We start from the raw sequence: 60515 nt of genomic DNA, 5'->3' as shown, positions 1-60515 counted from the left end.
TGTTCAATAATTCAGTGTTGTATTTAAAAATAAAAATATCTGATCAAAAAGATGTTTATTATTTTTACAAATAAAATATATTTATATTATTATAAATATAATATTATTGTATTATATTTATATTATGAACAAATCTAAATTAACAGTTGATTTCAAATCATATTTTTATGTGTATTCTATACAATAATGCAGTTTTGCGTACTTGGGTAAAGTTGGTTTTATATTTGCACATTCGGACTTCCGCGTTTAAGAACGTTCTAATAATGTGCAATAAAGTTAATGTTTGCAAATTCTGAACAGCGACACGATATTTACAACCAACGATTGTAAACCTACAACATTTTTCACAATCGATCAAAATGGGCAAGTATTATTTTAATGGCATACTTACTTGCGAACATCCACTGAATGTCCAATGTAGTGTACAAAGTTATTGTAGCCTATGCGTAAGTCCGAATGTGCGAATATAAAACCAAATTTATCCAAGTGTTTTGCGTCATGGTTACGTGATGACATCTTCCCACAACGCATTTAGCAACTTTAGCAACAAATTCACCCGTCTTTAGCAACTTCTCTGAACATTAGTTGGCAACACTTGTTCGATTTCATTGTGTTGTGAACTTATATTTGTGTAGAATTCAGACTTTTTTCACACATTTTCCCTCTATTTGCTTCTTTTAGTTTAAAAGAGGATCTTTAAATAGTCAAGCTCAACTAAATCTGTACTCTGATGTTTGTTGTGTGGATTTCAGGCTGTTCTGATGGTCAAAACACACATTAGATTTGAGGTCGACTCATTTAATTCATTTATATCTTCATGTAGATTTCTATAATATGGTAGAATCAGAGAAAGCTGAGTTCATTACTGATATTCATTAACTGAGTGAATGAAACATTTGAGATATTGATCAATTGATCAGTAATGCTTTGTTGTCTGATGTTGTTAGTTTTCTGTTTCTAATTTCTGATCTGTATTTCTCTGTTTCTGTGCTGCTGCAGGACAAGTGAAGACATCAGCGCTGAAGGGACGTCCTGTCACTCTGAAAATTTATTCTGAAATACAGAAGGATGATAAAATACAGTGGAAGTTTGAAGAGAAACTCATAGCTGAAATGACTGGAGAGAACCGTGGGAACCCTCAATGGTTTGATGATGAATTCAGAGACCAAATGACGCTGGACCCTCGGACTGGATCTCTCACCATTAATCAAACCACACCTGAACACTCTGGATTATATAAACTAGAGATCAAGACCAGTGATTATTCAACATTCAGACTCTTCAGGAATATCGTCTTTGGTGAGTAACACAAAGTCTTTCAGTGAAACAGCAGCAGTGTATATGACAGACCTTGTGTCAAAATATGATTATAAAAGTGTTCCAGTTGTGTTATATTAATGATGGAGAAACTCTGACCTGTTCATCATATCACTGCACTGCTGCCATAGCAGATATATACTGATGTAGAAATCAACACACTGTTATGTCAGGAACAAGACCTTCTAGTGGGATTAATGTACAGAGTTAAATCATTAAATGTGTCTGTAACTATTTTATCAAAGCCTTAAAACTCAAAAAGGTCACGTGGCATTTTTTTTCATGAAATCAACTGTAAATACAGGCAGTTGCAGATTAATTTCTGGTTTCTGGTGTTTTAGACAGATCTGGTTCCTCAATGAAGCAGCTTCAGACAGTCTTCTTTCATATGCTGTTGTCTGTTCTGAAACTGTTCTTCACACAGACTGTGTTGCTTCTGTCTGCAGGATTGTTTGATCAACTTTATCAGTCACAATCCTCCTCATTATTCCTGATCATTATTGAACTGCAGTACAGTCATTATCTGATCACAAATCAAACATTCAGAACCGTTTCTTCACACAAACTCATTCAACACACTCATATTTCATGTCATTTGAGTGGATTTTTACTCTTAGAAACAAAGACTGGAGTTCAACACAGTTTCATCAGTGAAACACACATGAGGTGTAGAGATTTATACTTACATTCAGATTTCTAGAATGAGAAGTTGAGCTCTTTTCAGCTTAAAATACAGTAAATGATATGTTTGTGATCCAGTATGTCAGGTGTGATATGTCAGTGTTTCTTCTGTTTATTTCTGCTGCTGTTGGTTTTCTGGTTCTGATTTCTCTTCTGTATTTTTCTCTGTTTCTTTGACAGATGAAGAGAAGTCAGTGTCAGTGATGAAGGGGGCGGATGTGACTCTAAGTGTCAATACTGAAATACAGAGAGGAGATAAGATATTCTGGATGTTTGGAGATGACAACAGTCCTATAGATAAAAACACAGAAGAGAAGTGTGAAGAAGAGTCTGCGTACAGTGATTCTATATTTAAAGATAAAGTGGATCTGAATCGTCAGACTGGAGATCTCACCATCAAGACAACTGAAACTGACCACACTGGAGAATACAAACTAAAGATCATCAGAAATGGCAAATCCTCATTCAAGATATTCAGAGTTACTGTTTCTGGTGAGTGAAATATTTACTTTCATTGTAATTATGATTTTATTTTAGATAACATTGTGTCGTTCTTAAAGGATAGTTCAGCCAAAAATGCCCTCATGTCGTCCCGAACGCACAAGACTTTTATTGAATTTGATCCAAATTTTAAGAAGTGATGTGATTGATTTGAATGTGGAAATTTGAAAGAAAAGTTAAGTCTTTCTTCACAAAAGATCTTCATTGTGTGAGAGATCTCTGATGCACATTAATGAGAGAATCTCAACACAGTGGTCAGCAGTGCAGATCCTCAGGTTGTGTCGTGAGAATGACCCTTTTATATGAACTCAGTGTTACTGGTATGACTTAGGGCTGTAACGATTCATCGATGAAATTCGATTACTCGATTTTTAAAAAAAAAAATCCTCAATTTCAATTTGCCCCGTGTCGAGTAACTGGTAAAATACCGGAAGTGGCACTTTCCACGGACGAGAATCCATGAAACACATTATTAGACAGTTTTCTAAGGCTGTACGATATTAAGCCTGTGTAAAAATAATAAAGCTTAATACTATTGGCAATTTGCAAAGATTATTAATTAATGAAACAAATGTGCTGCAAGTTTAATATATTTGTGCTCTAGTTATTTTTATCCTCCTGAGACCCAGAAAAAAAAGTTTTTTTGAATTTAGTTTTTTTTTTCACGTCATTATATTGTTTAGAGCATAAGAACCAAATTAAAATATAACATTTTTGAAAAATTATATTTTATTCATATGTTATGATATGTCCTCTGTAGTGGACACCTGGACTGAGTTGTTTAAAAAATAAAATGACATGTATAGGCAAAAACAATGGGATTTTTTTTAAATCACCAATCAATATTTAGCCTTCAGGATTGTTTTTAACCAAACTTTGTATCAAGATGATTCTCAACTATGTTGTGAAAGATATAATGGAATTAATTGATATACCATTTTATTTTATGCAATATGTGGGTAAAATTGTCATACATGGATTTTCCCATTCAATACAATGCATCTGTATCTAATTTGCATATTAATGTTTTCTTCATCAACATGTAATGAAAAAAAGAAGTGTAATAATTGGCAACATTTTCATAATATCTAATAATCAATAGGATTATTGATATATATAATATCTTTCCCTATTCACTTGTTGTATCTCCTATTATATCTCCTGATAAACATGATTTAAGTCCTGGTGTCCTCTACAGAGGTCATGTATGAAATCAATGTCCTGTTTCGTAACAGAAAGTCATATTTTGATTTGAAACCCCATAACATTTTCCTGAGATATTGATTTATAACAAACAATTTGAAAATGAATCCGATTTAAATGATAATTACAAAATATTATCATTTGCATAAGAATGCTAATTTTCATTTTCAGTCATATTTAAAGACCAAGAAGTTGTTGTTGTCATGGCGAAACCAATAAAAATCTGGTATCTCTGCAAAGCCCTGAATGTGCTCTTTACAGGACATCCAGACTTAAAACTGTGACATGTATGATGTCAGAGAAAATCACTAAAATATGATGTCCACTACAGAGGACAGAAATCTGTTCCCGGGTCCCAGGAGGATATACGTGTCTAGTGCGTCTCGTGCGGCTCCTTTCACAGTAAATGCAGCTTCACGTGAACTGTTATACATGAGTGGAGCGTCTCAAACTCCATCTCTGAATATGCTGTGAGCTTGGATTGCTTTTAACGTTTAATCAGATTTGTAAGGTAAGTCGTCAATAAACCTTAGCAACATTATACAGTATGTTTCTACTTGGTGAAATGTGCTAACTGTTCGTCACGATTTCAAAATAAAAGTTTAAGCCCTCGTTTAAGTCCACGTGTTCTTGTTCAAGAAATTACAGTGGTTTAATTGAAGGTAAGGATTAATTTAACATTTAAAATAAATGTTGTAAGCCAATATTGAACAAGGATTAGATCGCGTTGTAAAATCGTCAGGCCACTGGCGCCCTCTGCAGGCGTTTGTTATAATACATAAAGAACATTAGTTGTACAATTCAATACATTATGTATTTTGACAGTTTTGTTCAGTAAAACCATACAATTATTTGTTTTTCATACTTTACTTGAATCAATTATTATTGTGTTATTGCTATTATATATTTTAAGCCATATGTGTAAGTGAATGTGTTTTGTTGTGTAAAAGCACCTTTATAATGATCGCATTAGTAGTTGAGCTATATGTGCGCGCCATGTTTGTTTACGCCGCGGTCAGGAGATCTGTCGGATTTACACTTGAATTCTTTCACTTCTTTTGAGAGACACGGATGGATGTAAGTGTCCGGTGAATTGGGAGAAGAACAGGGTAAACTTTATAGTTGCAGCTTGCCTTCCTTACATCATGAATCAATTATAATGGAAAGGATTATTATTGCAGCTTCCATAGACATCAGTGTATATTTTACAGACTCTAACTGTACTGTTACTAGTACTTATGTGTATTTAAATATCTGAAACCTAAAATAAACATCATGTGGTTGAAACACTGAATAGTTGTGATAAATGCCAAGCACTGAGTGCATTCGTCTCTGGCTCAGCGCCCGGAGGGGAGGGCGATTACTCCAGTAATCATTAGAATAATTGAACGATTACTCGATTACCAAATGAATCGTTAGCTACAGCCCTAGTATGACTTGTATGACTGACTTTCTTTCTATGGAGCACTAAAGTGTTTTTCCTTCCATGTCATGGTGTCCAATGTTGTTTGGACCCAAACATTTTTCAGAATATCATCTTTTGTTTCACAGAAGAAAGTCATACAGGTTTGGAATGACATTAATGAACTATCCATTTAAAGTCCCCGTGAACCGGAAGTTGCAAACGACTTTTCTCTAGTGTTGTGACATATTCCCAAGTTAAGGTAATATTGAATAGAGGGCAGGGTTTTACTTTAGCGCTCCTCCTCTCCATCTCTCGCTCATATCAGACTAACGGTTGGAGTGGTTTAAGCGTTTTATACTTTTCAGATTTTGATTAAAGATTACCACAGCAAACAATTTTTTTCTGAGTATTAACTTGCACGGATTAATTGTTCACCACAAGATTAGTAATATGCACTAACAAAGGAAATAGGGTCAATTTTGATTTCATGCCGACTTTAAGCACATATCACATCATGGTGCTGTGAGACACACTAATCCATTACATCCAGTTCTAATCCATCCATTTAAGAGTTCAGGGGTCGTGTTCACAAAACATCGGAAGGAAAAAAGAAAGAAAAAAAATCATACAGGCTTGCAAACACAACCATGCACATGCAAACAATACACTTTTCACTCATACACGCACACACGTTAATTAATTTATTTTTTATTTTAGATTTTTTTTATTGTATTGACAGCTCAGCTGTATGTGGACACCTTTTGAGTAGAAATGCATATTGCATTTTTTTTTGCAAATAAAACTCCCATAGTCCATAACTACTGTAGTTTTAACTTATTTTAATATAAATTCAGTTAAATCATCAAACATTTGTATGACTTGCCAGTGACTTGTTTGACCCAAGCTACGACTTGACTTGACTTGCTTGATTCTAACAAAAATTGACTTGGACTTGCTTGAGACTTGAAGGTTAAGACTTGAGACTTACTTGTGACTTGAACATGTGTGACTTACTCCCACCTTTGCTGATCAGTGAGCCGCTTTTAAGTGACCATGAAATAAAAATTCCCTCCATCTGTTTTCTGAATGCATGTTATTGATCTTATTGTGAGTAATTTATAGGTTATTTATTTCTTGACTTTGTAATTTTTAATCAAAATACCATAACCCGTCTTCCAGTGAAACTGCTGACTTCTCTCTGGTGATGAATGCAGGACTTCTCTGATCATTTAACTCACTCACATCCTGTTCCTGCAAGCTTTTATACGCTTCACTTACTCGTCTAGTGTGAAACAGGCTAATGTTTGCTTGTTATCTGCCCTGTGATTGTGCAATGAAAGTTTTTCTGGCAGTTTTGGAATGAGCAGAGGAACATGTCAGATGCTACCATGGCTCATGGGGACGACTGCCAATTCCACTAAGTGGTTAAAAACATATAATTTGTATTCATGAAAATGACTTTTAACATTTAGAAACATGTTCATGTTCAAATTCCAAAGCTTGTATAGGTTCCTATTGGTAAGACTGACTTACTACAGGTGACGTTTTGCCAACACAAGCTAATTATAGACAATAGCAGCAACACTTGTGGTGTTAAAGGGTCAAGAATAAACATAAAATGGAGCTAAAAAAAATCAATACTTTATTTTGCCAACACGTTTTGGCACAGAGGCCTTAATCAGGGCTAAAATGTCACAGGTGTGTGTAGGTTCCTTTAAATACAGAGACAGAATTCAAACTTACAAAGAACCAATAAAAAACCTGCATATAATATCATCCACCAATCACAACACTTTAAAAGTACATAATCACACATCAACCAATGATTTCCTTACATCGAACACTGCTGAGGAAAAGAAAATATATACCATGCACACCTTCATTGAAAACTTATAAAAATGTACAAAAAATACAAAAAAAATAGTATAAAATATTTTTGTGTATGTATGTAGATAACAACGATCATGTTCTTTTATAAACATATACAATATATACCCTTGTTTAAAAGGCCTTAAAGTATATATACACAATGCACATCTTTTTGAAGAACAATTTTATAAAAATTATTTTAAGACCAATTCTTCATTAATCCCAGTAGGGAACAGACTTTTTAAATAAAAAATCCAAAAAGCCTCCCTTCTTTTTCTAATTAAGTCAATGTGATCTCCTCTTAGTGGAATTTTTATATGTTCAATGCCAAAGAATAAAAAGGAAGACATGGATGATTACATCCTTTAAAATGTTTTGCTCCTGGTTTTATATCACCTCTTTTAATAGAGCTCCTGTGTTCTGTAATGCGGTCCCTCAGTATCCCCTCACTGCAGAGCACTTGAGATCCAGGGGGCGGAGTCAGGCAGGTTAAGGGATACGTAAAGTGGGAGGAGTTGGATCTAGACCCCACCCCCTGGATCTTGTGTTCTGCAGTGAGGACCATCTCCCCTTAAGCGTCGAGATGTTTCTCCAACATGTACTTTTTTACAAGGACACTGAATTAAATATTTGACATTTTTGCTGTTACATGTAATAAAACTTTCAATATGTATATCATTTTTGTAAACAGGATGTTCAAAACATTTAATATTCCTGGTGTATTGGCAACTGATGCAATTACCACATTTAAAATTTCCAAGAGGGATTGTTCCTGTGAGGGTCTTGATTGTGGGTTTCTTTGGGGAACTAATTTATCCTTAATGGCTCTGGCTCTTTTGTGAGCAATAAGTGGAGGATCTTGAAATGTATCTTTTAGAGATGGATCGTCTTGTAAAATATGCCAATATTTTTCACCACCTTACCTATATTGAAAGTTTTAGGAGCATATATAGTGCAATATATAATACTGACCCTGAAGATGTCTTCTTGCATTTGTTAGAATTTAGACAATCTTCACGACTTCTAACTTGTACTCTTTCTTCATAAGAGAGCCACTTTTCATTATAACCTCTCTCTTTAAATTTTCATAACATTTGACATTTTTGTATTTTATATTCTTCACTATTTTCACAAATACGTTTTATTCTCATAAGTTGACTTATTGGTAAACTTCTTTTTAAAGAGATAGGATGAAAACTTTGACCGTGTAACAATGTGTTCCTATCTGTTGGTTTCGTATATAAGAATGAAGTGAGGTTTTTACCATATTTAAACAAGTATATCCAAGAAACTTATTTTTTTCCATATTAAAAGTTAAAGAAAATTTTAAACCACCAAGATTCATATTCAGAAATTGTAAAAATTCATGAAGAATGGTAACTTGTCCTTTCCAGAGCAGAAATACATCATCAATATATCTTTTCCAGGAAACAATGTATGGTAAGAAATGGTTGTTCTTTTCATATTAAACACTTTCTTCAAGTAAACCTACAAAAAGGCAAGCAAAACTGGGCGTCTTCCTTTTTATTCTTTGGCAATGAACATATAAAAATTCCACTAAGAGGAGATCACATTGACTTAATGAGAAAAAGAAGGGAGGCTTTTTGGATTTTTTATTTAAAAAGTCTGTTCCCTACTGGGATTAATGAAGAATTGGTCTTAAAAGAATTTTTATAGAAATGTTCTTCAAAAAGGTGTGCATTGTGTATATATATTTTAAGGCCTTTTAAACAAGGGTATATATTGTATATGTTTATAAAAGAACATGATTGTTGTTATCTACATACATACACAAAAATATTTTATACTATTTTTTTTGTATTTTTTGTACATTTTTATAAAAGTTTTCAATGAAGGTGTGCATGGTATATATTTTCTTTTCCTCAGCAGTGTTTGATGTAAGGAAATCATTGGTTGATGTGTGATTATGTACTTTTAAAGTGTTGTGATTGGTGGATGATATTATATGCAGTTTTTTCATTGGTTCTTTGTAAGTTTGAATTCTGTCTCTGTATTTAAAGGAACCTACACACACCTGTAACATTTTAGCCCTGATTAAGGCCTCTGTGCCAAAACGTGTTGGCAAAATAAAGTATTGATTTTTTTTTAGCTCCATTTTATGTTTATTCTTGACCCTTTAACACAAGTGTTGCAGGTATCGCCTATATTTAGTTTTGTCTATATTCCATGCACCCTGTTAGATGTGTGAAGGTGCACCAGATTAATCATATTACATGTTGCCAACACACACAGGGAGGTACAGTTTCACCTTTAGTAAGTTAGTCTTACCAATAGACCTTTATCACAGCAGAACTGATTACCAGAAACATTGTTGCCAACTTAGCAATTTTGTTGCTAAATTTAGCAACTTTTCAGACTAGCAAAGCACCTAAAAGCACCTAGCAACAAATTTAGCTATTTTTACAATTTATTTGGCAACTTTTAACAACTTTTGAAAAGTGACTTAAACAATCTAAAGTACAAAAAGAGGAAACCACTGAACAGCAGCCAGTCAAGCAGCACATCAGCCTGGAGAGAGCTGAAGAAAGATGACAGTACACACTTCATATGTGAATTAAGATGATAGTTGCAGTTGTTCAATAATAATTGTTCATTTATGATACAGCATGTTATTAGCTTGTACCTATCATTGTTGTTCAGTTAGGTACACTCAAAGGTCAAGGTCAAAAAGATGTTGTTTATATTACTTTTTCAAATAAAATAGGTTTATATTATTATAAATATATTTATATTATGAACAAATCTACATTAACAGTTGATTTCAAATCATATTTTTATGTGTATTCTACGCAATAATGCAGTTTTGCGTCATGGTTACGTGATGACGTCATCTCACAACGTCATTTAGCAACTTTCAGCAACAAATCCACCCGTCTTTAGCAACTTCCCTGAACATTAGTTGGCAACACTGGTTCGATTTCGTTGTGTTGTGAACTTATGTTTGCTTTTTTAATTTCGTTGTGTTGTGTACTTCTGGGCCACTGTATAATTCAGACTTTTTTTCACACATTTTCCCTCTATTTGCTGCTTTTAGTTTAAAAGAGGATCTTTAAATAGTCAAGCTCAACTAAATCTGTAGTCTGATGTTTGTTGTGTGGATTTCAGGCTGTTCTGATGGTCAAAACACACATTGGATTTGAGGTCGACTCATTTAATTCATTTATATCTTCATGTAGATTTCTATAATATGGTAGAATCAGAGAAAGCTGAGTTCATTACTGATGTTCATAAACTGAGTAAATGAAACATTTGAGATGTTGATCAATTGATCAGTAATGCTTTGTTGTCTGATGTTGTTAGTTTTCTGTTTCTGATCTCTATTTCTCTGTTTCTGTGCTGCTGCAGATCAAGTGAAGACATCAGCGCTGAAGGGATGTCCTGTCATTCTGTACTATGATACTGATATACAGAAGGATGATAAAATACAGTGGAAGTTTGAAGAGAAACTCATAGCTGAAATGACTGGAGAGAACCGTTGGAAACCTCAATGGTTTGCTGATGATGAATTCAGAGACCAAATGAAGCTGGACCCTCGGACTGGATCTCTCATCATTCAACAAACCACACCTGAACACTCTGGATTATATAAACTAGAGATCAATAACAGTTATTATTCAACATTCAGACTCTTCAGTCTTATCGTCTTTGGTGAGTAACACAAAGTCTTTCAGTGAAACAGCAGCAGTGTATATGACAGACCTTGTGTCAAAATATGATTATAAAAGTGTTCCAGTTGTGTTATATTAATGATGGAGAAACTCTGACCTGTTCATCATATCACTGCACTGCTGCCATAGCAGATATATACTGATGTAGAAATCAACACACTGTAATGTCAGGAACAAGACCTTCTAGTGGGATTAATGTACAGAGTTAAATCATTAAAATGTGTCTCTAACTATTTTATCAAAGCTGTAAGACTCAAAAAGGTCAACTGAAGTCAACTGTAAATACAGGCAGTTGCAGATTAATTAATTTTAATTGAATAATAATTAATTTATTTGCTTATTGTTGTCTTGTTTTGTCAGTCCTGGTTTCTGGTGTTTTAGACAGATCTGGTTCCTCAATGAAGCAGCTTCAGACAGTCTTCTTTCATATGCTGTTGTCTGTTCTGAAACTGTTCTTCACACAGACTGTGTTGCTTCTGTCTGCAGGATTGTTTGATCAACTTTATCAGTCACAATCCTCCTCATTATTCCTGATCATTATTGAACTGCAGTACAGTCATTATCTGATCACAAATCAAACATTCAGAACCGTTTCTTCACACAAACTCAATTCAACACACTCATATTTCATGTCATTTGAGTGGATTTTTACTCTTAGAAACACAGACTGGAGTTCAACACAGTTTCATCAGTGAAACACACATGAGGTGTAGAGATTTATACTTACATTCAGATTTCTAGAATGAGAAGTTGAGCTCTTTTCAACTTAAAATACAGTAAATGATATGTTTGTGATCCAGTATGTCAGGTGTGATATGTCAGTGTTTCTTCTGTTTATTTCTGCTGCTGTTGGTTTTCTGGTTCTGATTTCTCTTCTGTATTTTTCTCTGTTTCTTTGACAGATGAAGTGAAGTCAGTGTCAGTGATGGAGGGCTAAAAGTAGCTCCTAACTTGCCGATTTAGGAGAATCTCTTAAAAAATAATGGGTCTGCCAGTCCTCTTTTTTTGCTCATAAGAGTATTTCACAAAGTATTTTAGCACTAAAACTAGCTCCTAAATCTGTGAAACATTAGGAGTAGTCAAGAGGACTCCTGAGTCACTAAGACCAAATCAAAAACAATCCTAAAATGGCTGTTGCTGGTTGTCTGCCTCAGCAATATACATTAATTCTTCAATCTCTGGAGATGCAGACATGTGAGAGGCGGACAATTAGCTGAACACATACTTGTTTATTCAGTGACACTTAGCCTACATTTTAAAACCTTTATTTGAATATGGCAACATGATACCTCGTTCTACAATATTTCTCTGATTAAATCACTGACAGAGACTCCTCCCTTATCAGTCAATCATAGTTAGTAAGCATGTTGACATCATCCATAGCAACAAGGTCGACCCCGCCCTTTCTCTTATCTTAAAGGGATAGTTCACCCAAAACTGAAAATTTAATGTTTATCTGCTTACCCCCAGGGCATCCAAGATGTAGGTGACTTTGTTTCTTCAGTAGAACACAAATGATGATTTTTAACTCCAACCGTTGTGGTTTGTCAGCTGTATAATGCGTGTCAATGGGAACACAATCTATAAGAGTCAAAAAAACATGCACAGACAAATCCAAATTAAACCCTGCGGCTCGTGACGACACATTGATGTCCTAAGACACGAAATGATTGCTTTGTGCGAGAAACTGAACAGTATTTATATAATTTTTTACCTCTAATACACCACTGTGTCCAACTGCCTTGAGCGCACGCACAGCATCCGGTGTGTGAGGTGTGAAGTGGAGCAGTGTGCAGTTATATGCCCTCAAAATTCAAGATACACAGGCATTTTTGCCCCGATGAGTTTTTGTCTTATATCATCATATGATGTAGTTATACAATCTCACACGATAAAGTCCAGTTTTCCCCAAATCAGAACAATTGCAAATGTGATTTTATACAAAAGTTAAATGAACAATAAGTTAACATTGACCCTGTTGAAAAAACAGCATATGCTGGTAAGGTAGGTTTTGAAGCTGGGATGCTGGTTTGAGCTGGTTTATGCTGGTCCTGGCTTAAATTTGACTTTAAAAAATGTGCAGCATCTCTGTGTAGTAGGTTCCTATTGGTAAGACTGACTTACTACAGGTGAAATTTTGCCAACACATATAGGGAGGTACAGTTTCACCTTTAGTAAGTTAGTCTTACCAATAGACCTTTATCACAGTGGAATTGATTACCAGAAAACATTGTTGCCAACTTAGCAATTTTGTTGCTAGATTTAGCAACTTTTCAGACTACCTTAGCAAAGCACCTAAAAGCACCTAGCAACAAATTTAGCTTTTTTTTATTTATTTATTTGGCAACTTTTATCATCTTTTGAAAAGTGACTTAAACAATCTAAATGACACAAAAAGAGGAAACCACTGAACAGCAGCCAGTCAAGCAGCACATCAGCCTGGAGAGAGCTGAAGAAAGATGACAGTACACACTTCATATGTGAATGAAGATGATAGTTGCAGTTGTTCAATAATAATTGTTCATTTATGATACAGCATGTTATTAGCTTGTGCCTATCATTGTTGTTCAGTTAGGTACACTGTAAATTGTAGAAAAACAGAAAAGTTGTAACCGTACAACACAAAATACAATGTGTAAATTATAATACAGGTAAAACACCTGAGAAAAATCAATATGGATAATTCCTTCATATTAACACAGTACATTGTGCCCTATTTTTAACTAACTACCAATACACTGCTTCAAACTATAATTGTTCAAAATGTGTAGTTTTACTAGTTAATAAGAAAATAAGAAAATGTAATTGTTCAAAAATGTGTAACTGTCCAATAATTCAATGTTGTATTTAAAAATAAAAATTGTTTATATTACTTTTATTATAAACAACATTACTTTTAAATAAAATAGGTTTATTATTATAAATATATATTTATATTATAATATTTACATTACGAACAAATCTAAATTAACAGTTGATTTCAAATCATATTTTTATGTGTATTCTACACAATAATGCAGTTTTGCGTCATGGTTACGTGATGACGTCATCTCACAACATCATTTAGCAACTTTCAGCAACAAATCCACCCGTCTTTAGCAACTTCCCTGAACATTAGTTGGCAACACTGGTTCGATTTCGTTGTGTTGTGAACTTATGTTTGCTTTTTTAATTTCATTGTGTTGTGCACTACTGGGCCACCGTAGAATTCAGACTTTTTTCACAAATTTTTTCCTTCTATTTGCTTCTTTTAGGGTGCGTTTACACTTGTAGTCTGGTTCGTTTGGTTCATTTGGTCCGGACCAAAAAGAAAAAAAACATTTAGTCCTGCTCCGATTAGCGTTCAGATTGGCAATTTTATCACCGAACCTAAAGGCATAGGGATACATTCACAACGTGATTGGTCGGATTTTATGACGTATTGCCTACTTTGAGACGGAACTTACCGAACATCCAAAACAATGCTGTGTGCTGAGGTAAATGCGCCTGTTGTGTGTGCGTAGCCTGCATATGATGGTATTTTGGCCAGCTGGGAACTTGTGAAGAGCTTGTAAAATGTGTAAAGTAGTCAAAATGGCAACGGGAATCCATCTGTCACACACAAATGATCTGCTGCGTGGAGACGCGCGTCTGATGCCTGTCATGGGCAAACTCGCGACTATGACAAGAAAAATCGACATGCGTGAGGATTCTGTACTTTTTGGGGTCTCATCTTCCTGTTTTTGGTTCGTTTACATGTCTTTGGTTCATGTTGCGTTCATATATCATTCGAACCGCACCAGAGTTCGTTTGGAAGTGGACCGAGACCCATCTTTTCAGCGGTCTCGGTCCGCTTGTTTGGTGCGCACCAGGGTTCGTATGGCAGCGTTCACACATGCTCAAATGAACCGCACTAACAGAGCAATCGCACCAGGGTTCGTTTTATTCGAACCAAACATGACAAGTGTGAACGCAACCTTAGTGTAAAAGAAAATCTTTAAAAAAAATCAAGATCAACAAAATTTGTATGTCTGATGTTTGTTGTGTGTATTGCAGTGTTAATTTTGGCAGCGATTTTTTTTTTTTTTTTTTTTTTTTTAAGTCTTATCTTCAGATGAAAATGCTCCTTAGTCTTAGTCACATTTTAGTCATTTTTGTCTTTCATATTTTAGTCTAGTTTTAGTTGACGAAAAGTCATCATTTTTGTCAAGTCTTAGTCATTACTTTTAGTCAAGCTACAGTTACCAACAATAATTTTGATAGCTATTTTCTCTTTAGACCAATTCATTCAAGCTTATGAAAAATTTGACTCAAGGTTGTATTGACATTGCACTCTTAGCAGTAGCACTTGTGCAAATCTACAGATCCCTTTTCAGTGGTTCTCAAACTTTCTAGAGTGTCGTACCCCCTGAGGGATGTAGCAAATTAGCTCAAAATAAATAGGAATAATTAATCATAACTAGTTATAATTAATTATAAATATTTGGATCAGTTAACAAAATTAACTTAATGTAATAAAATTAATATTACAATCAATTAACCTGTTGTCCAATGAACACACAGTGTTAATTGTTTATAAATTCTAAGAAATGTTCATTTCCAGGTTATGGGAAATAACAATCTTATGTACAGTACTACTCAGAGCATGTAGTCAGAATCTGCATGAATAGGGACTCCAGTATATGAGCATGAAACACAGACAACTTTACATGTGACATGAACAAGACTTTATTAACTAGACTAAACACTTAATTACTCTAACATACACACACATACATGCATACAGTTTACCAAGAGAAAGAGAGAGCTAAAGCAGAGTATAGGAAGCAAGAAGTTACAGCATTGTTTGAAATTCAGCAGATCAACAGCCTTGAGCAAACCATCAGTTTAGTTCTAACACACCCTTCTTTAAAAGGGGTAAGGATATTCAATGTATCAGATAATGAGACTAAGTTTCATACTTGCATGTCTCTCCAAGTTGAATTAAAACTGTTCTGCCTGTGTGTTAGCTACGTTTGGGATGCTAGTTGCAGTTTTGGGGGCATAGGTTCACAGAACTTCGATAGAGTGAGTTTATGGGTAATTCATTAAATATAATGAATAATTGTGTGTCTGATTGGTCCAGACGCTACAGGGATTTAACATCCTTCTGTGTACCCTCTCTTTTCCACTTAGACCGCAGTTACACATTTCCATTAAGGGACAATATTTGCCCTCTTAAATCAATTTTTCCAGTGCATTTTTTACCTTTATAAATATCTTTATAAAATAAATAATGCTTAAAACAATTCAATAAATACAGTGATGATAAAAACAAAGTGATACTTTTAAATATTACATTAAAACCACCAGTAGTCACTGTTTTTATGAGTGAATCATCGAGTCATTCATTCTTTCAGTATCAAAGCAAGCGGCTGTATTTATGAATGGATCATTGAATCGTTGACGATTCGTTCAAAGAAACGATTCGTTCAAATGTACATCACTCACTTAATATTACCCTTTTGTTTGTTGAACTGTTGTATAAAATCAGTGTCACATTTGAAATCGTGTGGATATTCAGGAAACATTGCATTCTTGCTTGTATAATATGATCAAAATTAAAAACAATAACTCACCAAAGAGTATCTTTTTGTATCCAAGAGAGATTTAATCTTAAATCTATATGCAGTCTGTGTCTATATTTGTTCTCCATGCTAGTAAATGTTAAATCCACACTTTCACAAAGTGAGTTATACTGTCGAGAACAGCAGCGCGATACTGCCGTGGTTGCTGTCAGTTTTGACTGCGAAAGATGAGGTCATTTGACTGAATGTCGTGTTTTTACAGAATTAAACCTGCTAGAAAAACATGTTCAGTTTTTATGTTATTTTAACTCAGCATTTTGTTCGCGTACGTCAGTTTGAGAGCCACTTAAAGGGATTCTTAAAGGGATTGTTCAGCCAGAAAATTCCCTCGTGTCGTCCCGAACCCACAAGACTTTTATTAATCGCAAGATTTCTGTCCATCCATTAAAAGTCTGGGGAAACAAAACTTCAGATCTCCAAAAAAAAAAAAAAAAAAAACACTCCCTGTTCACATGAGAGTGGACGGCAGTACAGCTCCTCTGGTTTATATCGTGATAATGTCCCCTTTTGTATACATTGGGTATGAATTTCTATGGACCACTAAAGTTTTTTTTTTTTTTTTTTTTTTCTTCCATATAGTGGTGTCCAATGTTGTTTGGACCAAACATTTTTCAAAATATTTTCTTTTGTTCTTTGCTCCATATCACTTTGCCAAATGTTTTCAGTTATTTCAGTAGGTCCTTACAGCCTTCATCCGCAATAGAAACAAAACCCACAACGACACCGACCAAGCTAATAAATATAGTAAACAAGAGAATGAAAATGACAAATTATTGTCATGGTTTTGCCACAAAATACATTTTATTGTGTCCTGAAAGCATATACTCACTCTCTCTCTTTCAAACACACACACACATACAGTACGGACACACACTCACACAGAAACGTGTTGTCAGCGCTGCTCTGACAAATCAGTAAAATAGTTTAGCAACTTAAAAGCTTCATGCCATTTCTCACCAGTGAGGTAATAACTGTGTGGTTCTTGAGGTAGATAAACTTACAGTTTCACTATTAGTAGAGACACTGCTGCCGTGAGAGACGCACAGACTCAGGTAGGCTAGTTCTGTCTCTCACTGTGTTAATAACTGTATTATATTCTGCTATCAAGGCTCAAGCATCTGTTACTAGCTCTGAAATGACATTTTGGAATTAGCAACAGAGACTTGGGATGAGATGCGTAAGAAATTAGAGTGTTTTAAGGACAAAAACCTGACAAATGTCTTGAAATAACATCAGAACAGTGTCTTGAGGTGTGGTAACTGTAGTATAAGTGGAATAATTGACTCTGAGCTGTTAAATTATTATTCATGAACTTCATCATTTATCATGTTAACTGAGCTAGAGTCTGAGGTGTCTCTGTTGGGTTATCTGTGATTTCTCTGAGCGTTACACGGTCTGATCTTGGGGAGAATTTCCTGGGATGTCCACTCCTGGGAAGATTGGTGTCTGTTTCAAACACTTGTGAATAATCTTCCTCCTTCCTGCTTTTACAGAGGTGATCACATGTGCTGTTGATCAGTTTATCAAAGACATTTGATGACCATTACTTACCCTGATTCCTATGTTACAGTAAGAGTGTTCTTAGTTTTTCCCCCATGGCTTTTTCATTTTCTCCTAGTTTTTGTTAAAGGCACACTATGTAGTTTTCGCCTCTATAGGTCTCTTATTCAAAACAAAGGTGTAGCTTGATGACTCCTTGATTTCACTGAATCATGGGAGGTGTTGTCTTGACGTCTACAGCTGGTGGATAAGAATCGGGACAGGACATCATGTTCATGGATGAGCTAATGTATTAAAGATTTATTAACATTACTGTAGTATGAAGCAGGGTGTGAATGAAAGCCGTTGAGGCGGAACGAGACTGCTGAAGAGATTGCTAATGAGAGACGAGTGTGACACACGTCTCGAGAGCAGTGGAGCTTTTATTATGCCGCAGTTGTCACTTCTGCTTCTTCCGGTCATGTGTATGTGTGATAACGCAGCGCTGTTTATCATATTCGACACATTTGTGTGTTAAAGGTTGTTATAATGTTACTCTATGTTCGCTCGGCGGCTGTTATGAGACACTTGTTACACACTGCAGTAAGAGATCAATATTAGTCATGGTAAAACATGGTACTCGCGGTAAATCAAGAAATCAAGATAAGACTCACTGTGTTGAGCTATATAACAATGAGTTTTCTGTCAATGAATGTATCCAAACAAACAGTTGCTCACCTGTGTAATAAAACACAGAATATATTAAAGCATCTCTGGTGTTTCCATGGTTTCTACAAATAAATATCCTCTGAAACCAAGGGTAACGCGGGTATGATGTCATTGGTAGGCGACGTACGGACACGCTTATTTCTCTGGATTTAAACATTCTTGGAAACATTTGGGATAATGTACACGAGTCAACAAAATATACAACACTGTTCTAGTGGTTTTTGGATATTTTCATCTAAAAATCTTACATATTGTGCTTTTAAATAAATAATGACAGTGTAATATGTCATGTGGTGTTGTTCATCTGAGGCTTGATTTTCCAAATTTTAGTACCTACCAAAGACCAGATTTTTTTTATTTTTTTTTTTATGTCCCGATATGGAAAACTATGGAAGTGTGTGTGTAGAAAGAAAGAAAGAAAGAAAGAAAGAATGAAAGAATGAAAGAAAGAAAGAAAGAAAGAAAGAAACAAACAAACAAACAAACAAACAAACACTTTTTCCAAGTCATCTCAGTGGCAAAAAGTGTCCCAATAAAAAGTGTCCCAATCACCCAGAATTCACCCTATATATAATGCTGAATCTATAATGATGAATTAATGATTAAAGTTTCAAAATGATTTAAGTTGCTGCATCACCTCAATGAATTTATATCAGTGCTCTGTAGATAAAGCAAAAACGTATAAAGTTTTCTTCTCACCAGAAACAGCAAACTGTCTGAATGATGATTATGTAGTAATGTCAAACACACATTCATTGTTTTTAAGTGCAAAAACACACTTGGTTTAATGGCAACACTTTCCTTGTATTTCTTTGTTTCTATGTGCCGCCGTCACAGATGAAGAGGAGAGGAAACCATCGATGAAGGGTGAGATTCTGTTGTTTGAATATCTTTAAAGTGTGATCATGATTTGATGTGTGAGATGTGGCTTCATTCACTTTAGTTTTTATTCAGTTCAGTTTTTTCATTCAGTTTTCAGATTTCAAACAGTTTAAATGAACTTTACATTTTAGTTTAGATGCACGAGTTCACAAGTACAATAAATATTAAACTTGTCAAATAAGTGAGATGAACTTCTGACAGTCTGTTAAATGATTTTGTACATGTAAATGCTTACATTTAGTTTAGATGCACGAGTTCACAAGTACAATGCTTGACTTTAGTTTTGATGTCTCATATAATATGACTAAATCCAGATCAGTACATCTTTTTAATTTGCCATTGTCTGTGTATTTTCTGACAGATTCCACAGAAAAACGAGAGAATGAATCAGTGACTGTAGTGATGCCGCTGCTGAAAGCAGAGGATCTGGATGGAGTGAATGAGCAGGAGAGTTTACTTTAATGAGATTAGACACGCCCACAAGTGTCAATCACTCTGACATCATCAACACTTCAGCTACAACAACAAAAACACATTTCTGCTTTCATAAGCCTCTAGAATCCGTCCAGTGAAAGAGAGAAATGAAGCCGTGTCTGTTGAGATGATGAACCTGCATGTAAAAAGCTTCTGTGGTTTTATATGAACCCAGAAACACAGTAATCAAACACTTTCTAATGTTACACTTCATACCTGTACCACTGTTAACATAATACTAGTGTGACTCTCACAGCTTTGATTTTCTGTGATTATCGACAGGAATATGATTTTTATAAGATGTTTTACCACAGTATTTGAATTTGCCGTTTTATGTAATTAACACCAGTGCCAGATTAACGTTCATGTTCAGAACTAATCACATGTCTTTGAGATCACATGACCTTCTCTTCATGTGTAGAAGTTCATTAGTGTGAATGAGACTAACAGCTTTGACCATTCAGTGTTATTCAGCTTCACTGTAAGTGACTTTATTATTGTAAAAATAACAATAATTATAACCAACTACTTAAGTTGACAATCTTTTTTATTTATATATATATATTTCTTTTTAAGTTGTAAATGTATGGCTTTTTTTGCTCTATGACATAATTATGCTTGAATAAGAGTATATCAAAGATAAGATGTGAAGTGAATCTTATCTGAATGATTGTAAATGTGAGTTGAATTTAAAGTGCCTTTATATTCATGCTGAAGCACTTACAGTAGCCTTATTGTACTTCTCACAAAAAAAAAAAAAAGATGGAAAAAGACATTTTGCATAATACCATTGTGGTGTTTCTTGTGTTTTATTATTTTTTTCAGAAGCATGTTATTAATGAATATTTGAATTTAAAGTGCCTTTATATTCATGCTGAAGCACTTACAGTAGCCTTATTGTACTTCTAAAAAAAAACCAAAAAAAAAACATTTTGTTCGGATTTAATACTCCGTGTCATGATACCACATTGTGGTGTTTCTTGTGTTTTGTTATTTTTTTCATAAGCATGTGATTGATGAATATTATTGCTATACTGCTGATCTTAATGTCTGATCTCTTCTGTCCTCTAGTGGACAGACACTGATACAGCTTTTGCTTCCTAATAAATCTTTTAACATGAATTATTGTCTAGTTGTGTTGATTTATAATGACAAATGCCCAGCAATACAACGAGACTATAAAATCAGCTGTTGTTCAGCTTTCAAGAGCACTAAATAATAACCAAATACGGCTGATTTATAGTTGAAGAAAAGTACAATCTAGAATGTTTTTTTCTTTTTATTGTTAAATCAAGTACTGCATTTTCACCCAGTGCCAAGAAAAGGCTCTCCACATGCGCTTCATCTTTTTTCTGTTGTCTTTTTATTAGTTTTGATATTTTTATATAGAAAAAAAAGAGCGAAGAAAGAACAAAAACAACAATAGATACAGTAGCAGATGGAAGAACAATTATGGTCATAATATTAAAAGTAAATAAGTAATAACAGTAGAAATTACATTTAAAAGAAAAAAAATACAGTTTCAGCTATGCTCAAAAATATGATCATGCAGTTATTAAAGCATTTCCACCAATGGTGGGCGAACCTCTTCCCAAAAATGTTTGTTTTCTACATTCCCAGAAGATGTGCATAATTGATCCACCTATCTGTGATACATGTGGATACATTTTACTCTGACAAAGTGAGGTGAGGAATTTATAAGTCCGTCCTGTAATTTTGTTAAAGGATATTGAGGTAAAAACAATCTTATATAGAGCACCACTGGTCTTCATCAAAGTATACACTCAAGCTCTTGCCACACATCTTTCAGTGAGTCGGGGGAGAATCATGATGGTGTAACGGTGCTCACTTTTCCTTCTTAGTGTTGCTGAATTCATCAGAATCGTCTCTATCCTAGATCACTCCAGTGAGAGTCACAAAAGTGCTTATCCGAGAATGAATCTGCAAATACTTATAAAACTGTCATGGAACTCTTGAGATTAAATCTGAAAAGGACTTTTCACCCAAAAATGAAAATTCAATCATTTATTAATCACCCTCATGTTGTTCCACATCCATAAGACCTTAATTCATCTTCAGAACACAAATTAAGATATTTTTGATGAAATCCAAGAGGTATGTTGTTTACGTCCAGCGCTGCAGGTTCTACATCAGAACATCGACTCATTATTGGTCGGCTCTTGTGTCAGCATCACACACATCGTGCTGATCATGTGACCAGCTTTGGCCAATAATGAGTCAGAGTTCTGACGTAGAATCTGGAAGCACTGGACACAAACAACATATGAGAATGACACAGAAGAGAAGATATTGTTGAATAAAGTCATTATTTTTGCGCACAAAAAGTATTCTTGTCTCTTCACAACATTAAGGTTGAACCACTGCAGTCACGTGACTGTTTTAACAATGTCTTTAGTACCTTTCTGGACCTTGAATATGTTGATTATATTGCTGTCTCTGATGAATCAGATACTGCTCAGATTTCATCAACAATATCTTTATTTGTGTTCTGAAGATGAACAAAGATCTTACAGGTGTAGAACGACATGAGGGTGAGTGATTAATGACAGAAATTTCATTTTTGTGTGAAATAACCCTTTAAATGCTTGTCCTGAGAGCGAGTGAGTCTCTGTTCAACTTTACAGAATGAGCTCCAGCAGACGAAGAGCGATAACTCTGACTAAAATATACCTACATGTAAAACGAGTAAATGTACTTTTATGAAAACAACAACAGTAACTAAAGTGTCATTCATTGTTTTTACAGAAGTGATGTAATCTCTTCACTGCACTCAAAGTTAGAAATGATAATGTTTGGATTTGGTGGTAGCTTAGTTTTTTCACCACTTCTCACCATTTTTGTTAGAAATATAAACTGAATTTAGAAATGCTTTTGAAATGAAAAACTGTGTTTTTTTATTTAATAATTTATTATTATTAATACATACTGTGATCTCAGACTGTGGTGATGTGGTTTCTTCACTGCATGGATCTTCATGTGTTTCTTCAGGTGACTTTTAATAGTGAAACTCTTTCCGCACTTCTCTCTGCTGTGGATCCTCTCATGTGTTTTCAGATTTTTTGACACACTGAATCTCGTCACAGTATGAAAACAAACTTTAACAGAACCGCCAGAGACTCAGACACACTAAAACAAGGTGACTCTGTGAGAATACAAGCATTTGAGCCTCAAAAGATCTGGAGAAAGTGCACAGGGGAGAAGCCCATTGACTCGAGATCCTACAGTGTCCAGCTGGATTCTGGAGGTGTTATAAAGAGAAACAGGGAACATCTCCGAAGGGAGCATGGAATGACCCCTAGAGACTCTAACCAAACAAAACAAAAGGTAGTGAAACAGAAACCCAGAAACCGCTGACGCTCAGTCACAACTCACCAGCAATATGGAGAATGAGATGTAAAGCGCTGTACAGTCCCATCTGTTTTCACAAAAGCAGGATGTTTAGTAAAGAAACCTCAACAATTAAAAGATGAAAAGGGTGTAAAACTGTCACATGGAAAAAAGAAAAGAAAAAGAAAGATATGTAGAACTATTGTGATGGAAATGTGAAATAACTATATAGATGTTATAAGGAAATGGTAGATTGTTTTTTTTTTCTGTAACAGAAATTAAGAGTTTTGTTGGGAACATTAGTTCTGTATTAAAAATAAATATTAAAAGAGAGAAAGGATGTGACAATAGGAACAATTGTTGTATATTTTGTTGTAGTAGGGAGCTGAAGGGGAACACAGCCGAGGGTAACCACATGTGAGATGTGTGTAGAGGTTCACGAGTTCATTACAGAAGAGTCAAGTAGATTCAGATGATTGTCTTTATTGAATAAAAAAGACACTGAATGTTTTCTGTAAATTGTGATAAAAAAAAAAAAATTATTTGCTTAGTGTAGCAAATTAGCTCAAGAGAAATATGAATAATTAATTATAACTCATATATATATTTGGATCCCCTAGAGCAGGGGTGGGCAAACTCAGTCCTGGAGGGCCGCTGTCCTGCAGAGTTTTGCTCCAGCCCTAATCAAACACACCTGAACCAGCTAATCAAGATCTTCAGGATTACACGCAGGTGAGTTTTATCAGGGCTGCAGCTGAACTCTGCAGGGACAGCGGCCCTCCAGGACCGAGTTTGCCCACCCCTGCCCGAGAGCATGTAGTCAAAATCTGCATGATTAGGGACTCCAGTATATGAGCATGAAACACGGACAACTTTATGTGTGACACGAACAAGACTTTATTAACTAAACACTGAAACTACTCTAACACTCACACACATGCATACAGTTCACCAAAGAGAGCTGAAGCAGAATACAGGAAAGCAAGAAGTTATAACATTGTTTAAAATTCAGCAGATCAACAGCCTTGAGCAAACCATCAGTTTCTTAATTTAACACGCCCTTCTTTAAAAGGGGCAGGGATGATTAAAGGCACAATATGTAAGTTCAAGTTCAGTTTATTTATATAGCACTAATAAAACAGTCACACAACTGACCAAAGTGCTGTACAGAGCTTCAGAAAGAAGAAGTAAAAGATATAGAATCAACAACACAGCTAAAACACAGTTTAAATAAATAAATAAATAAATAAAACAAGGTATAGACACTTAACAGCATAAAAACACGACAAGAACCATAGAAGAAGATTAATTATAATCAATGGAAAACAAGTACGTTTTTAGGAGAGACTTAAAAGTAGTCAGGGAAAGAGCTAACCTGATTTCTAAAGGCAGATTATTCCACAAGTATATACAAAGATGGAGTATATGGTTGCAGCAATTCAGATAAATAGATTGAGGCGAGATTACGTAGAGATTTATAAACAAATAAAAGGATTTTAAAATCAATTCTGAATTTAATAGGCAGCCATTGAAGGGTCCTCAAAATTGGAATGATATTATCACTTTTACGATGTAAGATTTTTTTGTAATAAAACATCCCAAAGCACCTTGCACAGTGTGAAATATTTCATCAAGTTGTGTACTTACATTATCCCAAAATTTCCCAAGGATTTGTTAATTAGGGCTGTGCAAAAAAAAATCAATTTTTCGATTAATCGTTTTTTTAAAATGCGGTCGATACGATATCGATTTTCAAAAGCCACGTATCGATATTTTTCATATTTACGCAAACATTGGACATAATATCTGATTGACGTTAATCTTATTACTAGACTTCTCCACTAGATGTCATCCTCTTATTTATCACAGCGGGGCCGGTGTCATTCATTCAGTGGCGGATGCAGCTGCGCCTTTCAGCGTGAAAGACATTCCGGACAGCTGAAGGAACTGTCGGTTTCCCGATCGAGCCAGCGCTGCATGGTCATTAAAGTTTATCATTTGCACGCGTTTTCAAGCTTTGCCAATATAAGCATTCAAGTGAAAGAGAACTCGCGCGCGCTGTGATAAGTTTTGTGTGCGCGTCACACACACCCGAAGAGCTCAGAGCTGCGCGCCTCCGACAGCGTGCAAATAAGAAAATTAATTCTTTTACCTGTCATTGCGTCTAAACGGACAAATTTACACAAATTTATCTCAAAATCTCCGCCTTTACGAGTATCTCGGTAAACACAGTCGGTTACGGTTACGGTAAGCAGTAGAGATGTTTTTGTGGTTTAAAATGTATGTGTTAAGGATGAAAATGAAAATATCCCCCTTAGCAAATGGTGTCCTCCTCTTCTCTTCTTCTTCTCCTCTGTACCTGCACCGCTCAGCACGACCGTCATCCAGCGCGAAACACACGCAGAGTGAGAACCCGTTATGTAGTGTTGTGAATCAACTAAGTTGCTCCAAAGCTGTGTCTCACACTTATTTCCTTTTACCTAGAGTTGTTCCGATTCCGAAACCATATCGGTGAGTACTGGAGTCAGTATCCTGAATCACCATGGTACACCTATAATAAGTGTTTATTTTCGGACTATTTTAGTCCAGCGGGTCGCCGCCGCTGTGGAGTAGCACAGGACCTGGGTGACTCGTCCATAGTCATACACGGAGAGAAGTAGCGCCGGTTACAATGTTCTTCCGCGAGACGCCTGCAGTTCTGTTTATTAACTGCTAGAGCGTGAAACAAAAACAGCAGCGCGACAAATAAACTGCGTACCTGTGTAGTGCGTACGTGTGTCTCTGTTGTTAAAGTTTATCGTTAGTTTGATACTCATTTTAACAATCGGGAGTCATGGAAACACTCCTGGCGTTTGGACCAGAGTGAAAACAAACGACATATCACTGTATACCAGCAGTATGTGTGAAAACACTCACTGTGGCTTTTTAAATGAATTGTTATTCATTTCTAGATTTACATCTGTTATTTTTCAGTTGTGGCTTACTATCAAACTAGACAATAAAAGAAAGTTTAATGTTTTTCTTTTGCTATATTTATTCATTCCTCACACACAGAGGATTTAACCTGAAGCAGGCTTAACTCCTCAACTCCTAGCATTACTCTCTCTCTCTCTCTCTCTCTCTCTCTCTCTCTCTCTCTCTCTCTCTCTCTGTGCATGTGTGTGCGTGTGGCCTGCCAGTGAGCAATGGACATAGGACAGTTCTTTAAAAGAAAAAAGACAGATTCAGGTGAGAGACTAGGGACAGTCCATAATGACCTCTGTCTTGTTTTTGTTTTTGTTTTTTTGTTCTTCTGAAAAGTGTTAAGCAAGCTAAAGTAACAGATAATGCAAACCAGCTGTTGTATCAAATTACTTATCTAGGCAATGGTCCCCTGCTTTTAATTTTTTTATTTATTTCAAACCCACAATGGAGAATACAGCTTCTCTTGTGAAAGGAATTTGTCATTTAAAAAAGTTTCTAAGCCCAATAATAATAATAATAATAATAATAAAGACATTTAAAATGACACGCCTCTGTGTGCCTTTTGATCATATCCTTAGAATCTGTAAATGGTCTCCAAACATTTTTGTGACATGACAAACTGACCTCAACTCTCCTGCTTACAATATATTTGTGTATGATTGTCAGTGCCAAGGGAAAGAGAGGGAGATGGAGAAGGAGAAAGGGAAAGGGAGAGCATGCAGGAAGAACCAGGTGAGGAAACAACAACAATAAATTGACATATAGTGAATAGTGGCAAGCAAAACAGTAACTACTCATACTCCTATACTAACTTATTGGCATTAAGTAGCCTATATTACATTTACTTTTTGTAACATATGTTTTGTTTTTGTGTGAAAAGAGGGTGGGTGGTGGCAGTGGGGCTCATTGGGTGCTCAGCACCCCTAAAGCTCTGACCCTAGAATCGCCCCTGATTGTATGTCTCAGTGCATTAGTTTTAAAGTGACAGACACCTAAAATTCCAGAAGCTGTCTGTGTTTTAATGTTAATCAAACTAAAGAGAAAATCACTCCGATCTTCACTAAATAATGTTTTTGTAACTTTAATAAGGATTAACCTTTATTTATTTTGTACAGTGAAGATTATATAGTGTTTATTTGTGCTATTGCTTGTGGTTTAATTACTTATTTATTTATTTTTTTTTTATTAATGACAGTTTACTTGTCTTTAATAATCTTTGAAATTTATATTAGTAGTTTTAGCTGTCTTAAATGGAATCAAGAATTGTTAAATTTCACTGGTATCTAAAATATTGGGTGTCATAACCTTATTCATTACAATATAGGTGGGCTATACATGGGTCAAAAACAACAACAACAAAAAATAACTATTTTATTCATTATTTTTTTTGTGGTGGGGCCAGTGAAAATTTATTGTATTTAAAAAAAAAAAATAAAAAAAAAAAAATAATCGAGAATCAAATCTGAAAATTGAAATCGAATTGACGTTATTCAGAGCTATCCTCACCTTCCACTTGTAGAAGCCATAGAGATAGATATACATAGATGCCTCATTAGCGGCCGTTTCAATGGGCTGCTATACGTAAGCTGCTAATGAGATCAACTGAGACAAGCAGGCTTTGGCACAAACGGAAAAATAAAACAAGGATCAGTATCGGCGGCATGGCATTTGAGATGAAGGAGAACTTCGCAGCAAACTTGGACTTGACAGAGACTCCGCTCTCGCATGTTTTAATAGACAGGTAAGCAAATATGCATTATTATATATATTAATATGCATTATTTATTATTAACCAACCAAATCATTTGCCAAATAGTCACATATCAGTAACAGAGCAATATAGCATTAAATTTCACATTCCTTGCAGTGAATTTATTACGATGACATAAAATAGTGTGATCAAACATACAGGTAATACAAAAACAATTCATTACTTCATCCGTGAACATGATTTGTGAATTTCATACTTCTCTGTATGGTGAAATCTCTCCTTCATAGCATCATCAAGCCTCACCTTTGTAATTGTTTTGAAAATGTGACCTCTGGTGGCGAAAACTTACATAGTGTACCTTTAATGTATCAAATAATGAGACTAAGTTTGATACTTGCATGTCTCGCCCATTTGAAATAAACTGTCCTGATGCAGTTTGTGGAGGCTCCCGTTGATCTTTGCTGATGTTGTCTTGATGAGAGAGAATTAGTTGGAGTCAGAGGATCTTTGGTGGATGGAAAGTCAAGGCCGCAGCCTGGCACAAGCTTGAGGGTCTTCAGACGTCTTCTAGTTCAGCATCAGAATTCAAAGTTCTCTCCTGGAATATTCGGGGTCTGAAAGCAAGACTTGAAGAAAAAGATCTACTGAGAATCTTTGCAGAATATGACATTGTGTATGGAAGATAATTAATGCCAAATGTTTTTGAAACAAAAGCGCTTGTTGAATTGCACTAATTGAAAACAAATGCGTTGCATTAACCATGCTTGCATTTTAATGCAGGCTGAAATTCAACATGGTTGTATATTTAAGCTGTGAATATTTCAATTCCCAGCATTTCACACACATTATTAAAAATTCAATAATCAATATTCACCTTTCAGATTTCACTTCACAATCATCCAAAATCCCGTTTGTGGCACAGCAAAGTGTCGTGAATCATCTCTAAGACTGACACTTAAGATTTAATCCTACACTTAACTTCAATTACTTGAGATGCTTGATAACTAACTTTTAAGCGCAGCTTTGAGCCAAGAATTTTTTTACTCTTAAGTCAATTCTTAGCAGTGTTCTTGTGAGTAATTCTCAGAGGCTTGATAAATACGGGCCCAGATCTCTAAGCTTTTTTTGCAGTTTTTTTTTTGTTATTAATTACAAGTAATTATTATGAATTATTATAATTATATAATTATTAATTAAATGTATATAAACAATAGAGATTTATTAGTTTGTAAAATTAAATTGCTACAAATGCTGTTGAATGAGCTTACTCAATACTACATCCATATTCTTGCACTATTTCACACATCCACCTTTGTAAATAACATTTTGAATTGTTTTCCTTGAATCATTTATTTTTATTGCAGAAGGCAATGATAACATCAGCATAGAAAAAAATAACAATAGATGCAAATTAAATAAACTGCTTTAACATTTCCAGGCACAGTAGGTATACCTAAAAGCAGCATTCAAGTAAAAATGGAATAATCAAATGGAAAAATACATTTACATGAAATGTTAAATTTTTTTTGTAATTTACTCTTTTTGAATACATTACTAGATATGGAAAAAAGAGTGACATTTCAGTGACCCATATATACATACATATACACTATATTGCCAAAAGTTTTGGGACACCTGCCTTTTCGTGCACATGAACTTTAATAACATCCCATTCTTAATCTATAGGGTTTATTATGGAGTTGGCCCACCCTTTGCAGCTATAACAAACTCTTCTGGGAAGGCTTTCCACAAGGTTTAGGAGTGTGTATGGGAATGTTTGACCATTCTTCTAGAAGCACATTTGTGAGGTCAGGCAGTGATGTTGGTGAGAAGGCCTGGCTCACAGTCTCCGCTCTAATTCATCCCAAAGGGGTTTTATCGGGTTGAGGTCAGGACTTCGTGCAGGACAGTCAAGTTCCTCCACACCAAACTCGCTCATCCATGTCTTTATGGACCTTGCTTTGTGCACTGGTGCGCAGTCATGTTAGAACAGGAAGGGGCCATCCCCAAACTGTTCCCACAAAGTTGGGAGCATGAAATTGTCCAAAATGTCTTGGTATGCTGAAGCATTAAGAGTTCCTTTCACTGGAACTAAGGGGTCAAGCCCAACACCTGAAAAACAACCCCACACCATAATCCCCCCTCCACCAAACTTTACACTTGGCACAATGCAGTCAGGCAAGTACCGTTCTCCTGGCAACCGCCAAACCCAGACTCGTCCATCGGATTGCCAGACAGAGAAGCGTGATTGGTCACTCCAGAGAACACGTCTCCACTGCTCTAGAGTCCAGTGGCGGCGTGCTTTACACCACTGCATCCGACGCTTTGCATTGCACTTGGTGATGTAAGGCTTGGATGCAGCTGCTCAGCCATGGAAACCCATTCCATGAAGCTCTCTACGCAAAGTTCTTGAGCTAATCTGAAGGCCACACGAAGTTTGGAGGTCTGTAGCTATTGACAACCAGAAAGTTGGCGACTTCTGCGCACTGTGCACCTCAGCATGCGCTGACCCTGCTCTGTGATTTTATGTGGCCTACCACTTCATGACTGAGTTGCTGTTGTTCCCCATTGCTTCCACTTTGTTATGACACCACTAACAGTTGACCGTGGAATATTTAGTAGTGAGGAAATTTCACGAATGGACTTATTGCACAAGTGGCAACCTATCACGGTACCACGCTTGAATTCACTGAGCTCCTGAGAGCGACCCATTCTTTCACAAATGTTTGTAGAAGCGGTCTGCATGCCTAGGTGCTTGATTTTATATACCTGTGGCCATGGAAGTGATTGGAACACCTGAATTCAATGATTTGAGGGGGTGTCCCAATACTTTTGGCAATATAGTGTGTGTATATATATATATATATATATATATATATATATATATATATATATATATTAGATTTTGTTACCTACCTGTTTGGTACTGAGCCGCCTGTTTTAAGAACTCATCCTCCTCACGTCTAGTGGCTAAATGTGAGAAAAGCCCATTAATAAAAGTTTACAGCAGGGGTGTCCAATCCTGCTCCTGGAGGGCCACTGTCCTGCAAAGTTTAGCTCCAACCACAATCAAACACACCTAAACCAGTTAATCAAGGGCTGTGCCCGAAATTGTCCCCTATACCCTTAAATAAGACACTAGTTGAGGGGACAGCCATTTGTAGTGGTCTCTGAAACCACAGTGGATGTTATTGAGTGCACTCCTTCAATCCCATAATGCTCTGCAATAATGAGTGTACAACTGATGTACTCATAATTCATTGTGAGGGTCATGCCGAATGAATTGCCACGTCTCCCTTCTGGCGCACTCAGTGTCCGAATTCGCTCGCTTGTTTTCATTCACTGCTTCAAATATACTATATATTAGTGGAGTAATGTAGGGAATAGTGAATGAGGGTAAAACACAGCTAAGATCTCACTTGGCATTCTAGAAACTTCCAGGCAGGTGTGTTGAGGCAAGTTGGAGCTAAACTCTGCAGGACAGTGGCCCTCCAGGACTGAGTTTGGACACTCCTGGTTTACAGGAAGCATCATCTTTATAGCCAATGCAACACTGAATGCATCAAATAATCTCTTGTATCTCCATTCATACAGTTATAAGAATAAAATGTCACTGAAGGCATCAAATTATTTTTTCTGTATTCTGTATATGTGTGTATGTAAATGAGACCTGCTTCCAGCATCAACCATGTCATCCTGGGAAAAATGAGCTCCATTCCTCCTTAGCAATTCTACAACGTCCTCATGCCTACAGACATAGAAAAATGACATATAGAGTCACATGTGTTTAATTGACTTCACCTTACAGGTCACCTGTTGTGTATAATGGAAGAAAGAAGGTCATATTAGCTGTGTCCCAATTCAGAGGCTGCATCTTTCGAAGGCCAAATGCGTCAGCAGCGTGACGAAGGTTATCTCAATATGAAGGCTCCTTTGAATGAGGCTTACTAATGCGTCCTTCTGTCCCTCTGCCACGAAGGATAGAACAAGTGGATTTTTTTTTAAACAAAATGTTTGATTACACTTTTAAATACAAGTACTGGGTTTCAAATTAATATTACTCAAACGAACTTATATCTTCCTAAGATGCAATTTTATGTTTATAGTCAAGTCACAAATTAGTTTTGTCTCTGAATTAGTGCAAAGCTATTGTTTTGGAATGAGTGTGAGTAAATGCAATGCTAACTATGAATGATTATTTGGCGAGTTGCGTCAGAACAGACTTGCTGTGACTCATTGATGGTTTGCAACCTCCAGTTTAAAACCAGTGGTCTAGATCGCCTTAAAGACTGTGTGTGTAAAAAACACAGCAAATAGTTAAGTCAAAACTTTGAAATTATGGCAATTACTTTTTGTGGACCCAAAAAGCATTTGGACACTTAAACCAGTACTACCTGAAGCGTTCAGCATTGTGAAGTGGTGTATCACCAAAGCGATCTTTGGCATCGACATCAGCCCCTTCATTTAGCAGATACTCCACCACATTCAGATGCCCCTCACATGCAGCGACGTGGAGAGGAGAGCGGCCATCATAGTCTGCCATGTTCAAGTCAGAGCCCTATATAGAAAGATATGAATCATAACCAGTATCTTGATTTGCTAAACTGCATTTAATACTGGAAACCAGCACAGCTGACATGTCTGCATGCTCCTGGACCATTTTTAATATAATAAAAAATATTCAATAACAAAAAAGTTGCAGGCATACACTATCACAAACTGTAAAAAGTTTGGAATAGGCTGCATTTATTTGATTCTGCTTTTTACAGGTAGTGTTAATCTTCAAAAATGGGTGTCCAAACAGGTATCAATATCTTACCATTTCCCTTATGGCCTTTAAAGTGTCAGTGTCTCCGATCTTAGCAGCACCGCAGACCAGAGTGGGAGTTAGTGCATCTCGTATGGCGTCAAGCTCCTGTGAATGCTTCATCACATCATCATAGTTTTCATTAAAATACAGGGCACCAAACCTGAGTACGAGTGTACACTATATAGGGGCTTTCGCACCAGGTAGTTATAGGAACTCAGTTATAGGAACTAGCCACCAGGGTGATCCCTGAACTGAATCTTCCCCTAGAGCCATTTTATTATGTAGACGTACATATAAGTTATGCGACTAAAAGAGCAAAAAGGAGGGCTAAGAGACGAAATCTCATACAACTTTCAGTGCTACATATCATTGAGTCTAAGAGAAGAACACGATGCTGCAGACAAAGGCGACAGGTAAATGCTAACATTAGCTTTCTGTATGTTAGGGAGTAAAAGTATATGTAATCCGTGGAGTAAGTATGTACAGTATGGCATGCGTTCAGCCAATCAGCATACACTTACGTCACTGGTAGTTCCTATAGTGCTGGGTTCGACCTTACTCTGAAGTAGGAGCTAATTTAGTCCCCCCAAAAGGAGTTCCTAGAACTAAAATCATTCCTGCGGTGCGAAGAAAAGCCAGTACTTCCAAAAGTTATATCTATGAAAACTGCGAAAGCTCCTCATGTACACTGTACGAAACACAGCAGTTTTGTTACAAAATGATTCAGTGATTTTGAACGAGTGAATGATTCAATGACCCATTTATAAGGACAGGTCACTGCATCCGAAATCACATACTTCCCTACTATATAATATGTGAAAAACAGTAAGCCAATAGAGTAGTACTGTATGTCCAAATACATAGTAGTCAGAAAAAAGGCGACCATCATGGCCAACTACTTTCTGAAGTGCACGTTCAATGGACACTTTACTATCCCATGAGGCCACAGGAGAGGATTTGTGAATGGGGGATTTTGCTGATAACAGTAATTGGACGATATTTAGTGCTTTTGTAACTTGGCTGGTTAGGACTGTCATGGACAGCTGACTCCCAAAAATATTCTTCATATTCTGTGCAGTGGGAAGTTCACAGCAGTGACAAAAATGAACTTTTACATTTAAACTGATTTTAAATGGACTTTTATACATGCATGTTTTTCCAACCTTATTAGACGTATGCATGATGTTTTGAGTCAAATTTTTACATTTATTCAATGAATAAGGAAAACTGGGATTTAATTTATTTATTTTTATTTTTTTGTTCATTAATAATCACACACCCCTGTTTGTTTAAAGTGAAAAACAAAGTTAGAAACAGAAAAAGTGCAGGTTACATTACCTCGTTACAGCTAACGTTGAGGGACTTGGCCAAGATCTGAATAAAGCGACTGTCGCGGAGAGAAAGCTTTGCTCCGTCCAGATCAGCGGTCATCTCACCTCGCAGGTTACGACACAGCATCTTATGAACAAATAACATGTTTGATTAGGTTATTTAAAATGGGTAATAATTATTATCAAATCAAGTAACATGCCAAAAAAAAAAGACTGTATCAAGGTCAATAAATCTCTTAAAATATCAACAACAACAAGAAATGATAAAACTTACAATGCTTTGCGAAGAGTAAGTGCATGAACCAGGCTTTTTATAGACATGGCGAACAAGCTAATGAGAAACAGCTGCAGACAATCAGTGCTGATATGGGGCAAAGGATGCTGGGGAATGTAGATGGGATGGTAACAGTCTGTGATGGAGTGGAGTGCCCCCTGGTGGCCCTCAAGGGCACTCCAGCTGGTGATTGTAACAGGTAATGTGTGTGTTATTGACCCAAATGTGGTTTAAATGTATTTTTTAAGAGACATTTTCCATACCTTCTTCTTCTCTTCTAGACTGAGATCTTTTTCCAGCACATAGGAGAGTTTTGAAAGAGCGGCTTCTGTGGTCATATCAAACCCAGCGACCAAACCGGCATCACTCAGAGCCTGAGAGGGAATATTATATTACACACTGCTGGAATACCCCCACATAAGGCCTTTAAAGGCACAATGTGTAATTTTCGCTGCTAGAGGTCACTTATTCAAAACAAAGGCGTAGCTTGATGAGGCAGTGAATGAGTGTGGAATCATGGGAGTTGTTGTCTTCACCTCCACAGCTGATGGAAAGCAATCTATTAAAAGCTACGATTAAAATTAAGTTAAATGTTCGCCTCCTTCTTCCCCGAACTTTGTTACAGTTACATTCGATCACTTAAATTAACATTATTTTATTTCATTCTAATGAAATAGATGCGAGTTCTGATTTACTAATCATATAGGTCACTTTACTTGACAAATTAAAATTGAATTTAATCAGGGAAATGCAGCACTGTTTTACTTGGTCAAAACAATCATACTAAAATACATTTAAGTGTGTTGAAAGTTATGTTATCTGATTATATAATATTATATGATGGAGATGGAGAAAATGCTGTATTACTGTTACTGTGGCTATGTTAACCAATTGACAAAATAGCATTGTCTCAGAGGCGTGGTACAAACATGTTATACTTGCAGTAAATCAAGAAAACAAGCGATTCAAACAATAAGACTAACCGTGTTGAGCTATATAACAATGAGTAGCTTTCTGTCGATTAAAAAGTATCCAAACAGTTGCTCACCTGTCTAATAAAACACATAATATACTAAAGCGGGTTTCTACGGAAGTAAAACTGGAAATCGAGGGTAATGCGGATATGATGTCGTTGACAGACAACGTAGTGACACGGAACATTACACTGGTTCAAATAGCTGATTTCCAGTGGTGGAAAGAGTACTGAAAATTTGTACTCAAGTACAAGTACTGTTACATTGCTGAAATAATACTCAATTACAAGTAAAAGTACTGACGTCAAAAAAGTACTCGAGTAAAAGTACAAATTACTCTTCTCAAAAACTACTCAAAGTACTAAAATTACTAATTACTTTTTAGCCGGTGATATTTAATGAATTACCAAACAATATTCAATCAATTAGTAGAAAATAGCTACTTTCAACAAAGCACTTTCACCTTATTCATGAAGTGCATGAATCAGTGGTCACAATACTGGAATTTCTAACTTCAGTACAATACCTTGTAAATGATCAATGTTTAGCATCATTTTAAATACCAATAATATTGATCAATTACCATTACAATAATCTCACTTAAATATTTGCTCACTCTGTGTATTTGTGTCTTTACAATAGGGTAACTTTGTTGCAATAGCTCACATGCAGCACAAAAAAACTTGATTTCAAACTGAATTGAATTTACAAAAAAGACAAGTAAACAGTCAGTAATAAAATAAGAACAAATAAAACAAATTACCTGAATTCCGTTGAAGTATATGAAATATAACAACACTGAATTTTTATATGCCCTGTATCTTAAAGGGTTAGTTTCAACCAAAAATGAAAATTCTGTCATTAATTACTCACCCTCATCTTGTTTCAAACTCCTAAGACCTTCGTTCATCTTCAGAACACAAATTAAGTTCCCTTTCAGTCGGTCACGTTCGACGTACGTCAGTAGTGACCGACGAATTGGGATATCGCTAGAGAGCCCTATCAGCTTCGAGTGAACTACAACAGGCCAGTTGGCGTGCGATATTTGCATAATGCGCACCACCCCCGCCAGGTGGTATAAATAGGGGAGCAGATGCCATCGCACTGTCTTTCGCTTCGGAGCCAACCTGTGTGTTCCTGCTATTAGTCTGAGAGTGACTTCGCAAGCCTTTGAAGAGCTTTTGTTCTACAGTGCTGGCTTTATGGCACCTTACAGCGAGGCTGCGAGCTTTCCCAGAGTGAGCTTCTCGAGCTGTTATACAGCTCTCAACTGCTGTTTTCACAGCATTATTTGCCCCGTTTGGTTTGCGATTTGGGCCGGTTCCTCTGTGTGTGTGACTCAGGGAGTGAAAAGTGTACCTGCAGTCACATCGCGGCTGTTCCCTGTGTGCTTCGGCACAAAGAACAAGAGCTTCTAAAAGAGCTTCACAGACAGACACTGCGTCTTTTTCAAGACGTCATTCTGTCGGTGCGTTTCTGGGTTGGTCGAGGCCGCCTCCCATGTTGCCGTGGCAACCCAGCGCGTTGTTCGGCGCTCTAGATGCGTGGTCGAGACTCGAGTGCCTCAAATGAGGTGGAGTCCCCTCACCTATTCCCCGATCTAGTTTCTCTTTCTGAATCAGAAAAGTACTACTTTTGGTGAATAAGCCAGGGTGACCAGAGGATCACAGTGGGGCAATACCTGCTGAGCCAATCTCCGTGGGCCCCCCACTCCTCTAATGCATCACAAACATGTTGTGACTGTGTTCGTGGGTGGTTTATGTTTGGTAAAAACATGGCCACGTCGGCGCTCAGCGCCATGTGTCGTTCAGTTAGACGACCACGTTCACTGTCCCACATGGCTGGTAGCTTCTGGGTGGATTGCTGGTCCTTCTCATGGGGGACCTAGCATCTTAGTCAGGGCTCCAGCAGAGGATCAGATGTCGACTGCTACATTGGAGAGAGGGTTGTTGGGCTCTGGACATGAAGATGAGGCTGAGCGTCCCACGGTTGTGATGTGCTCATGCTGAATCAGATTCAGAGTTAACGACCATGCTTTCCCGGGCCCCTGGGGGCGTGGTGCGACGCATACTCGCCTTGCCCCGCCCCCTGTCTTAGCCTGGAAGTGCATGAAAAACTTGGCAGTTTGGAAGCCTTTTTTGGTGCCAAATATGGAACGCCAAAAGGGTCATAATCTGCATTAAAAGTTTTTTCTCTCTCACTACCCTCTGTGGTGGGGTGGCAGTGCTACGGGCACACCACCTCTGCCCTGCATGGGTCTTGGCCCCCGGCAAGTCTGTGGAAGGCCAAAGCACTCATTGCATATGGGTAGTTCTGAGTCGGGGTTGAGCTACGCATGATGTAAGTCATAGCGCAGGCCCCTGGCCAGACAATGTCCACCATGGTGGTCCGGAAACACCCCTGGCTAGCCTTGCAGAGGTGTGTCATCGTCTAAGTATGCTTTCTCGATGCTCTCATCTCACAAGCTGGCCTAAAATCCAGCCCGCTCAGCCCGCAGCCAAGCCACTTGGCTAGCGAGAAGCAGTCCTGGAGAAACAGGTGACCTGGAGCTGAGGTAAACAGTTCTTCGGGATACGATGCTCGCATCGCTCCCTCCCCGGAGGAGGGCCGGGTGGAGAATTTTGGTTTGTTCCGCCGCTGGCTCTCGGGAAACCAGCGGTACCCACGAAGTAGAACTGTTTTCTAACCCTCCAGGTCCCAAGAGGGCGCGGCTGGCAGTGCGCGAGGCCCCACCTCGCCACTCTCAGCCCCCTCTCACTTCGCCAGCAGGTCCCAGTGTGTTGGTCGAGGCCGCCTCCCATGTGGATCTGCATGTCCTGAATCGGTCCCCTCACAGGCTGCCGTTCAAGATGCTCACGCAGAAGTGCATTTTCAAATGCATCCGACCCCAGGATTGGTTTGTAGCAATCGACCTGAAGGACGCGTACTTTCATGTCTCGATTCTGCCTCGTCACAGACTCCTTCTACGGTTTGCGTTCGAGGGTCGGGCATATCAGTACAAAGTCCTACCCTTCGGGCTGGCCCTGTCGCCCCGCGTCTTTACGAAGGTTGCGGAGGCGGCCATTGTTCTGCTCAAGGAACAGGGCGTTTGCATCCTCAACTACCTCGACGACTGGCTCATCCTGGCCAGCTCTTGGGAGCAGTTGTGCAAACACAGGGACATGGTGTTAGCTCACCTCAGCCGGTTGGGATTCGGTCGCCCGGACTGCGCGCCTCACAGAGGAGCATGTCCAGTCAGTGTTGACCTGCCTGAGTACGCTCAAGCGCAGGACAGCGGCCCCACTGAAACTCTTTCAGAGGCTCCTGGGGCATATGGCATCCTCAGCCACAGTCACGCCGCTCGGATTGCTTCATATGAGGCCGCTTCAACACTGGCTCCGCGGCCGGGTCCCGAGATGGGCGTGGCAGCGTGGTACATTCCGTGTCCCCGTGACACCGAACTGCCGTCGCACCCTCACCAAGTGGTCGGACCCTTCGTTCCTGCGGGCTGGAGTTCCCCTCGGACAAGTGTCCAGGCATGCTGTGGTCCACACAGATGCCTCTGCCACGGGGTGGGGGGCCACGTACAACGGGCATGCAGCATCGGGTCTGTGGACGGGGCCCCAACTGCATTGGCATATCATTTGCCTCGAGTTGCTAGCAGTACCTCTTGCACTGGGCCGCTTTCAGGAGCTGTTGACAGACAAGCACGTACTGGTCCGCTCGGACAGCGCTGCAGTCGTTGCGTACATCAACCATCAGGGTGGTCTACACTCCCGCCGTATGTCGCAACTCGCCCGCCATCTCTTGCTATGGAGTCAGAAGCATCTGAGGTCGCTTCGTGCCATTCACGTCCCATGCGCGCTCAACCGTGCAGCCGACGAGCTCTCACGGCAGCCTCCGCCTCCGGGCGAATGGAGACTCCATCCCCAGGTGGTTCAGCTGATCTAGCAGCGCTTCGGCGAGGCACAGATAGATCTGTTCGCCTCCCCGGAGACTGCCCACTGCCAGTTGTTCTATTCCCTGACCGGCAGCACGCTCGGCACGGATGCCCTGGCAATCAGCTGGCCCCGGGGCCTACGCAAATATGCGTTTCCCCCAGTGAGCCTTCTCGCACAGCTCCTGTGCAAAGTCAAGGAGGACGAGGAGCAGGTCTTGTTAGTGGCTCCATACTGGCCCACTCGGACCTGGTTCTCGGACCTCACGCTCCTCGCGACAGCACCTCCCTGGCCCATTCCTCTGAGGAAGGACCTCCTGACTCAGAGACGGGGCACCCTCCCGACCTGTGGAAACTCCATGTGTGGTCCCTGGACGGGACGCGGAGGTTCTGAGTGATCTCCCGCAAGCGGTCGCAGACACTATCACTTCCGCTAGAGCTACTTCTACGAGGAACCTCTATGCGCTGAAGTGGAACCTGTTCGTCGAATGGTGCTCCTCTCACCAAGAGGACCCCCGATCATGTTCGGTCAAAGCCGTGCTTTCCTTTCTGCAAGAGGGCCTGGAGCGAAGGCTGTCTCCCTCCACCCTCAAGGTGTATGTTGCCGCTATCGCCGCACATCACTATGCATTTGATGGTAAATCGCTAGGGAAGCACAATCTGATCGTCAGGTTCTTGAGGGGGGCGAGGAGACTGAATCCTCCCCGGCCCCCCTCTGTACCCTCTTGGGATCTGACCCTGGTTCTTACATCTCTCCGGGGTCGTCCCTTCGAGCCTTTGCAATCAGCTGAGTTAAAAGTACTGTCCCTAAAGACCGTCCTCCTGGTTGCATTGGCCTCGCTCAAGAGGGTAGGGGACCTGCATGCATTTTTGGTTGACAAATCATGCCTGGAATTCGGGCCCGGTGACTCTCACATTATCCCGAGACCCCGGCCTGGATTTGTGCCCAAGGTTCCTACCACTCCCTTTCGAGATCAGGTAGTGAACCTGCAAGCGCTGCCTTCGGAGGAGGCAGACCCAGCCCTAGCTTTGCTCTGTCCCGTCCGCACTCTGCGCCTGTACGTGGACAGAACGTGAAGCTTTAGGACCTCAGATCAGCTCTTTGTCTGTTACGGAGGCCAGCAGAAGGGAAAGGCTGTCTCCAAGCAGAGGATGGCCCATTGGATAGTGGACGCCATCGCCCTGGCGTATGAATCCCAGAGGAGTGGCCTCTTCCTGGGCACTGGCGCACGGCGCCTCGCTGACAGATATCTGTAGAGCTGCGGGCTGGGCGACACCTAACACGTTCGCTAGATTCTATAGCCTTCGTGTAGAACTGGTATCTTCCTGTGTACTCGCTTCCACCAGCCGGTAGACACGAAGAGCCCGTTCTAGTGTCAGCTTGCAATGCCACTCCCGCCCCCTGGGCCGGATACGTGCATCCTTTTTACTCCAGTCGAGTTCCCCGCTTGGCGAACCCTGTCGAGTTCCTCCGCCTCCCCCTTCGGCTCGGACATTGCGGAGTGTCTGATGCCAGGCCAAACCTCCGCTCCGACGTTGACGTTTGGCTGGGTTCCACATGTCGTGACCCCTCCACATGAGTGGTCCCATGTGTGTATTTGTCCACGGTCAACTCCCCACGGTGAGCCCGTGTCTTTCCCTTAGCAGGGAAAGCTCTGCTGTCACCTGTCAGATGAGTCTCCCCCTACCCAGGTGGAGCCATCCCAGGGACTCCATATGCGTACTGCCCACGGCCAGTCCATATGTGTACTCTCCATGTAAATTCCTCCCCTACGGGTGGGTAGTGGTCTCCGCAGCATCCCCTATGGGTTCGCTTCCCCAGTGTAGTCTAGTTTACTTAGTGGGTATGTCGGAACAGCAGTAGACTCTCTCAGCGTCAGCTCGCCCCCTTCCCCGTCCCACTGGTGCGCCGGGTGGCTAGAGCTTGCGCTGGGCACTGGAAGGGGTTCATACTGTGGCGCTTTATTTGGGATCCCAATTCGTCGGTCACTACTGATGTACGTTGAACGTAACCGACTGAAAGGGAACGTCTCAGTTACGTATGTAACCCTCGTTCCCTGAAGGAGGGAACGGAGACGTACGTCCCGTCGCCACAGTTGCTGTATCCTCGCTGTAGTGCGGACTAGGTTGTCTCCTCAGCGAAAAACAGTGCAATGGCATCTGCTCCCCTATTTATACCACCTGGCAGGGGCGGTGCGCATTATGCAAATATCGCACGCCAACTTTATTGGCCTGTTGTAGTTCACTCGAAGCTGATAGGGCTCTCTAGCGATATCCCAATTCGTCGGTCACTACTGACGTACGTCTCCGTTCCCTCCTTCAGGGAATGAGGGTTACATACGTAACTGAAACTGAAACTGAAATCTTTTTGATGAAATCTGAGCGCTTTCTGACCCTCCATAGACTGCAACGTTATTACCACTTTTTATGGCCCAGAAAGGTAGTAAAAACATCGTTAAAATAGTTCATGTGACTACAGTAATTTAACCTTAATGTTATGAAGCGACCAGAATGCTTTTTGTGCACAAAATAAACAAAAAAACCCACTTTATTCAACAATTTCTTCTCTTCCATGTCAGTCTCTGACACTGTTGACGTAGTAAACACAGTGCAGCACTTCCAGGTTCTACGTCAGAACGTTGGCTCATTATTGGCCGGCTTCTGCGTCAGCATCACACGCATGTGTCGTGGTGCTCACATGAACAGCGTCAGAGAGTGACACAGAGAGAGGAAATTGTTTAATAAAGTCGTTATTTTTGTTTTTTGCACACAAAAAGTATTCTGGTCGTTTTATAACTTTAAGGTTGAACCACTGTAGTCACATGGGCTATTTTAACAATGTCTAGTAAAGACATTGTTAAAATAGCCCATGTGACTACAGTGGTCTTTCTGGGCCTGCAAAAGTTGCAATTACGTTGCAGTCTGGGGTTAGAAAGCTCTCGGATTTCATCAAAAAATATCTTCATTTGTGTTCTGAAGATGAACGAAGGTCTTATGGGTTTGGAATGACATGAGGGTGAGTAATTAATGACAGAAATTTCATTTTTTGGGTGAACAAACCCTTTAAGAGCCATATAATATGTTGTTTATTTAGATAAAAAGAACATCAGAATGTTTTGACCTGTAATATCTGTATGTAGTGATGCAGTTAGACAAACTAGGTTACTTATGTACAAATCATACAAATGCCCCATTCTGAAACATACATTTACATTGTAAAGAAATAAAAGATCCACCTTTGTTTGTTGAGACTTTCTGGTGCATTTCATTTATAGTCAATAAGATTTCCTGTAGCACTTTCATTGGTCAGGGCTGGAAGTATATTCTGATTGTTTGATAACTTTTGGCAACATTTAATTTAAGAGAAGGGAGAGATTCGCGATTGCACACTACACAGAGCGCGCACTCATCTGAGTGAGAGGAGAGGCAGTTCACTTGTATATTGAGAGCTCGCGTCGTTTTCTGCCATTACATGAATGTGCTCTCGCGTTACAATAATGCGCTTTCGACATTTGTAATTAAAATACACCATTGAAACCCGCGGGTATAATTAAAATTATGCGCAATACCTGCAATCCTGTGTTGTAACTGAAATGAGTGACAGCAGGAGGAGGCAGGTGTGTGTCAAACCAAAGTCCCTTTAAGACAAGTCATTTCACTCGGCGGCCATCTTTGAAACGCCTCTTGGGCATTCAAGTGCAGCTCCTATTTCTTTGAATGGGGAAACATCAAATTCTCCAAAGCTGTTTGCCAAGCTTTCGATTAAATTTCATATTTGAAATCACCAATGAAATCTGACAACAACTGTCTCATAAATTTTGTTTCTAAACGCTCGAATCATGACAAAAAAACAGTATTTTTCAGGCTAGATCAAGCTAATGCGCAGACCTAAATGCACGTCTCGCGTCTCATTTCGGAGGCGCGCGTCTGACTGTTTCTATAGGAACCGGAGCTTCTAACGGCTGCTGCGGTGACGCGATGACTTTACCAATCGGCGATTGGCTCTTATTTAGAAGGCGGGACTTATTCCACCATATTGCGCGTTGCACTTTCTCCCATTCAAAAACAATAAGAGTGATGCATCTTGTGTTATTCTCTTTGGTCAAACTCGCTGTCGGGGAGATGAGAGAATGAGAACGCTCCGTAAAATTATAGAATAAAAAAAAATGTACTCAAAGTACAAAAACCCGAAAAAACTACTTAATTACAGTAACGTGAGTAGTTGTAATTCGTTACTTCCACCTCTGCTGATTTCTTTGGATTTAAATATTGTTGGAAACATTTGGGATAATGCAAGTACACACGTATATAAAATATGTAACATTGTTCTAGTGTTTTTTTGGATATTTTAAATATTTGAATTTTTGGATATTTGAATTTACATATTGTGCCTTTAAGCAAACTCCCATACCTGGCCAGTGGCGTATGAGGTTGTGACCGTGCCCCGGAGGCACTGGGTGCAGTTGATCATGATGAGACCTCTCTCTGTCGCTTTACGGATCTCATCCAGCAGCTCGGTGTCATCGTCAGGGGCGTTACCGCTGCCGTAGGTCTCCAATACGATCCCAGCCATAGGAGGCTGCAAGAAGGCCTTGACCTGATGAGAAAATGGATCTCATTTAAACATTCTAAAAGTTCAGCCAAAAATGAAACTTGGTTTCATTATTTAATTAAAATTGTAAAAAAAAAAAATACTTAAGTCGCAAAAGAATAAATGAATAAATAAATAATTACTTGCGACTTGACTTGGACTTGTGAACAACTGACCTGAGACTTGACTTGGACTTAAAGACACGTAAAACACGTGTCATTTTGATACAGCATTTCCGATTATGTTCTCTCTTTACTATCCCACATGACAGGATGAAACACAACATTTTTCTATTCATTCTTAATTCATTCATTCTCTGTCAATATGTGCCAGCATTATTATATTGTGCGTGATGCATCTGAAGGCACACATATTGTTCATCCATTGGAAAGGTGCTGTTATATAAATGAACAACATACAGTAGCATTGGGAAAATTAGGAGAATTCCGCTCATAAATTGGGCCAGTAGTACCTGTCACTCAAGTGACCACGCCCTTAATTATGCAGAACTTAAGGCTTAATATAATTAAGCCATGACAGTTGTCATGAAGGGCAAAATTAGCTATATAGATGAAAACCACAATTTGTACCAGCTGTAAACATGTTTTTTTTTTTTTTTTTCTGCTGTAAAGTTGGGCATTTTAACATGTGGGTCAATGAGATTCTGCTCTCTTTTGGAGCCTGTCCCTAACGTTTATGAATTGCAGTTTAAGTCACTTCCGTATTGGCTTCAAGAGAAACTGGGGGATGAAACTGGGGGTTGCCGCTTGGTTTACACCGACATGATGAGTTGTGGGTGGGACCTTGATATCGTGGCTCCACTTCACACTCACTACTGCACAGACTTGAGACTCCAGATGTCAGCGCCATATTGGTACACTGGCAGCTTCACTTACTACAATGGAAGAGAGTGAATGGGCTTTCGTCCATCTTTTTTTACAGTCTATGGTTTATGCACGGGTTTTATTACCCGTATTTTCTCGTGGTGACTGTTGTCCCTGAATTCCAAATAGTAATGTTATTAAATTTAGTGTGAAATTAATAGTTTTTTTATTGTGAATAAAAATTAAATGAATGATTTAAGTAATACTTTGTGTGCTTTATTAGACATATTAAAGTAGAAATCAGTTTTGATATTTCAAAACACTATTAATAACTAACTGAAAGAACTGTTGCTAAAAATAGAACAAAGACTTGAGACTTGACTTGACTTGGCCTTTAGGGTCTTGTGAACATGTCTGCCACATGGCCTTACTTTATCAGCAGTGATTCCTGGGAAGAGTCGCAGGAGACCCACATTACGGTTTAGTTGTGTGTTGACAGTGAATCTGGCAGTTGTATTGGCTCGCCACACAATGTCCCAGTTAACTAAAGAGTAAAACATAAAACATACTCAAAACTACACGTCTGAATAAAATAAATAACACTGCATCATCACTAAAAAGGGAGTTGCAATGTGACATAATATACTATTAAAAATGTAACTTTTCTTAATAATTTGTGCGTAGTCATTACATGTGCAGTTTTTATAAACTAATATTAATTTTGAATCTACACAAGACTAATATTTGTACAAATGATTGAAAATTGAAATCAAATTTATTAAAAACTAAATAGACATTAAAAAAAGGAAAAACCAATAAAAATGACAAAAACACAAAACAAAAGTACTAAAAATGTAACTAAAATGTAAAAGAAAGTTTTAATTAATTTACCCATCCCCATGTCATACAAGATGTCATGTCTTTCTTTCTTCAGTCGAAAAGAAATTAAGGTTTTTGAGGAAAACATTCAACAAAAGAAGATATTTTGAAGATTGTTGGTAACCAAACAGTTGATGGGCCCCACTGACTTCCTTTTTTTTTTCTTTCCATACTATGGAAATCATTGGGGCCCATGAACTGTTTGGTTACCCATATGTAATGAAGGCCAGCTAGTAAGAGCTGTGTGAGTAAACCTCACTCCCCTGATCTCAAGAGGCACTCTAACAGATAACACTAGAGACTGCGGTCTTTAGCCTCCTTGTTAGAACGTCTGCCTCCCACACCAGAGACGTGGGTTTGAGGCCCGCACAGAGCAGGCGAGTAGGACCTAGGGGATTACGCTTATACTTCAAAATATCTCTTGTGTTCAGCAGAACAAAGAAATTCATACAGGTTTGGAACAATTTGAGGATGAGTAAGTGCCAAATTATTGTAATTGCATTAAAAAAAGCAACCAATACATAGTGAATTTCTATGGCAGAAAAAAGTAAAAGAATAAAAAAATAAAATAAAAAGAGTAAATTTTGCGTGAATTTTCATTTTTTTTGAAAACTATTTTATAAATAGACCCATATAGGACTAAGACTGTGTATGAATGTTGGCAGAAGAGGAATCACTTTTGATGTCGACATTGCATTGTGCTAATGGCGGCAGGTTTGGAGAGGTAAACGCGTTAAAGCTCCCAGGGTCCACTTTGGTGACACGATTGCCCCTGAACAGCTTATGATGAAAATACAGGCAAACCTGTGAAGAAAGACACAAAGGGCTTTTTTCGTGTCCATTACTCAATTTAAACTGTTTTATAATACATTTTTATAACAATAATAATTATTATAAAATGATTACCAATAAATTCATAATAAAGTATCTTTATTGTGCTTCATTGGCATGATAGAAACAAAATAAACTGCAAAACATATAATCATCTCAAAGGACACTTAAAACCACATTTAATCAAATATTACTTCCTGTACTTTATTAAAAAACTACCTACCATATTTTAAAATTAAATTATTTAAATGCTAAATAGTTTAAATGCTTAAAGTAATTGATAATGAAATTCTGTCAACTATTTTATAACTGCAGTCCTAACATTCTCAAAACACGAGTCTTAAAAACATCACAAATATTGGGCGGTATCTTGTACATACTGCATTTGTAATGGCTACAAAGGTGTCACTCACAGAGAATTAAAAAAATAAACTCACCTCAGGGATGACATACTGTCCTGCTATCAACAGCGCCCCCAAGAGGTTCTCTCTCCCATCATTCCTCATCTCATAGATGGGCACCTGCAACATACAAGATGGTTGTGAAGCTTATAGTTAAGTTAACATGATTTGATGACCACTAGTTAAATGTTAATATTACTTTAAAGGGGGTCCTATTATGCTTTTTTCCTATTAAACTTTCTTTAGTGTGTAATGTTGCTGTTTGAGCATGAAAAAAGTTACAAAGCTCAAACTCCCTCCAGCGGGAGTAGTCTTGATTTTTCTTCCGAGAACAAACACGTCACAATATCCCTCATTTATTTAATTCCCACCCAAGACATGTTCAAAATAAAGGGGCAGGGTCTGGTTAAGTTAGGGGGCGTTTACATGACACCATTTTCAACTAAAAAAGTAAAACTTTTTATACATTTTGTCCGTTCATTTACACGACAACGGCGTTTTGGGTGCCTGAAAACGCAAACTTTTGAAAACTGCTTTCAAAGTGCAAGTTTCAAGTGCAAGTCTCCATGTAAACAACAAAAAACTTGAATCTGTGGAAATGATGACGTCATGCACATGCGTATTACATGTTCAGTCTGTAGTGATTCATCGCCATCTAATGGCCTGGCAGGAGAATACAGCGTTTTTAGTCGATTTCGTGGATCCGTGTGAATGAGGATCATTTTGACAATGATGTTGTCAAAGTAAAAACTTCTCCATTTTAAACGTATCATTGTCGTGTAAACGTACCCTTAGTTAGTAGTGTGTTGAAACACGCGGTTATGGTAAGGGGCGGAACATTTCCGAAACATGCTTGAAGCATTTAATTTGCACGTTTCAGAAGGAGGGGATTCATAGAGACCAGGGGCCGTATTCAAAAACATTTTATCTTACCACTAAGAGTTCTCCTAAATAGCAGTAAAAGTTCTTAGCTAAGAGTTTTCTCTTAAAACATATTCACAAAGCTGCTGAGACCAACTTTTACTAAGGAATAGAGAGAAGTCTTAAGATAAGAGTAAGGGCCGGGTTGACCTCGTCGCTATGGATGATGTCAACATGCTTACTAACTATGCACACAGTGATTGGCTGATGGGGGAGGAGTCTCTGTCAGCGATTTAATCATAGAAATATTGTAGAACAAGGTATCCTGTTTCCATATTCAAATAAAGATCTTAAATAAAAATGCTGTCATATTCAAATAAAGATTTTAAAATGTAGGCTAAGTGTCACTAATTAAACAAGTAAGACATTATTTTCTTTTTATTTATATACACCATATTGCCAAAAGTATTGGGACACCCCTCTACATCACTGAATTCAGGTGTTCCAATCACTTCCATGGCCACAGGTGTATAAAATCAAGCACCTAGGCATGCAGACTGCTTCTACAAACATTTGTGAAAGAATGGGTCGCTCTCAGGAGCTCAGTGAATTCAAGCGTGGTACAGTGATAGGTTGCCACCTGTGCAATAAGTCCATTCGTGAAATTTCCTCACTACTAAATATTCCACGGTCAACTGTTAGTGGTGTCATAACAAAGTGGAAGCAATTGGGAACAACAGCAACTCAGCCACGAAGTGGTAGGCCACGTAAAATCACAGAGCGGGGTCAGCGCATGCTGAGGCACACAGTGCGCAGAAGTTGCCAACTTTCTGCAGAGTCAATAGCAACAGACCTCCAAACTTCATGTGGCCTTCAAATTAGCTCAAGAACTTTGCGTAGAGAGCTTCATGGAATGGGTTTCCATGGCCGAGCAGCTGCATCCAAGCCTTACATCACCAAGTGCAATGCAAAGCGTCGGATGCAGTGGTGTAAAGCACGCCGCCACTGGACTCTAGAGCAGTGGAGACGTGTTCTCTGGAGTGACGAATCACGCTTCACTGTCTGGCAATCCGATGGACGAGTCTGGGTTTGGCAGTTGCCAGGAGAACGGTACTTGTCTGACTGCATTGTGCCAAGTGTAAAGTTTGGTGGAGGGGGGATTATGGTGTGGGGTTGTTTTTCAGGGGTTGGGCTTGACCCCTTAGTTCCAGTGAAAGGAACTCTTAATGCTTCAGCATACCAAGACATTTTGGACAATTTCATGCTCCTAACTTTGTGGGAACAGTTTGGGGATGGCCCCTTCCCGTTCTAACATGACTGTGCACCAGTGCACAAAGCAAGGTCCATAAAGACATGGATGAGCGAGTTTGGTGTGGAGGAACTTGACTGGCCTGCACAGAGTCCTGACCTCAACCCGATAGAACACTTTTGGGATGAATTAGAGCGGAGACTGTGAGCCAGGCCTCCTCGCCAACATCACTGCCTGACCTCACAAATGTGCTTCTAGAAGAATGGTCAAAAATTTCCATAAACACACTCCTAAACCTTGTGGAAAGCCTTCCCAGAAGAGTTGAGGCTGTTATAGCTGCAAAGGGTGGGACAACTCCATATTAAACCCTACAGATTAAGAATGGGATGTCATTAAAGTTCATGTGCACTTAAAGGCAGGCGTCCCAAAACTTTTGGCAATATAGTATATATTTAGCCTACTTATTTTCAATGGTTTATTTTTGGCATTTAGCCTTTTTATTATGATAGGACAGTGAAGCAAAGTGGTAGAGAGAAGCGAAGTGGTAGAGAGAAAAGGGGATGGGATCAGGAAAGTTCCACGAGCCGGAACTGAACTCAGGTCACTCAAGTTGCCCACAAGGCTATCAGTGCTGACGATAGGACATTATTTTCAACTTGACTGCAATGTTTTATTCTTTATCATTTAATACATTTTCCTTTATTTCACCACAGATTAAAATCTATAAGTAAACCAGAAACCCCAAAACTGAGCCTCAGCAATCCGCCCAAAGACCCTGTACACAAGTAAGGCAGGTGATAGAGCCTTGAGTACTGAGCCTTTTCTTCATAAATGCAATAAATATTCTGATTTATAGATTTTAATTTGCAGCAGTTTATTTTTTTTACACAAGGGTTTGTTTTACTCGTTTTTTTGCAGTTCCTGACTCTGTTGTTTTCGCTTGCAACTTACTGTCCACAGGCTTGCAATGCTTTTGGCCGCATTTCAGCGGGAAAAAAAAAGTGCCAAAAGTGTTAGTGTGGAAAAATGGACGTAAGAAGAATACAGATCATATTTATTTTGCATTAGCATAAAGCTGCAGTTTCACAATACACGATTTACACTTACAAAAACAGCAAAATGCTACAAATCTGTTTTTCTTACACTTGAAAGATGATTTACACGTCCACAAATCTTACCCTGTGCATGCAAATTTTTTATGCATTATTTTTCCTTCATAAAGAGGCACTCTTTGGTTTTCAAATATGATAACTATTGTGCTCACAGAATCTGACACTGCTGCTTTATATATAACACATTTCCTGTTATGAATTATGATACCGCTTGGTTCGTTGGTCTGCTGACCACATAGCAAATTTTTTTCTGGCCCAGCTCCGGTCCACAAATCCCCTTTTTCCACACCTGAGCCTTATCTACACTGTAAAAAAATCGTGTTAAAAAAAAACAAACAAAAAAAACAGTCAATGACTGTCAGCTACGGCTGCCAAACAAAAAATAAGTAAAATTAAAGTAAATTATCCTAATTTAAATTAAGTGCTAAAAACACTGTTACTTTACAGGTATTTCCTGAATTATTACTAACAAACACATTCACTGTAAAATGAGAATCTCTTGCAGTTAACTACATGCATGAATTAATGAAACTATATGTTACTGCCTCTTAAATGAAGCAACATGCAGCATAACACTAATGTTTACTGGCCCATCCTGGACTGAAGCACAGGCTCTACTCTTCAGCACAATGGTGACCAACCCTGGACCACAACCCTTTAAATCCCAACAGAACATTAAACACTAACAGATCTCACCATCTTCACTTATTACAATCCAAACTTTACTTTATTCATTCTCAATTTCTTATTGAGAATTATCAGAGGTTTTTGATGTTAATGTTTTATTGAAAATAATAAAGTTTGGTCACTATTATGGTGATCAGTATTTGCTTTAGTTGTGCTCTTGACCTTTGACTTTATAACATTAGTTTTTCTCTGGCTGCTTAAACTGTGTGTCTCTGATACATATTTGACATAGCAAAAAAAAAAAAAAAAAAAAAAAAATGCAATAGCAACTCTGATCAGATAATGTTGGTCACTTTTTATTGATGGTGCTGTCATCATTTAGTTGCCTGAATCACTGTTACCAGAGTCTAATCTCTGATTGAACTGTTTAATGTTAGTTGTTCATTTTTTCATGCCAATACTACTGCAGAAATTCCTGAAGTTCTATGATACTATGAAAGATTTTAAGTCATTATGTAGAAAATGTTTTGACAGGATCATGTAAACTCACACAGAAATAAAGAATCAGAGTATGAATTGCAAAAAGGGTGACAATCAAAAAAAATATTCAGATCAACTCTGAATGTCACAAAACAAGAAAAAGCTTTGTTGATTGTCACCATTGTTGAGATTAGTATGTTGATTATTGATGTCTTTGTGCACCTAAAAGACAAAACTCAAAACATTTTCTGTATGACTTAAATTCAGAATACCAGATTATCATAATACTGATGGCACAATAACACAAGGCTACTGTAAATGGTGTGAAATTAACCGCTAACATACACCGAGATCTGACTTTAAGTGATATCAGTGAATCAAGCCCCTACATGATGACGATATCATCACCAATACATGACCAACTTCATCTGATGAGATTTTGTCCTGCATTTTTGCCATAAAAAATGTGTATCAGAAACATACAGTTAATGCAGCCCAATTAAAACAAACACAGATCACCATAATGATCACCAAACTTTTTTTCCACAATAAGACATAAACACCTAAACCTCTCAATAAGAACTTTTGTATGAAAGAAATAAAGTCAAAATGGATTGTAATAAGTGAAGATGCTGAGATCTTGAGAGATCTGTTAGTGTTTAATGTTCTGTTGCTGCCAGTCATTTGAATGAATTCAGGAAATACCTGTAAAGTGTTACGTGTTGGTATTGTAGAGACGAGGCGAATACGGAAATCCACAATAATAAGGGTATTTAATCAATGAAGGAGCAAGAAACACAACCATACACATTTAGAATAACATTAGAACTGACAAAGGAGTGCAGGGAGTGAGTCCAACTTAAAGGGAGTGCTGACGAAGACAACAGGTGCAGGGAATCCAGGGAAATGGCGGGAAGGCTGATGAGGGAAGTGAAAACAGGAGTGGAGCAAGGAGGATTCTGGGAAACGGAGTACGGGAAGGCGTGGATGTGACATTACCTCCCCCTCCCCGGAAGGCGTGTCCTCACGCCTCAGATGAAACAGCGGGGAGGGGGGGTGGGCGCCCTGGAGACTTACAGGCAGGTGCGGGGGGTGCAGGCGGGTGTGGAGGTCTCCAGGGCGGTACTAGGTCCTTGGCCGTCATGGGGTCTGAAGCTGTGGGTGGCCATGGCGGGTCAGGGACCGTGGGCGGCCACGGCGGGTCAGGAGCCTTGGCAGGCCACGGCGGGTCAGGAGCCTTGGCAGGCCACGGCGGGTCAGGAGCCTTGGCAGGCCACGGCGGGTCAGGAGCCTTGGCAGGCCACGGCGGGTCAGGAGCCTTGGCAGGCCACGGCGGGTCAGGAGCCAGGGATGGCCACGGAGGGTCAGGAGCCTTGGCAGGCCATGGCAGGTCTCCGAGCCCACCCCCATCTTTCCCACCCACGGATACCCTTCCCCCCCAAAAAAATATTTTTGGAGACTCGGGGGTTCAAAGGGCTCGCGAGCTACCGGAGTGGGTTCAGCAGCGGTTGGGGTGGGCTCGGCGGCGGCGGCTGGGGCCGGAGCGGCTGGCTCGGCGGCAGGAGCCGGAGCGGGCTCTGGGGCGGGCTCGGGAGCACGTGGAGCGGACTCGTTGGCAGCGGGAGGGGAATCGTTGGCAACCGGGGGCCGACTCGTTGGCAGCTGGGGCGGACTCGTGACAGGCTGGAGCGGGCTCTGGGGCTGCTGGAGCGGGCTCTGGGGCTGCTGGAGCGGGCTCTGGGGCTGCTGGAGCGGGCTCGGGAGCATGTGGAGCGGACTCGGCGAGGGCTGGAGCGGGCTCGTGGGAGGCTGGAGCGGGCTCGTGGGAGGCTGGAGCGGGCTCGTGGGAGGCTGGAGCGGGCTCGTGGGAGGCTGGAGCGGGCTCGTGGGAGGCTGGAGCGGGCTCGTGGGAGGCTGGAGCGGGCTCGTGGGAGGCTGGAGCGGGCTCGTGGGAGACAACTGGGGCGAGATCGAGGAGACTTGGGGCAGGTTCAAGGAGGCTAGGAGCAGGTTCAGTCCAAAAGTCTATTAGCCAGTCAACCTCCCTTGGTGAGGGCTCAGACTGGGCGACAAGCTTTGTAGGGGGTTCTGGCTGCTCAGCGGCAGAATCCACTGGGGACTGGGGCTGTTTTGCGGCCTTCTTGGGCCGTCTGGACTTAGCGGTGGACTTTTTCTTTGCCGGCTTGGGGTTTGGGTCCGGCAGGACACCAGGAGAACACCCACTGGAGGGGTAGACGGAGGAAACCGGCGGTTGGCGAACTGGCCAGGCCACCTGTATTTCTGCGGGGACTGAACGAGGAAAACACGATTCTTTTTGAACCTCTTCAATTACAAAATCAGAACAATTCAGAAAGAGAATCAGATTAATTGTCTCGACTAGGGAAAAAAAACGAATCATGTTCTCGTCCAGCCCCGCTAGAAAACAAGCGTTTAACGGGGCATCTGGCCAGTTCACCAAATAAGCAAGCTCTGTAAATTCCTCCACATACCTCTCCAGCGGGCGACCGTCCTGCCGGAACCCACACAGGCGATCCTCCGCTGAAGCTTGCTGGGGAGACTCGGGAACCAGGAATAATCCCATACTTTTTGTAGATTTCCAAAGGTAAGGTCAGTTCTTCTTTTACGTGTTGGTATTGTAGAGACGAGGCAAATACGGAAATCCACAATAATAAGGGTATTTAATCAACGAAGAAACAGAAAAAAACAACCATACACATTTAGAATAACATTAGAACTGACAAAGGAGTGCAGTGAGTCCAACTTAAAGGGAGTGCTGACGAAGACAACAGGTGCAGGGAATCCAGGGAAATGGCGGGAAGGCTGATGAGGGAAGTGAAAACAGGAGTGGAGCAAGGAGGATTCTGGGAAACGGAGTCCGGGAAGGCGTGGATGTGACATAAAGTAACCGTGTTTTCTGTAAAACATCTAAGGAAAATTTCTGTTAAAATTATTTGCACTTTATTTAAATGAGGATATTTTACTCTAATTTTACGTTTTTTGTTTGACAGCTGCTGCCAGTCATTTTTTTTTTTTTTTTTTTACGATCAGTAGTGAGAATGGAGATAAATATCCAATACAGGAATAAAATATGGTGTATTTTTATGACAGCGTATTAATAAAATTATGCCCCCGTGATAAACAAAATTAATGAAATATTAAATGATTATGGTTAAATGATCACATAAATTTTAATCAATTCAATATTTTAAACTGTAGTATTGTTTAAAATTAATCTTTGAAATGCCAAGTCATAACAAATGAAACATTATCATTACAAATTAAATAAATTGTAAATCAGTCAACTGCATTAAAGTGCACTTAATTGGCTTAAGGTCACAGTCTTGATTTGGACCAGATGATCACTGGATTGATCTGGGCCACACTCCTCCCACCAGCATTCGGCCCTCATGTTGTTTGCCGTGATCCATGCGGTGCCATCACTGCCACACATGGCCCAGCTCTGGCTGACAGGATACATGCCATTGCGGTCAGGGGGCCAGCAGTGCCAGCTTGAGGACACATTCAGGCAAAGATCGGTTGCTATGTGGGTGGGTCGGACTGGTTCTTACCTCAACCAAACTGCCTCAGAGTTTGATTTCATTCAGACAGAGGCCTCTCAGAGGTCTCACCAGGTTCAGAAACAAACGTTACAAATGAGCCAGGTGTTCTTTAAAATACTGTTCTTTAAAATGCTCAATTTGTGCAACACAAAGGTGAGTAAATTGTCCACTTAAAATGTGTTACCTGTGAGCCAGTGAAGATGACAGGCTTTCCCAGATTCTCACACATGAAGGATAAGGCAGAAGCGGTGTAAGCCATGGTGTCTGTGCCGTGCAGGACGACAAAACCATCATATTGCTCATAGTGTCTCTGTGAACATGATGGAAAAATCTTTGAAAATCTCAGTACTGATTTGACATACCAACTAAAAAAAAAATGTTGACCTGTTCACTGATCTACCTTCAAGAAATTCGTTTCAAGAAAAGTTCCTTTTTTTGTAAAAAAAAAAAAAAATTCAGAATCAGATAGTTCTGTTCACAAATCAGTATTTAAATCAAAAATCATTTTTGCGTCAATGGAAGAGTAAATGTTGTGAAGTAGCAGACTTCAGACTTTGCTCATCACTTTGGGCTGGTTCATAGTGTTATTGTAATGAAGAGGGGAGTGCTGGGGGATTTTCCATAATTTAAGAACAGAGAGTGACCAGATTAGTATGACCGGTCTTAATTAAAAATGGACGGCATATCCTAAAACCACACACATATTCATGCTGCTGTTACATTGGGCCGCCTGTGTTAGTAGCACAGATGAGCTAATAGAGCAATAGATCTAAAAGATTTACCAAAAAAAAAAAAAAAAAAATCCCAACCCACATGACATCTACTAAAGACATGAAGGAGGGTGCAGCCCAGGCCTTGTTTAGCAGTGTATGAGCTATAAAGACCCTTAAAGTGCCCCTATTATGCTATTTTAAAGGTTCCACTTTTTTAAGGTCTCCTACAAAAGCTTTACATGCTTCCAAGGTCAAAAAACACTTTAATTTTCTCACAATATACATTGCAGCATCACCTCTTTTCTAAATGGCTCGATCAAAAATACAGTTTCTCTTAACCCGTCGTTTCCAAGAGCCTACTTCAAATATGATAACTATGTGCTCATTTACAGAATCTGACACTGCTGCTTTATATATAACACATTTCCCGTTATGAATTATGATACCGCTTGGTTCTGTTGGGTCGGATTGCTTCTCACCTCAACCGAACCGCCAACAGAGGCCTCATTCAGGCAATCTCTGAGAAATTCCTTTGGCGTGGATGAAAGGTTATATTCGAAAAAGCATAGAGGCATTTTAAGATTTGCAAATATGTGAAAAAAAAAAAGTTATATATAAAATTATTAGTTACATTTTTTTTTTTCAAAGTTAAAAGTTTTGCATTGATGCATCTCTAGCATGCTTCACACAACCATGACCTATAGTCCATATAACACATGTAATATTTAAAAACATACACTACACTATATTCTATATAAACTATATAAACATGATGGTTATTGTAGTTACAGACTAAATGTTAGCATGCATTTACTTGTTTCACTTGCTCAGAACAGATTCAGCATCCATTAGAACTGTAATAAAAGTAGAAAACAACAATTCAAACCTGTATTTTGTGTACAAATAGATGAATGCATCTAGTGTCTGGATCTATAAATAGGACAGCACCTCCAAACTTCTAACTTGATCCCATATATGTGTGCATCTGCATGGGAACTTACGGCAGCACCAGCGTGTTCTCCTGAGGTGAACCGTACTGCTCATCATGCAGAATAGAGAGATTACGTAGAGTTTCAACAAAAGCATTAGGTTCTGGAGACAGAACTGCAAATATAGAAGAAAAGTCTGTAAAAAGTTATGAACAAATGCATCAAATTCATACACACACCATACAAACATATGGATTTTCATGTTTGCTTGCCTCAAGTTTCTTTGACCAGAATTCAGCATCAGCTATGAAGCCAAAAAGACCATCTTGAATATTTGATACTGCATATGCTAATATTGTATCATTTTGCACATTTTCATATTTTGAACCACATTCCTTTTTTACAGGGTAGAATAAAAAAAATATTGTATAGTGTTACTAATTTTATATTATTTATGCTGGAAGTTCAATGAAAAAAATGGCTTACATATGAAATAACTATGTGTAGACCTGTCACGATTATTGATTAATTGCATGATAGTGGTTATTCGATCTAATCGATCTAATAATATTTAATAAACACAATAATCGTGCAGTTTAAATTTCAATCACATTTAGCAAAAGATTATAAAAAAAACTATACACAAAGTACAAAGATAGTCAAAGGTCTTCATACAAAATGAAGGTTTGTGGTTAAGGTTAAACCTTTTTTGTGGGGTAACGCATTACAAGTAACTCACGTTATGTCAGATGACTTTTTTTAACTATCTAGTAAAGTAACACACTACTTTTACATTTACAACAAAATATCTGAGTTACTTTTTCAAATAAGTTGCTTTGTTTTCCATTTATTGACTGACGGCTCTCTTGTTGAGAGGTGTTGTGCACTATATAAACATGATGTTATTGTAGTTACAGACTAAATGTGAGCATGCATTTACTCAAAACAGATTCAGTTTTCATAGAAATTAATAAAAACAGTGAAATGCAAGCCTGAAATGATTAAATGTTTAATAACACAAATATGTGTATTTAATCTCACTTTATTAGCCAGTGTCTTTAATGTGACCTTTGATGATCCAATTTTACCATATAAATACGGAAAAATTACTTTAAACATAACATTTGTGTGGGTTTTTTATTGCTGAAGTGTTATTGTTAATTTTTTTGTTTGTTTGTTTTTTTTTTGTTTTTTTGTTAGCAAGCCCAGCCCAGGTGAGAAAAAATAATGTAACGCATTAGTTTTCAATTAAAAGTAACTAAGTAATGCAATTAGTTACTTTTTTAAGTAATAACACAATATTGTAATGCATTACTTTGCATTACAATGCATTACTCTGTCCACATATGAAGGTTGATTTTTACAGAGCCTGTATTTGTGGCAGAATGAAGATAAAATCAAGTTTGGGGTGGAAAAAAAGTCAGTGTTTGTTGTATTTCTGTTGTGTAGTACACTCTCTGTCCTTGAACTCAGATAAACTACGTTTTTAATAAAGCTGGAAGTTTTTGTGTTTTGACCATGCAAATTCTTTTTTTGACAGTGTTTGTTTTAGAGAAGATACTTTTCAAAGTTAAAGATTAGTTTTTGTAAGTCAATTCAAGTAGCATTGTGCAGGAAATAACACTAAAGCCCAGTGTCGGAATTCTTGCAAAACACCAACTGTTTACAGGAGGCAAATATTTGTCTGTTCATATAATTTGCTAAACAAGATCAGCATCCTCTTCAAGTGTTATTTCATGTTACATCATGGGCAGTGTTGGGTGTAACGCGTTACTAAGTAGTGTTACTGTAATTAAATTACTTATCCACTGAAAGGTAAAGGGATTACTGTTCATTTTTAGGTAATTTAATTACAGTTATTATAATACTTGCATTACATACTGTAATACCAGTTGGCTGTCTGAAGATGCCGGCAGAAGCGAGTGGCTGTTTTGCAGAATGGAAATAATCCAATTACTTCACTTTTTGACACAGGTAGGCAAGAACATTATGGTCAAATGTAAGCTATGTCCTAGGGAGAAACAAACTGCGCGCGCTCTCAACCAAAGCGCGCACACATAGCCACCTCTCGCGAGTGTCAGATTTCCGCGGTTTATTACACATAAACGTTCAAATACACACACAGTTATGTCAAAATGCCCGTCTTGGCGTATATTCGCGTTGGTTATGTGAATGTGAACAGCATGTGTAACAGCATATTGTCTCCGTCCATTAGGTCTTAGTGACAGTAGTCTTTAAAACATGCTACTATCTACTATTGGCTGTCTGTATTATAAATGATAATCAAACAAAGTATTATAGTGTATGTTTTAATAAAGTTAAAATGTTTTCATACACACACCATACAAACATATGGATTTTCATGTTTGCTTGCCTCAAGTTTCTTTGACCAGAATTCAGCATCAGCTATGAAGCCAAAAAGACCATCTTGAATATTTGATACTGCATATGCTAATATTGTATCATTTTGCACATTTTCATATTTTGAACCACATTCCTTTTTTACAGGGTAGAATAAAAAAAATATTGTATAGTGTTACTAATTTTATATTATTTATGCTGGAAGTTCAATGAAAAAAATGGTATTTGTATTGTACAATATTGTATTTTAAATACAATATTGACGATGGAATTAGTAATTAGTAATTAATTACTCTTTTGAAGTAACTTACCCAACACTGATCATGGGATGCATGCTCAGAAAAATTGGAATTAGACAAAATCTAGAAAGGAGCATCATTTATTTACAGATGCCACTTGGTTTGATATTTATCACATTAATAGATTCTAGGTTTGTCCAAAAGATAATAATTAGACTACTTTCCAAAGACCCAAAGACCCGACCATTTAAACTGCCCCCTTTTTTTTGGAATATGAGATCAGCAAATAAATAATCCCACAGTATAAACATATCATAACATATTTGTGTCATAACATATTAATTCATAAATCATATGTATATATGTACCTCATGTAGGCAGGTGTACCTACCGTTATTATGATACGTCATTCCAATGGTTCCACCGGTGTTTATGACCAGGACCCTCGCCTCATCACTCTGACCCGCGCCATCCAGACTGACAGATTTCTACAACCGAAACACATGAAACACAGACTGACTTAACCTGCTATGAGAAAGAGCTTGACCCAGTGAGGTCATGCTTGTTGAAGACGGAGCCAAGCAGCATCCAATCTGCCATATCGGACTCACTTATGACTACCCAAAAACTAAACCAGAGATTGTCTTGTTATATACGGTGACTGGGAGGGGACATGTTCGGTGCACTTAGTTTTGTCATGGCCACAACATATTAACTTGTGGAAACGTGATAATATTTCGTGGCCACCAGATAAATATTTATGGGAACATCATATTAACTCATGGGAACATCATGGCCACAATATAATTTTTTCGAGGTAACAACAATCTTATTTCATGGCCACGCGTTGTAAAGTCGTGGCCTTGAGATCCTATGTTGAGGGAACAACATATTTTTCTCATGGCCACGACTTTGTAGGATTTGAGGGTGAAACAGACACAAATGAATCTTGCAGATGATTCATTCAAACAGAATATCCCATGGTATTCTGAATCAACACTCAGGACCCTAATTCAGAGGATCTTTCCATTCAGTCTACAAAACCCCCCAGCTTAGTACTTTATGGCCTTCCAAGCTTGTGAAAGTTGAGCCTAGCTGAGGAAGATGTCAACCTTAAGCAGTTTGTAAACGACGGATTGGATTGAAGAGGGCACAGCTCGAGCCCCACCAAGATAACGCCAGAGGTTGTTTGATCCCCGAAATGGAGATCCAAAACAGGCCTTCTTCTTCTGAGTGACCTCTGAGTGACACAAATCCACTGAAAATCCCACAGGAACTGTTTTATATATAAACTGCATTGAATTGTTCCAAAAACAATTCTAAACTGACTTGTAATCAAACATCGTTCAACTGCATAATTCTATATCATGTCTAAAACCTATACTTGTGACTAATCATGCTTGGATCACTCACAATTCATGTAATTGTTATAACTTTTTATAACAATTTCAAAACAATTATGAAGATTCTGTGTGCTACACTACCCTCCCCTTAAGAGACCCAGTTTCCATAAAAGAACTCAGTAATGCGGTAAGTAACTTCCAGTTGCAACAACTTTAGTCCTTCATCAGTACTTCTATACGAGCAGCGTCACCAATGTCACCAAAGAAGTGTGTTTTTGGTTGTGAGGGAAAAATAACCTTGTTCAGCTTCCCAAAGAACCCAGCGTTAAGGGTTCAGTGGATGTAGTTTGTT

At 38.7% G+C, this 60515-nt stretch overlaps 2 protein-coding genes across 42 annotated transcripts in view; one reads left to right on the top strand and one right to left on the bottom strand.

Moving 5' to 3' along the window:
* The window catches only part of LOC127509830 (uncharacterized), a 502366-nt gene extending 481409 nt beyond the window's left edge, over positions 1 to 20957 (top strand). For 26 of the 40 annotated variants that reach the window (XM_051888896.1, XM_051888897.1, XM_051888883.1 and 23 more), the window contains 5 exons: positions 1000 to 1299; positions 2179 to 2490; positions 10343 to 10645; positions 19317 to 19346; positions 19723 to 20957. In XM_051888896.1, coding sequence (XP_051744856.1) covers positions 1000 to 1299; positions 2179 to 2490; positions 10343 to 10645; positions 19317 to 19346; positions 19723 to 19823 — 1046 coding nt within the window. In that variant the 3' untranslated portion in view covers positions 19824 to 20957. Of the gene's footprint in view, positions 1 to 999; positions 1300 to 2178; positions 2491 to 10342; positions 10646 to 11567; positions 11652 to 19316; positions 19347 to 19722 lie in introns of those variants that run through there. The other 14 variants (XM_051888900.1, XM_051888884.1, XM_051888878.1 and 11 more) reach the window with 8 other exon arrangements.
* Positions 20958 to 27903: 6946 nt separating this feature from the next.
* LOC127509957 (60 kDa lysophospholipase-like) lies at positions 27904 to 55811 on the bottom strand. Of its 2 annotated transcripts, XM_051889372.1 has the most exons (12): positions 54763 to 55810; positions 46726 to 46809; positions 46135 to 46261; positions 45010 to 45122; positions 43575 to 43760; positions 34537 to 34647; positions 34007 to 34126; positions 32678 to 32782; positions 32253 to 32416; positions 31529 to 31606; positions 30775 to 30828; positions 27904 to 28484 (listed from the first exon to the last, which is right to left on the bottom strand). In XM_051889372.1, the coding sequence occupies exons 1-11, from the start codon at positions 54835 to 54837 to the stop codon at positions 30822 to 30824; spliced, it is 1170 nt and encodes a 389-aa protein (XP_051745332.1). In that variant the 5' UTR covers positions 54838 to 55810; the 3' UTR covers positions 27904 to 28484; positions 30775 to 30821. The 2 variants fall into 2 exon arrangements, with proteins under 2 accessions (XP_051745332.1, XP_051745331.1); XM_051889371.1 differs by lacking the exon at positions 30775 to 30828 and having other exon boundaries at positions 54763 to 55811.
* Positions 55812 to 60515: the final 4704 nt, after the last annotated feature.

This window comes from Ctenopharyngodon idella, chromosome 3 (genome assembly GCF_019924925.1).
Source record: "Ctenopharyngodon idella isolate HZGC_01 chromosome 3, HZGC01, whole genome shotgun sequence".
NCBI lineage: Eukaryota > Metazoa > Chordata > Actinopteri > Cypriniformes > Xenocyprididae > Ctenopharyngodon > Ctenopharyngodon idella.
This window is presented reverse-complemented; position numbering and strand designations above follow the sequence as displayed.

Excerpts from the sequence above, each read along its gene's own strand:
- LOC127509957 (XM_051889371.1), bottom strand. The coding sequence starts at position 54,837 with ATGGCTTACACCGCTTCTGCCTTATCCTTCATGTGTGAGAATCTGGGA. Across the intron at positions 31,607-32,252 it reads CACAATGCTGAACGCTTCAG|GCATGAGGACGTTGTAGAAT; the intron begins GTAGTACTGGTT and ends CTATGTCTGTAG. Across the intron at positions 28,485-31,528 it reads ATGGTTGATGCTGGAAGCAG|TCTTGCTTTCAGACCCCGAA; the intron begins GTCTCATTTACA and ends TTTTTCTTCAAG.